The 72,089-nt window shown below is 37.8% G+C and overlaps 3 protein-coding genes and 1 long non-coding RNA gene across 6 annotated transcripts in view; all 4 read left to right on the top strand.

Annotated features, from left to right (window-relative positions):
* The window catches only part of LOC306854083 (uncharacterized protein), a 20,770-nt gene extending 8,002 nt beyond the window's left edge, over positions 1 to 12,768 (top strand). For both annotated transcript variants that reach the window (XM_079391886.1, XM_079391887.1), the window contains 3 exons: positions 6,540 to 6,638; positions 11,979 to 12,023; positions 12,120 to 12,768. In XM_079391886.1, coding sequence (XP_079248012.1) covers positions 6,540 to 6,554 — 15 coding nt within the window. In that variant the 3' untranslated portion in view covers positions 6,555 to 6,638; positions 11,979 to 12,023; positions 12,120 to 12,768. The remainder of the gene's footprint in view (positions 1 to 6,539; positions 6,639 to 11,978; positions 12,024 to 12,119) is intronic.
* A 919-nt stretch (positions 12,769 to 13,687) lies between these two features.
* On the top strand, positions 13,688 to 20,894 carry LOC306854004 (uncharacterized protein). Its single transcript, XM_079391776.1, has 9 exons — positions 13,688 to 13,963; positions 15,995 to 16,115; positions 16,189 to 16,353; positions 16,563 to 16,755; positions 16,869 to 16,934; positions 17,035 to 17,103; positions 20,172 to 20,251; positions 20,397 to 20,570; positions 20,782 to 20,894. The coding sequence occupies exons 4-8, from the start codon at positions 16,636 to 16,638 to the stop codon at positions 20,551 to 20,553; spliced, it is 492 nt and encodes a 163-aa protein (XP_079247902.1). The 5' UTR covers positions 13,688 to 13,963; positions 15,995 to 16,115; positions 16,189 to 16,353; positions 16,563 to 16,635; the 3' UTR covers positions 20,554 to 20,570; positions 20,782 to 20,894.
* A 1,838-nt stretch (positions 20,895 to 22,732) lies between these two features.
* LOC306854005 lies at positions 22,733 to 25,396 on the top strand. The gene is made up of 6 exons (XR_013782794.1): positions 22,733 to 23,229; positions 23,345 to 23,431; positions 23,578 to 23,770; positions 23,853 to 24,157; positions 24,249 to 24,346; positions 24,447 to 25,396. It is a non-coding gene; the product is annotated as an uncharacterized lncRNA (long non-coding RNA).
* An 18,316-nt stretch (positions 25,397 to 43,712) lies between these two features.
* Positions 43,713 to 51,876, top strand: LOC306854006 (uncharacterized protein). 2 transcript variants are annotated; one of them, XM_079391777.1, is made up of 8 exons: positions 43,713 to 43,799; positions 43,907 to 45,914; positions 46,114 to 46,194; positions 46,364 to 46,396; positions 49,973 to 50,026; positions 50,225 to 50,275; positions 50,381 to 50,413; positions 51,335 to 51,876. In XM_079391777.1, the coding sequence occupies exons 5-8, from the start codon at positions 49,981 to 49,983 to the stop codon at positions 51,589 to 51,591; spliced, it is 387 nt and encodes a 128-aa protein (XP_079247903.1). In that variant the 5' UTR covers positions 43,713 to 43,799; positions 43,907 to 45,914; positions 46,114 to 46,194; positions 46,364 to 46,396; positions 49,973 to 49,980; the 3' UTR covers positions 51,592 to 51,876. The 2 variants fall into 2 exon arrangements, 1 of the variants encoding a protein (XP_079247903.1); XR_013782795.1 differs by lacking the exon at positions 43,713 to 43,799 and having other exon boundaries at positions 44,680 to 45,914.
* Positions 51,877 to 72,089: the final 20,213 nt, after the last annotated feature.

The following is a 72,089-nucleotide window of genomic DNA, read 5'->3' on the forward strand; positions in this document are numbered from 1 at the left end:
GACATAACTATAGTTCCCTATCGATACTCCACTCGTACTGCGTCTTGCTAAAGACGCTATGGGAAAAAGCCTTTTTTCTCCTTTACTGAAGCCTTATTCAATCACGCAGTGAAACTGCACGATCATTGGTTCGTGCAGTGTGTTAAAAACGAACCAATGTGTCGGCAGCGGAGCTGCATGAGCCTATGGCGACGGAGCCCGCCAGATCCCGCCAGAATGGGCGGGGTTATCTGGCTATATAATCGGCCGTCTGGCCATAGGATCCTCAGATTTCTTCTCCTTCAGCGACGACATCTCGCCTTCGCTGATCCCAAGAAGCCGCCTCGCCGTTGACACGCCTCGCAGCTGAGCCAGAGACCTCCTGCCAGCTGAGACGCCGCTTTCACCGCGCTCCAGCCCCGCAGAAGCCCCGGTCTGTTCGCTGCCGCCATCCGGTGAGTGCTATAAAAATGCATATTTATCGGCGTTGTTGCAAATGCCGCAACAGCGAGTGTGGTTCGTGCAGGGGATCCTGCACGATGCAAAAGAGCAGTGAGCGCGTGCCGCCTGTCTGGGTCTCGCCCACGCACTGACTGCGCGCTTACTGAGACAGCTCGTTCGAGTATGAGTCTCGCTCTTCCCGCTCGCTGTCCGTCTCTGTGGAGGCAGCTCCGCTCTCCCGTTTCCCCTCTCTCAGCAAAGCTCGGAGAATGAAACATCAGAGCCACGGAGCTTCCTGCAGCGCTCGGATCCGCCGGTGTTCACACGTGAGAATCAGAGCTCCTCCTTCATTGGGCGGCTCTATTCTCTTTGGCGGACCGGAGTGGAAAGTTATGTGTGTGCGTCACTGAGACTGCGCTCACACAGGCAGCCTGCTTTCACCGAAAGCCGGGCTTTACTCTGATTTGCTCGCGGTCCTCTATGTAGCAGGCCCCGCCTCCCCCCTTCTCTTCTCCCAGTCACCTCGGAGACAGGAACAGCGAGTGAGGCTGAGCAATCAGGTTGAGTGATTTTTCGCGCCGGCTTAGCCCCGTGTGTTTCACTCTGCATACAGCGCTTTGATCTGCCAGCGCGTGTGGATTAGCGCGCCTCATTACATTGAGTGGCTCAATCCTTCTGCGCGCATTGTAAAATGCTGCGCTGGGCGGCCACCCACTCACGTTTATTTTCTCCCAGTCACCTCGGAGAAAAAGACGGTAAAATCGCATGGCTGGGCGTTCAGGCTTGAGTGATTTTTCGCGCCGGCATAGCCCCGTGTGTTTCACTCTGCATACAGCGCTTTGATCTGCCAGCGCGTGTGGATTAGCGCGCCTCATTACATTGAGTGGCTCAATCCTTCTGTGCACATTGTAACATGCTGCACTGGGCGGCCCCGACTCTCGCGTTTCTCTTCTCCCAGTCACCTCGGAGAAGAAGACGGATAAAAAAAAAAAATAAAAAAAAGGCTTGAGTTGATTTTTCGCGCCGGCATAGCCCCGCGTTTTTCACTCTGCATACAGTCTTTGATCTGCCAGTGTGTTTACACTAAGTATTAGCGCCTCTTGCAGCTCTTTGATCTGCCAGCGCTACTTTCATTATGAAAGCTTCAGTCTGTCCCTGCCGCGCTCACGGTCCCTTTCTTCAATGAAGGTGGCCACGCCTCCCCTGCTCTAGTGTTTCTACTCTCCCAGTTATCTCGGGGAAGAAACTGCAAGCTCCAGGGTTCGCGCGATCAAGCTTGAGTGAATTTACGCCAGGGCAGCCCCGCGTTTCACTCTTTGATCTCGGCTCGCCTTCTTCAGTGAAGATGGCCCCTCCCCTCGTCCGCTACGAGCGGATCTGAGAGGATGCGCGCGGCACTTTTGATCTGCTGGTGTGTTTACACAATGGTAATTAATACCCCTCTTATAAGAGTGGTTGATCCTTTTAGGCAGATCGAAAGCAAGTTGTCACTATGATTATAACTGACAGCTTCAGACTCCTGACGCTTCTGGGCTGTGCCCACGGCCCAAATGGCCTCTGTCATGCCTCCAAACACCCCGTTTAGCTCCGGGTGCCGATGGCAATGAGTTTGTGGTAAATACTGTTGTGAACACTGGGCCCTTTCAAAAAGCGCCCACACAACTGATCGCTGTTATAGCAAGGAAATAAAACACAAACATTTTCAAAAGGGAGCACATTCCTCTCCCTCTTATCACGAGCTTCAGGTCCCCGCTTGGCGGCCTGCCACTCGAGTTTATCCAGCCCCTTGCCACGCGGGCCAAGGCCTGGAGGGTCATCCCCGGAGTGTCAGAATGGGTTATACGGATAATAGAACGAGGTTACTCACTCCAATTCGCTCGCAGACCCCCGCGCTTCAGCGGCGTGGTCTCCTCTTCTGTAGACGGCTAGAACGCTCACGTTCTACGTTCAGAAATGATGATGCTGTTGAAAAAAGGAGCCATAGAAATGGTTCCTCCAGCTCAGAGCGAATCAGGCTTTTACAGCCATTACTTCCTCGTTCCCAAGAAGGATGGCGGCCTCCGGCCCATCCTCGATCTCAGACGCCTGAATCGCGCCCTCGTGAGGAGGTCGTTCAGGATGATCACACTGAAGCAGATCCTCTCGCAAATTCGCTCAGAGGACTGGTTCTGTTCCCTGGACCTGAAAGACGCATACTTTCACGTCCAGATAGCCCCCCCATCACAGACGATTCTTGAGATTCGCCTTTGAGGGAGTGGCTTATCAGTACACGGTCCTTTCCTTTGGACTGTCCCTGGCCCCACGCACTTTTACGAAGTGCATGGACGCGGCTCTTTCCCCTCTCAGGCAGATGGGAATCCGCATTCTCAATTACCTCGACGACTGGCTCATTCTGGCCCAGTCAGAGGTACAACTACTCTCACACAGAGCCCTCCTCCTCAGCCACCTAGAATGCCTGGGGCTCAGGGTCAATTTTGCCAAGAGCGCGCTGTTTCCCAGCCGACGGGTGTCGTTTCTGGGAACAGTTTTGGACTCAGCTCAGATGAGAGCTGTGCTAGCGCCGGAACGCGCTCTGGCCATTTAAAAGCTCGCAGCCTCCTTCCAGAGCGGCACCGCTCGCCCCGTCAAAGCGTTTCAGAGGATGCTGGGCCTCATGGCCACAGCATCGCCGGTGCTACAGTTGGGCCTGCTTCGCATGCGGCCCCTTCAGCGCTGGTTGAAACCACGGGTTCCACCCCACGCATGGCGACATGATCGCCTACATATCAGGGTGAGCCAGGCCTGTGTAACAGCCCTGGTCCCCTGGAAGAACCCACGATGGTTCAGAAAGGGTGTGGCCATAGGGATGGTCTGCAGCAGGAAAGTTGTCACAACAGACGCCTCCAACATGGGTTGGGGGCGTTGTGCGAAGGCAAACCGACCTTTGGTCGAAGGCGGAGCAGAACCTCCACATCAACTGCTTAGAAATGCTAGCAGTGTGTCGAGCCTGCCAGTTTTTCCTGCCAGAGCTAAAGGGACGACATTTGCTGATCCGCTCAGACAACATGTCAGTGGTGTCCTATGTAAATCACCAGGGAGGTCTCTCCTCGAAGCGCCTCTTCCTTATGGTAGAGCGACTTCTGGAGTGGGCTCAGCTCAACTTGCGCTCGCTGAGAGCAGCAAATTTGCCGGGCAGATTGAACCGAGGAGCGGATATGCTATCACGGAGCAACGTCCCCTCAGAAGAGTGGATGCTCCATCCGCAGACGGTTCGAATGATCTGGAGAATCTTTGGCAAGGCCGAAGTAGACCTTTTCACCTCCAAAGACAACTCTCACTGCCCAGCCTATTATTCGAAGGTCAAGGACGCGTTGGCCCACGACTGGCCCAACCTCCTCCTTTATGCATACCCTCCGATCGCTCTGATTCCTCAGGTCATCAGGCGAATCAGGGAACAACGACACAAGGTCTTGTTGGTGGCCCCCCTGTGGGAGAACCAGCCTTGGATGTCAGAGCTGACCCAGCTGCTAACCGCAGCCCCCTGGTCCGTGCCCCTGAGACGAGATCTCCTCTCTCAGGTGAATGGTTTGTGGCACCCTCTTCCCAAACTGTGGGCGCTTCACCTCTGGCCGCTCAACGGGAGCCTACCAGCCTCCCAGAGCGAGTGCTAAATACCATTTCTGAGGCTAGAGCCCCGTCTACGAGACGCCTCTATGCCCTTAAATGGGCGGTTTTCTCCAAATGGTGTCTAAACCGCGGTGAGGACCCCCCTACATCTGAGTTGGCGGTGATTCTGTCCTTCCTGCAGGAACTGCCGGATAAAGGACGCTCTCCCTCCACACTCGGGGTGTTCGTATCGGCAATAGTGGCCTTCCACGCCCCTATTGCGGGCCAATCAGTGGGCAGGGACAATGCTATCGTCCGTTTTCTAAGGGGTGCCAAGAGGCTGAATCCGCCTCGGCCCCTTACTGTCCCTACATGGGACTTACCCACTGTGCTGAGGGCCCTGAGGGGCCCTCCTTTTTGAGCCGCTCCAGTCCACGAACCTTTGGTCACTGTCGCTGAAGACTGCTCTGCTACTAGCACTAGCGTCAGTCAAGCGAGTAGGAGACCTGCAGGCGCTCTCTGTGAGCCCCGCCTGCCTGGAATTTGGGCCAAACGACTCCAAGGTCGTCCTAAAACCAAGGCATGGATACGTACCTAAGGTACTTTCCACTCCGTTCAGAGCTCAGGTCATCAAACTCTCCGCGCTTCCTCCCTCCGAGGAGGACCGGGAGTTAATTTTGTGATGCCATGTTAGAGCCCTACGGATCTACTTTGAGCGTTCCGCCTCCTTCAGGCGCACGGAACAGCTCTTTGTTAGCTTCGGTAACCGCGCCAAAGGGCTTCCGGTCACGAAGCAGAGACTCTCTAAGTGGATAGTGGATGCCGTTACGCTGGCTTACTCTTCCTTGGGCCTTCAATGCCCCATTGGAGTACGAGCCCATTTGACTAGAGGCATTGCCTCGTCACGGGCCTGGTCTAGCAGTGTGTCTATTACAGACATTTGTGCGGCGGCCGGCTGGGCCTCGCCGTCCACATTTGCAAGGTTTTATAAGCTGGATGTACCGGCCTTGCAGGCCAGGGTCCTATCTGCTTAGATGAGTATGACTTACGTTGTGGGAATAACCCTAACGGAGAACTCTTGACTGCACGGGCACTCAAGCTCTCTGATGGGTTCCTTGCATATCTCAGCCCTGAAAGTGCTGAGTATGCGAGGAATGCATGGAATGACCCGGGCCGAGCGTGACCCCTACGAGCTCAGCTCGCTTTAGCCCGAGTATACTATTATACTTCCCTCTGAGCATGGAATGCTTATGGAGGTATTTTACACAGTCGTTCCTCTACCATAGCACGGCGTGATTGAATTGTGTTCCCATAGCGTCTTTAGCAAGACGCAGTACGAGTGGAGTATCGATAGGGAACGTACTCGGTTACTATCGTAACCTCGGTTCCCTGAGATACGGAACGAGTACTGCGTACTTTGCCGTGCCAGGTAGCTGCACAACTCAGTCGTCGCTTCAGTCGAAGTAAACCTGAGGATCCTATGGCCAGACGGCCGATTATATAGCCAGATAACCCCGCCCATTCTGGCGGGATCTGGCAGGCTCCGTCGCCATAGGCTCATGCAGCTCTGCTGCCGACACATTGGTTCGTTTTTAACACACTGCACGAACCAATGATCGTGCAGTTTCACTGCGTGATTGAATAAGGCTTCAGTAAAGGAGAAAAAAGGCTTTTTCCCATAGCGTATTTAGCAAGACGCAGTACTCGTTCCGTATCTCAGGGAACCGAGGTTACGATAGTAACCGAGTACGTTTATGCCCAAAGATGTACGAGGCATGTTGTCCATCAGAAACCTGTCGTATCTGTCCAGGAAAAAAACTACTAAAGGCTGGAATACACTACATGACTTTTAAAATGTGAACATATTTTTGAAACACCAGGCATCATACACTTAACTACTTTGTAAACAGTCACAATGGAAAACTGGGCATCATACACCAAACAACTGAGGATCACACACTTCAAATTCCTTCCGATCACAACAAACTCACACAGAAATGTGCTTTGTTTCTGTGTTCCAATGCTTTATTGGTGTGTTTTATTTAATTTTTGAATGTGTTATTTAGCTGAAAGTGGACTAGTCTAGATGCTGCAGTGTGCTTCAATGACACTTCACTATGAATATATAACTGATCAAACTGTTGCTTCATTTTAGTGGGGGGGTTTTTTTTTTGGGGGGGGGGTTATTTTACAATTATTCTTTAACAATTTTCCTTAAAATAAGCAATAATTTTTAATAAAACATGATGTGGGCTTACTGGGAACAGGGGTGTGTTTAAAGGGTACGCAAGTGTACCCATTAAGCACAGCCAGACTTTTTGTATTTAATGATGTATATCTTAATCAAAAATCTGTCATTTAAAATTTAATTAAATATTTTTATGTGAGAGATTAATATTTTATTTTTGCATAAGTTTTTGTACCAAAACCAATATCTTGTGCACTAAAAATGTCTCGATGTAGATTTTGGTGAGCTTAATAGTTACGTTTACCCTAGATGTTTTTCATGTTCTGAATTTCATTTTTCATTAAAGATGAGATCAATATGACGGATTCTGATGACAGTGATCCTGAAGACAGTGGTTCTGACGATGATGCTCTTACTGGAGCTGCAGGAGACTCCAGTAATGCTGGTATGTGCCAACTAAGTTGTTGTTTCAATATAATCAAAGTCAAAAATTATATTCTATTAGTTCAGCATTTGTAACAGAATATTACTAAAATTAGGGATGCACCAGTATTCTATTGGTATCTGTAGGGATGTGCCCAAATCCGATATACGGTATTCGGAAAGGTAATGATTTGTACCATGGCAAATCTAAAGGGAATAAATACGATACATACGAGATATACACGCTAAATATATTTCAGTGCTTTCTCTCACAATTATATTGTTGAGTAATTGTCCTGTATATAAATTGTGGCATCAGGGAGCCATTATTGATATGCAGGACATTGAAATCACTTATGAATGCGCGTTTGCTTTTTACTTTGACTTTATTTGACAACCCAGAGCTGGGTAATTATTGGACAGAACAAATTCAGGGTTATTTTGACCCAGCTGGTTGGGTTAAATGTTTTTATCCACCATGCTGGGTTTTATTTAAGTCATCTATTGTTTAAAAATTATTATTTTCCTGGCGTTAATGGGCTGGAAATTTAAAATCACACAATTACTATAGGCAACAGCAATATTCAAAATATGGACATTTATTATCAAGCAAGAACACAAAATACAAGACACATTGAATTTATTTGGGTGAATACAGCATAGTTTACAACATTACATACCATCAAACTTGTTTAACACGCATTTTAGACATAAATTAAAATGCTACTTTTAAATGTTACATTTTTAAGTCTATTCAACCCGTTCACTGCAATCGCTTTTTACCGAAATAGCACTAATTCTTTTGCCAGTGAAGAGCTGCTGTTCGCGGGAGTACTGATATGACAGAACATATTATAGCATTAAATTAAACTCAGTATTAATACGAATAAAATGCATTTATGTTATGTAAGGCAATAAGCTTTCTATTATGCGAAACAAGACACCGCAGCTGACACAGCTGACTGATATCTCGTCCTTACATTGCGTTGTGTAAAATAATAAAATTTACAGCACAGTAAAAACTTTATAAATTAAGTAAAATGTATACAAACTTTGAGGAAGTGCACCAAATCGGCAGCGCTGTGAACCACTTTCTCCTGTAGAGGACTCAAAAGCCTGCTCTGACTGTAACCAAAGTAACTCAGCAGCTGCTGGCCTGGGTTGTTGCAAAGGAGACAGGCTGAACCCAGCGGTTGGGTAGAAAAAAAAAAACCACAGCATTTGAAATGACTTGACAACTAGTTACAAAAAAACTACCCGGCACCTGGGTAAAAAAAATTAAAAACAACCCAATAAAATTACCCAAAAATTTGAACCCAGCACCTGGGTAAAAATATTAAAAACAACCCAACATAATGACCCAGGGGGCTGAACCCAGCACTTTTTAGAGTGTACTCGATACGGCACTACTTACCACACATTTCACAATATTAGATGTTTGTCAGTGGGGCTCAGGATCTGCAAATCATTCGCCATTGTCTTTATCAGTCATCTCTCCTTACCTCTCTCTGTTTATGTGGTAAGTGACATTTTATGTACTGTAATGTAACAGGCAACTGCTAGCAAGCGGCTAACCATGTCCCTTTTGTGGCTCTGTAGACCGCATTATTTGTTTTCCGCACCTTTCAGAATTCGGATTTGCTATTTGGGTGCATCCATAGGTATCTGGCTATACCAATAGGTTGAGACTTATCACATTAAGGCAAAAACTGATAAATGACTGTTTAAAAAAAGAAATGTTTAACCGGCCAAGTCCTTTAGAATGAATTTATGTGTGTGTGTATATGTATGTGTGTATATGTATGTATGTATGTATGTATATATATATATATGTATACATGTATACATATACATATATATACATATACATATATATACATATACATATACACATATATATATATATATATACATATATATATATATACATATACATATATATATATATACAGGTCCTTTTCAAAAAATTAGCATATTGTGAAAGTTCATTATTTTCTGTAATGTACTGATAAACATTAGACTTTCATGTATTTTAGATTCATTACAACACAACTGAAGTAGTTCAAGCCTTTTATTGTTTTAATATTGATGATTTTTGCATACAGCTCATGAAAACCCAAAATTCCTATCTCGAAAAATTAGCATATCATGAAAAGGTTCTCTAAACGAGCTATTAACCTAATCATCTGAATCAACTAATTAACTCTAAACACCTGCAAAAGATTCCTGAGGCTTTTAAAAACTCCCAGCCTGGTTCATTACTCAAAACCGCAATCATGGGTAAGACTGCCGACCTGACTGCTGTCCAGAAGGCCATCATTGACACCCTCAAGCAAGAGGGTAAGACACAGAAAGAAATTTCTGAACGAATAGGCTGTTCCCAGAGTGCTGTATCAAGGCACCTCAGTGGGAAGTCTGTGGGAAGGAAAAAGTGTGGCAGAAAACGCAGCACAACGAGAAGAGGTGACCGGACCCTGAGGAAGATTGTGGAGAAGGACCGATTCCAGACCTTGGGGGACCTGCGGAAGCAGTGGACTGAGTCTGGAGTAGAAACATCCAGAGCCACCGTGTACAGGCGTGTGCAGGAAATGGGCTACAGGTGCCGCATTCCCCAGGTCAAGCCACTTTTGAACCAGAAACAGCGGCAGAAGCGCCTGACCTGGGCTACAGAGAAGCAGCACTGGACTGTTGCTCAGTGGTCCAAAGTACTTTTTTCGGATGAAAGCAAATTTTGCATGTCATTCGGAAATCAAGGTGCCAGAGTCTGGAGGAAGACTGGGGAGAGGGAAATGCCAAAATGCCTGAAGTCCAGTGTCAAGTACCCACAGTCAGTGATGCTGGTGTTGGTCCACTGTGTTTTATCAAGGGCAGGGTCAATGCAGCTAGCTATCAGGAGATTTTGGAGCACTTCATGCTTCCATCTGCTGAAAAGCTTTATGGAGATGAAGATTTCATTTTTCAGCACGACCTGGCACCTGCTCACAGTGCCAAAACCACTGGTAAATGGTTTATTGACCATGGTATTACTGTGCTCAATTGGCCTGCCAACTCTCCTGACCTGAACCCCATAGAGAATCTGTGGGATATTGTGAAGAGAAAGTTGAGAGACACAAGACCCAACACTCTGGATGAGCTTAAGGCCGCTATCGAAGCATCCTGGGCCTCCATAACACCTCAGCAGTGCCACAGGCTGATTGCCTCCATGCCACGCCGCATTGAAGCAGTCATTTCTGCAAAAGGATTCCCGACCAAGTATTGAGTTCATAACTGAACATAATTATTTGAAGGTTGACTTTTTTTGTATTAAAAACACTTTTCTTTTATTGGTCGGATGAAATATGCTAATCTTTTGAGATAGGAATTTGGGGTTTTCATGAGCTGTATGCCAAAATCATCAATATTAAAACAATAAAAGGCTTGAACTACTTCAGTTGTGTTGTAATGAATCTAAAATATATGAAAGTCTAATGTTTATCAGTACATTACAGAAAATAATGAACTTTATCACAATATGCTAATTTTTTGAAAAGGACCTGTATATGTGTGTGTGTGTGTGTATATATATATATATATATATATATATATATATATATATATATATATATATATATACATATATATATATATATATATATATATATATATACATATATATATATATATATATATATATATATATATATATATATATACATATATACATATATATATACATTCATTCATTCTAAAGGACTTGGCCTGTTAAACATTTCTTTATGTATACAGGTGCATCTCAATAAATTAGAAGGTTGTGGAAAAGTTAATTTATTTCAGTAATTCAAATCAAATTGTGAAATTCATGTGTTAAACTCAGTGCACACAGACTGAAGAATTTTAAGTCTTTGGTTCTTTTAATTGTGATGATTTAGGCTCACATTTAACAAAAACCCACCAATTCACCATCTCGACAAATTAGAATACTTCATAAGACCAATAAAAAAATAAAACATTTTTAGTGAATTGTTGGACTTCTGGAAAGTATGTTCATTTACTGTATATGTACTCAATACTTGGTAGGGGCTTCTTTTACTTTAATTACTGCCTCAATTCAGCGTAGCATGGAGGTGATCAGTTTGTGGCGCTGCTCAGGTGGTATGGAAGCCCAGGTTGCTTTGATAGCAGCCTTCAGCTCATCTGCATTGTTGGGTCTGGTGTCTCTCATCTTCCTCATATATTCTCTCTGGGGTTCAGGTCAGGCGAGTTTGCTGGCCAATCAAGCACAGTAACACCATGGTCATTGAACCAGCTTTTGGTATCTTTGGCAGTGTGGGCAGGAGCCAAGTCCTGCTGGAAAATGAAATCAGCATCTCCATAAAGCTTGTCAGCAGAAGGAAGCATGAAGTGCTCTAAAATCTCCTGGTAGATGGCTGCGTTGACTGTGGACTTCAGAAAACACAGTGGACCAAAACCAGCAGATGACATGGCAGCCCAAACCATCACTGACTGTGGAAACGTCACACTGGACTTCAAGCAACATGGATTCTGTGCCTCTCCACTCTTCCTCCAGACTCCAGAAGTACTTTCAGTCCAGTTCTTTTTCTCCACAGCCCAGGTAAGATGCTTCTGATGTTGTCTCTGGTTCAGAAGTGGCTTGGTAGCTCTTTTCCTGAAGACGTCTGAGCGTGGAGACTCTTGATGCACTGACTCCAGCTTCAGTCCACTCCTTGTGAAGCTCTCACAAGTGTTTGAATCATCTTTGCTTGACAGTATTCTCAAGCTTGCGGTCATCCCTGTTGCTTGTGCACCTTTTCCTACCCAAATTCTTCCTTCCAGTCAACTTTGCATTTAATATGCTTTGATACAGCACTCTGTAAACAGCCACAGCTTTCAGTAATGACCCTCTGTGACTTACTCTATTTGTGGAGGGTGTCAATGTTCATCTTCTGGATCATTGCCAAGTCAGCAGTCTTCTCCATTATTGTGGTTTCAAAGAATGAGATACCCAGAATTTATACTGTAAGGATGGTCATTAATTGAAACTCAAATGTAAATATTCTAATATTTAGAGAAGCTGATTTTTGACTTTCATGAGCTGTAAGCTCTAATCATCAAAATTAAAACAAAAATACTTTTGAAATGTTTTACTTTACATGCAATGAATCTAAAATATATGAGTTTCACTTTTTGAAATAACTTTTTAAAATCTACTTTCACGACATTCTAAGTTGAGATGCACCTGTATATTTTATATATATATATATATATATATATATATATATATATATATATATATATATATATATATATATATATATATAATATTATTATTATTATTAATGTTTCTTCTGAGTTTCATGATTATTATATGACTGATTTTCTGCAGGTGTTCAGAAGATGCCCATTAAGAGCACCACTGAAGTTCTTGAAGGTACCAGAGGTTTAAATTGCAATACCACCATCAATGTAAGTACATGAGCTCACACTCGGTGTTAGAACTCACTAAAGTATATGTTCTTCTATACAGAGAGTGAGAGTGAGGCAGCAACTGAAAACCCACGGAGAGGGCAGAAAGTGGCCTGGTCAAGCGCTGAAATTACAGCTGTAATGAAACATTTTAAGGGCCATATAACTAAAGGAAAACTGGCCACACTGACTGAATGCCAGCAGTGTAAGACTGCTGAGGATCCTGTTTTGGTGAGACGCAGTGCACAGAACATACGGGATTTTGTAAGAAATCGAGGAATTAGCTTAAAAAGGAAAACCCAAAGTAAGTGATGTTACAGTACATCCTGTGTCTCTTTTGATGCTGTTCCGTTATAATTAACACTTTGATTGTTATTGATATTTTCCATAATGCAAAACTGGTATGGCAGCAGTTCTATTTCACTGTAGAAGTTCAACAGTTTGTCAAAAAATGACAATTCTGTCAATTCCTCAATCTCTTGTTGATTTTTGGATGACCTGTCACTCAAAGATAAATCAGTCTCTTTACACATCTGCAGCATTTATTGCTTCCGAGGAGAGTTAATCTCATGTTTATTATCTATTTAGTGAGGTACTTACAACATATGGCATGCAGTTTGATTTATTGTTTTTTTAAGTAGGTGGATTTCATTAAAATTTTTGTTTTTATGCCACAATTTTAAGTTGTTATTAAAGTACTTCTAAAACTCATTGGTCCTTGTAATGTTGTGTTGTGTATTGTTTTCGATCCGGTACTCTTTAACCACCTCAGTCTTGGTAATGCAGCATATTGACACGTTTGTGTGTTGTGTATGGTCCTGTACCAGTAAAACACATTGGTCCCTGTAATCCAGAGAACTGACATGTTTTGTGTATTGTAAAGTGAGTGTCCTCATAAATCGATAAGACCCTATAAATCCCAATTATGTAATGGGCGGGAACATTTTAGGAGGGGCGTGGCTGTCCTTGTGTACCACCAAAATATCATATTGTCATATTATCCGATCTATTGTGTGTAAAGAAAATCCAAAGTGATATATGTGTTCTGTGGAGTAAAACTAAATTTTTGATCGTTTTATCATTTCTGTAGGACATTGGGAAAGGTGTGTCCCCTTAAACCACCATCCAACTGGTTTGGCCATCAAAGTCCTGTTAAACCACAAAAACCAGTATGTGTGTATGTGTATGTGTATGTGTATGTATGTATGTGTATGTATGTATGTATGTGTGTGTGTATGTGTATGTTTATGTATGTGTGTATGTGTGTGTATGTGTATGGGTATGTGTGTGTGTGTGTGTGTGTATGTATGTGTGTGTATGTGCATGTGTGTGTGTGTGTATGCGTGTGTGTGCGTGTGTATGCGTGTGTGTGTGTGTGTGTAGGTATGTGTGTGTAGGTGTGTGTGTGTGTGTTGTAGCAAGGCCACATAAGGGGTGACATATTGATGATATTATTGGTTAACACTGATGTATTGTTTACCATTTAATTTAATTATCACCCTGATATATGTTTTGTTGCCTCTTTATATATGTGTGTATTTGCTCCTGAGGAGAAAAGTATCGCGGGATTTGGCGCGTTCACGGAAAACGCGAACTCCACGTGACCACAACAAGGAAGTGTTGTTCACTATATATGGGGGAGGTTAATTGGCGTTCGAGAGGGAACTTGGTGTTAATTGGTGTTCCAGTCAGAGCTCTCTCGGATCAGTTCTATTTTTGCCCGGGTTTTTCAATCCTGTATGGAATACTCACCGAATGCTTATATGGATTATTCTTCTGCCTCCTTTGTGAAGTTTGCCTGGCTTTATTTCTGTGGATATTGGGGTACTTACCAAAGAGGACTTTCTGTGGTTTCGGTCGACTTCCTGGATCTGCTCTCGGACGTTCGTGCACGGACTTTCGCCGGTGAGACTGATTCGAATTATATACATTTTGTTTGCGGACTAAGGGATACCTTATAATATCACTCACTCATCACACACTCACTTTTGTGTTGACTGTATATTTGTTCCTTTTTTGTATAATACATGGGAATATTTGGATGCAATGTCTGTGTGTCTGAGATTTATATTTCTCCTGTTCATTGTATAAGTGCACCATACCCCGCGTTGTTTGTGTAATCTCCACGGTGTATTACGTGGAGTGTTACTGTGTGTGTGTTGGTTTTTGTGATTTACGAGGACATTTCATATGAATACACGCAACACTAGGAGGACATTTTGGATTATGAGGACAGAGCCAGTGTCCTCATAATTCAGACAACGTAGAAGTGTTTCTACATGTAGGAGGAGTTCAAATTTTCTCAAAGTCCTTCTAGTTCACAATCATCGGACTTTGTGTTAAGCGTGTGTATCGGGACTGCGCCCCTGCAGATGGGTCTTGGTACTGCACCTCCTTATTAATATTCATAAGTGTGTATGGCATCGCGGGTTTTGATTGGCTGAAAGGTGAGTCCTCGTAAATTCGGGTTTTGTCTAACCACTGTGTTTTAGCCTATTCACACAAAGGACGATAAAGATATGTTTGTAAAATCGTTCTAAATCTAAAGGAATAACAAAAGTCCACACCACAACTATAAAAATAAAAACACAGAGAAGCAAAATCATTGGAATCATTTTTCTACCCTCCCCCACCTCCGACCGAGTCATTTCCGGCTGAGATAATGAGCAGGCCACTCTGAAGACACTTAAGGTAAGACTGATGATAAAACTCAATAAACCATAAAACATTATATTATATTAGTTAACATTATAAAGCAGTTAATCAGGCTAGCTTTGGTCACGTTTGTAAGCTTTTATCTAGCGTTTCCTCACAAATTATAACTAACGTTAAGCAATTAACAATTAACTTAAGTTACTAGTCTGACAAATAAAGATAAGCAATAACTAAACCGCTTGTGTTATGTATGTTTTGGGTTTAAAAGTTAATAGCTAAGGGTTAAATAACTCATGATGCCAGATTGAGATCATATTTATTTAGCTCTCTGGGCAGTTCAGTGTTGTGGTAATGGGGTTAATGTATGAAAGGCCACATGGAATAATATTGAATGAATGAATGAATGAATGAATGATGCATTTATATAGCGCTTTATTGTGTATTGCTGTACACCCAAAGCGCTTTACAATCATGTGGGGGGGGGTCTCTCCTCAACCACCACCAGTGTGCAGCATCCACTTGGATATATTGTAGTATTTGATGTAGTAAATTGAAGTTTACTGCAGAATCTTATAATGATTACTACACTTTGTTAATGCACTTCAGTGTCCTGTAATATTAGTGAACTAATAAACCATAGTATTCTTTAATTTTTACTATGGTAAATTAAAAAAACACTATTGTATCTAGGATTATTACTCTAGTTTACTATAGTACAGAAGTCTACTACAGTATTTTTCATATGGGAATGGTGAACTTGATGTTTTTCAGGGCACACAGCTGTTGAATTGTAAACTATATTGTGTGTCTGTGGCTGATCAGATCCCAAATTAGGTCCTTTTAATTGCTTACAGTTCTTTGTGAAGGTTATTCCTGCATAACTGTAATTGTACAGACCTGCTGTTAGTTTTTAGTGTTGCTGTAGGTGTCTGTAGAGGTTTCATATACTGTATATAAAGTCTTATAGCCATAATCATAATGTTTCTCTTTAGTGACAGTAACAATGTAGTTGAGAAGGAGAAAAGCAGCATGTTTCAGATTGTTAAAAATGCTAAACAAAATTGGAAGGTTTTAGATGTTTTTCCTGTTTAACTGGTGCTATCTACTGACCTGCAAGTAGTACAGAATGATCCCTATTGCTTATATTTAAGCCCTCTACAGCAAATAAAAGTATAAACTCATAGTTGATTAGGTCAGTGATGTCTAAAAAAACAATTATATAATCTAATAATTTTATAATATCATTTCGTAAAGTGACTGGATATCATCTGGATTTTGCAGGAAATGGCAGCAACAAGGTCCCAGAGGGCCAAACTAAAACCAAAGGATGAAGCTGCATGCTTTGCATCCATGCTCAAAGATAAGGATGGATTTGAAATAAAATACATAAATTCATTTAAAGGTGAGTAACACAAGTGTCTATGTTTTAAGTATTGTTTTAACTTTTTAACTCTGACTGATCTGCTCTTGGCTAGGTCGAGGAGTGTTCAGCTGTCGCCACTTTCAAAAAGGAGATTTTCTTATCGAATATCGAGGGGAAGTCATAACTAAACAAGAATATGCAAGAAGGCACAGAGTATACCACGCTGCACTTGAAGTTTTTTTTTATTTGAATTTCGTTGTGATGGAAAACAGTTGTGGTATGTATACTGCTGTACTTAATTTGCAATGTCTTTCAAATGTACAAAGTTGTAGGTCACCCAGATATACAAACTTTGCATTTCCTGATGCAGTAGTGGTAAACTAGAATTAACTTTTTTATTATTATTATTATTCTGTGAAACTTTCCAATTGAATGATTCAGTCAATATTACACCTTGGAGTTAGCACTGTGTTCTTGCTGCTTCAGGGTTGATGCTGCCAGAGAAGACGGTTCTTTAGGGAGAATCGTCAATGATGATCATGTGAACCCCAACAGCAAAATGAAAACAATCAGAGTGGACGGAAAGCCCCATCTGTGCTTATTTGCAGTAAAGGACATAAGTCCTGGGGAAGAGATTACGTATAACTATGGAGATTCTGACTGGCCATGGAGAAGCAAGGTATTAACAGATTGAAATAATCCTTTTATTCTAATTTAAAGACACAGTTTACAGTTAAAACAGTTTTTCAACCATGTGGAGAAGTGTTAGTACTTGATTTTGAATCCACACAGTGTTCTGAGGCCGAACAACAGGTGCATGCTTTGGTCAGCTGTGCAGCAGGAGATGGGTCAGAGGAGGTAAGTGTGTGTTTGTAATGCTCAACAGGTAGTTAAATCTCCATTAACTTTGGTAAGATCTCTTGTCAATCTGCTTACAAAAATCTTTCAAATTTTACAGGTTTGTTCTGAGGCCGAACAACGGGTGCATGCTTTGGTCAGCAGTGCAGCAGGAGATGGGTCAGAGGAGGTAAGTGTGTGTTTGTAATGCTCAACAGGTAGTTAAATCTCCATTAACTTTGGTAAGATGATGCAAAATCTAGGGATGCACCGATACTGGTATCGGCCGATACTGAGCTCATGTACTCTGGTAAAAATACCAGACTACTGGTTAAAATACGCCGATACCACGCACGAGTGCCATATTCAGACAAAGAAACACCAACAACAGAAAAACAGACAGTAGAATGTAGTTATTAGAGATTGAGGATGTCTAAACATGTATATGCAATGAATATAATGTTAAACATTCAGCATTAATGCCTGTATAGCTGATGTGAGCAAGCTGATAAGCAAAACACGCTGAGTGGATCCAGCGCGCGGCAGCGCAGATGCGCGAGCTTGTCGAGTGAATATCCCTTTCTCACAGATATCACTGGAAAGTTTGTACTTCGGTCGGAAATGTCAAAAACGAGTAAGTAAAACAATGCACAAGTTACTTAACCGTAGGGAGAGAGAGATAGAGAGAGCGCGCGCGCACTTCTGTGGTGTGATCTTTATTGATGTTCGCTCAGCACGCATCATTTGAATTAAAACTAAATCGTAAATATATGATAACATATAGGGGCATTCATTCACTTTAAACATCATTTATTTTTAAACTTAAGCACTGAACACGAGTGAAACACAAGTGAAACTATCAGCCTGTGTTCAATGCGCTAGGCTGTTCTGACGGCGGTAAAGTTAGTTTTACGTTTGACATTCATTAGACATTCGGTTTCATTTCAGTTAAACTCTTAACGCCTGTTATGTTTCAAGCCGTAACTAACTCAGATAGACATAAATATTTGTCCTTTACGTTGCACAAGGCTTAATTTTTAGAAAAAAAATTATGAAAAATTAACCATATAAATTAAACAATTTAACTACATTAAATTATACCGTAAAACCAATACTAAAATGTTCTGAAAAACCTCCCTGTTATTGCACAAGGCTCTGTTTTTGGAATTAGCATGTTATGCATTTTATAATAATTTTACAACTTTTAATGTATGCAATAATACAAATACATTAAACAACAATACCATCTGATTTGAAGGTATCTTACCAACTGTTAAAAATATCTAAATATTATTCCCTATAATGCACAAGGCTTATTTTTTATGATTATGTCTTTATTGTTTTTATGTACAGTCCACAATCCATATTTCTCATGTTTTATGTACTGTACCTACTCAAATGAATTAAACTCTGACACCGTTGGAGATATAGATATTAAACCAACTGTAAAGTATTCAGAATATTATTCCCTATAATGCACAAGGCTTATTTTTTCAGATTATGGATATATTGTTTTTATATACAGTATAGAATCCATATTTCTCATGTTTTATGTACTGTACCTACTCAAATGAATTAAACTCTGACACCGTTGGAGATAAAGATATCAAACCAATTGTAAAATATTCAGAATATTATTCCCTATAATGCACAAGGCTTAGTTTTTGCAGATTATGTCTTTATTGTTTTTATATACAGTACAGAATCCATATTTCTCATGTTTTATGTACTCTACCTACTCAAATGAATTAAACTCTGACACCGTTGGAGATAAAGATATCAAACCAACTGTAAAATATTCAGAATAATATTCCGGTGGCCGCCCTAGCTTAGATAAGCTCTAAAAAGAAATGTTCGGGCGCCAGCCAGGATTAACCCTGACAAAATTTAAATTAACTCAGGATAGCAAAAAAACACAGCCCACCTGTTACAATACTAATTTACAACACCAACAAAACAAAGTCCAAGAAAAAACTCTGTTCACAAGGGGAAGATTTATTCTGTGACATCCATGAGAGAAAAAAAATAAAAAACAAAAACAAACAAATAAACAAACAGTTCAGCACTTCGGTTCACTCTGAAATCCGTGCAGAAATTGCGTCACGCTAATTCAAGTTCCCCAACATAGGCAGATTCGCATCCACAATCATAAAAAGAGAGAGAAAGAAAAACAATCTGTTCATTCCATAGCTTTGAAAACAAAACATCAAACAATAATCTTAAAGTAAAATAACCATTAAACACTATGTAAAAAACAATAAGCACATCAAATGTGCGGAAGTAAATGTGCGAGTGTGTGCGTGTGTAGTAGTGAATGAATGAGTGTGTGGATGGGTGGCTTGAAGGTACTGACCAAGTTTGCAGTCATAAAGGCAACTGGAGAGTGTTGCAGGTTTTGTAGAAACCAGGACAGGTGGATAAACAGCCCTCACTTGTCTTCCGAACAGTTTTACTAAAAGCAGATGATCGTGCTGTGCAACGCTAGAAGTCACGTGAACTTCACGACGCACCAGACATCGCTCACAGGAAGCAACAGTTCGACAAGCGTCAGTCTTTCCACTTTGTATGCCGTCCACTCGCTCTTACTACTGCAACCTTACTGATGACGCAATTTTTCCTCAGGTATGACACGCTTCCTTATCCCCTACTTCCTTCCGCTGTTAATTGAAACACTCCACCCCAGTCACACAAAGTGAAAGTAAAATGATTTCTGTGGCACGGATTTTCCGCATTGCCACACTCTCCCCCCCTGGAAGAAAACAACCCATGGTTGTTGAAAGAGAACATGAATTAGAAACCTAGGAATTCATCATCATCATCAGAGGTTTCTTGAAATAAGTTAAGGAGTTTTTGTTTTTCCTGGGTCTCCAATTCCTCCCCGGTTGGATAGCATGGTTTGAGGTTGCACACGTGTGCAGTGCGGACATCCTCTCCCGTGTCTTCCAACGCTATCTGATAATTCAACGGGCCTAACCGCTTTAAAACCCGGTAAGGACCTTTCCATTTAGGGGCCAGTTTTGCACTGAAATTATGTTGAGCACTGGACTGAGGGAAATTTCTTAACCACACACGGCTTTTTTCTTCAAAGGAGGCTTCACGACGGGTTTTATTGTAACTTCTGAGCTGTCTTTTTTGGGCTTTCTTACAGCACTCCTCTGCCTTCAATTTTAGTTGCCTTAGATGGTGGACAACATCATATGATGGTGTGGATGGTGAAAGGCTCTTAACTTGGAGTAATTTATCCATTGGACTTTTCAGCTTTCTCCCTATTTGGAGTTCTGCGGGGGACATCCCAATGCTTTCCTGCACCGCGGAATTAATGGCAAACCGAAGCTCAGGTAAATGCTGATCCCACTTCTTGTGGTTGTCATCCACGTACGAGGCAATCATGCATTTTAGGGTCCGGTTAACTCTCTCGGTCATATTCGTTTGGGGGTGATATGCTGTTGTTAATTTTTGATTGAGATTCCATTTTTCACACAGCTCTTTGAATATGGAGGATACAAATTGGGTACCACGGTCAGACAAGATGAAGTCTGGAACACCCCACCGGGTAAGGATTTCAGTTCTGAGAATCTTCGCTATGGTTTGTGCATTTGCATGGCGCATGGGGAACAGCTCAACCCAGCGAGTGAAGTAATCTACAAAAACAAGAAGGTACCCATGACGTTGTGTGCTGCTTGGCAATGGGCCCATTATGTCGACACCCACCATTTTGTTGGGTTGTGAGATAATAATGGGTTGTAGCTTACCAGCCGGTTTCTGCTTTTCACTTTTGAGTGTTTGACACTTTACACAGTGCTTAACATAATGTTTGACATCCGTCCACATTCCTGGCCAGAAAACAACATTTTGTAGTCTCTTGTAGGTTTTGTAGATTCCTCCATGGCCACTTAAAGGATGGGAATGGTAGTGATGAAGGACAGCTGGGATGAGACTGCCAGGCAGGGACACTCTGTAGTGAACTTGGCCATTGGACAGGTGGGTCTTATGGTACAGTTTGTCCTCCACAACTTCATATTTATCTTTAAAATCACTGTTGTTGTTGTTCTCTGCCAATGCTTTAAAGATTTTTATGATCTCAGGATCTTTGTTGTTCCTCCCAAATTGACACAACAGAGACTGGAAGCTCAACATCCTCCTTTTGGCTGGAGTACAAGCTGCAAAAGGGTACGCTGGAAATCCTAGATAAAGCATCAGGTGCTACATTGAGTTTTCCTTTTCGGTATTCAATGACGAAATCAAACCTTTGCAGTCGTAGGGCCCATCTAATGAGACGGCTAGTGGTTTTTGGGGAACTTAAGACCCACTGTAGTGCAGAATGGTCGGTGACTACGGTGAACATCTTGTGCTCCAGGTAATGTTGCCATTTCTCAAGTGCCCATATGACTGCTAGGCACTCTTTCTCTGTAGCAGAGTAGTTTGATTCTGCTTTGTTAAGGGTGCGGCTTGCGTATGCAATGACTTTCTCCAGTCCCTGAGCTTTCCGTTGTGTTAATACAGCACCGAGTCCGATATCACTGGCATCGGTATACACAATGAACGGAAGTTGGAGATTTGGATGGCCAAGGATAGGAGGTGATGTGAGATGTGCCTTCAATTGCTCAAAAGCTTCCTGGCATTGGGGTGTCCAGTGAAAAATGTGTCCCTTCTTTTTCAGTGCATTGATGGGTTCAGCGATCTTAGAGAAATTTGGGACAAAGCGGTGATACCATCCAGCTAGTCCAAGAAAACGCTGGACCTCTCTGATATTCTGTGGCACAGGGTAAGATCTGATGGCCTCAACTTTGGATGAGTCTGCTGTGATGCCGTTGATGCTAACCACATGTCCCAAGAATGTAATTTCTTTAAGACAGAACTTGCTCTTTTTAAGGTTTATGGTCAATCCAGCTTCCTGCAGTCGACAGAGAACAGTTTGGAGGTCCTTGAAGTGCTGAGCTACAGATGGTGAGTATATGATAATATCATCAATGTAGACAAAGCAAATGTTTCTCCGTAATTCTCCCAATACGGTTTCCATCAACCGCTGGAATGTTGCAGGTGCATTTTTTTAATCCAAAGGGCATGACATTAAAGTGGAAGAGCCCTGATGGAGTGATGAATGCAGTCTTTGGTTTACTCTGGGGGTCCATAGCCACCTGCCAGTAGCCACTGTTGAGGTCGATGGTTGAAAAAATGGCTGCTCCCGACAGAGATTCAAGGATCTCAGTGATGTTAGGAAGTGGGTAAGCATCATTCTCTGTGATGGTATTAAGCTTACGATAATCTACACAAAATCTAACGCTGCCATCTTTTTTGGGAACAAGGACGACAGGGGAGGCCCAGCCAGAATGTGAGGGTTCGACAATTCCTGCATTCAACATCTCCACAAGTTGTTCTTGTACCACTGCTTGTTTGGCCGGGGACATACGGTATGGCCGTTGCTTGATGGGCACTTGATGTTGTGTGTAAATAATGTGTTGTAGGACATCCGTACGACCTGGTTGAAGGGTACACACCTGAGTGTTGGACTCCAGGATTCTCCTCAGTCTGTGTTTTTCAGCAGGAGGTAAGTGTGCTTCACTCACAGCACTGTCAATTAAACATTGTGCATCTGTACTGACAAGTGGTGATGATCGGCATACAGGTTGTGGTGGAGGGATTGAACTTAACAGTGAAAGGCTTTGGTTAAACGTCTTTGCATGTGGTCCCGTCTTTTGACGTTGCGAGCTGATATCAGGTACACTTGCATTTCCAGGTTGAAATGGATGATCTTCTTGTGGGGAGGACTTAAATGAATATTTACTGTCGATTACATTAATTTGTAAGCCACTGAAGAAGATGAAATCCAGTCCCAGAACTACAGCATAGGCGAGTGCTTTAGGGGAAAGGACAGCAACAGGTAAAGTGAAAGTTTGGTTGTGAATGTGGATTGGTAACTGCAACCATCCTACAGGCACCTCTGCTTCTCCATTAGCCAAAAACAGCTGACCGAGAGACCAAGGCTGGAGGTTCTCTTGTGGGAAGAGATTTTCCCACAAACTTTCATGGATCATGGTGTAGCTGGCCCCTGTGTCCACGATGGCCTTCCCAGACCACCCACCAATGCAGATGGGAACAATCAGCTGTTGTGGGATGACAACAGGAGAAACAGGCGTTGGTGTAGGGGGTGATGTTTTGGAAGTGGACAATCTTTTATTTGTTGTAGCTGTCACAGAATTATTAGTTGCTTGACCTCCAGACTTGCGGGAATTAAATGATCGACGACTGGTGAAAGGATACTGCTGTTTTTCAGGTTGTTTGGTGGATGGGTTGGCATATAGTGGACAAAATCCAGGTGAGTGATGTCCCTTACATCTCCAACATTGCACTTGGGGTTGGTCAGTGGGTTTGATGTTTTTTTGAGTTACTTCCTGCGATGATTTTCTGCTTATACATTTTTCATATTGCAGTTGCTGTTCATGATCCTTCTCTAGTTGATGTCCCAGCTTTACTAGTTCCTCAACGGTGCTCACCCGACTACGTAGCTGACTGGCGAGGTAAGGTTTTAAATTTTTGAGAATCATTTTGACTATTTCATTTTCAGTAAGGGAAGGCCTCCATCTTTTGCAGAGAGCCCGATATGTAAAGGCAAAATCTCTGATGGATTCTCTCTCTCCTTGATACCTTGTACGGACTCTTTCAGCTAGCTCATCTTCGTAGTCTTCGGAAAGGAAGGCGGAGAGGAAAACAGTCTCGAATTCGTTCCATGTCGTTACGGAAGATCGGGCGACTTCCCACCAGTCGCGTGCTGTGCCGTGTAGTACGCTGCGGAAGGTTGCCAGGAGGTCGGTCTCTGCAAGTGGGTGCAATGCCAAGAAGTCCTGACACCTTGTTAGGTACAGCAGAGGATCAGAGTCATCTGACGGTCTTCCAAAGGTGGGAAAGGTCAATTTTAAATGGTCACTTTTTTTCCAGCAGGAATAGGAGGACACTCTGGGACATTTTCTAGTGGTGATGGGGGTGCGGTAAGTATGGCACTGGATTGTGGTTGTACCCTTTTACTTTGGTTATCAGCCATTTCTTTCCCTTGCCGTTTGACTTCCACTATGTTTGTTTGAAGCTCATTTACTTGTGTTGTTAGCCTGTCAACTTGAATGATGCACTGATTACATTCAGTGGAGAGCTGCTCATGTTCCTTTTGAAGGTTCTTTTGTGTAGCTCTGAGGTCTCCCTGAAGTTCGACCTGAAGTTGATCCACCATGAAACGGACTTCAGAAATCCAGGTACACTCCATTTTTTTCAGCTCTTGTGATATCATCACTGTCATGGCTTTAACTAGGTGATCTGAATCGGCTGAATCTGCTTTTGTTGCAGTTAACGTGGTGAGGATGTGTTGCTGGTTAGCTTCCATTTTTTTAGTCAGGTCTCCAAGTTGTTTTTCATGAAGAGAAGTGGCTGTTTTTTGCTCCTGGGTGAGTTCATTCACTGCTTTCTCCTGATGTTTTATGAAGTTAAACAGGTTGTCCCAGTTACCTTGAACTTGCGCAGTCAAATGGTGAATGTCCCTTCCAGGAGTTGGGAGGTGACCAGGTAGGCGATGCGGTGACACAGAGGGAGATGGTGTCGTTTCAGGGGATGTGCAAAGTTGCATAGGTTCTGGCTGAAGTGAAGCAGTGCCACCTAGAGGCAGGGAGGCAAAGTGCACCTGAGACCTGGGATGGGGACTGCTGAACTGAGTTGGTGTGAAGTGAAGAGTGGAAAACTGAGGTGGAGGAATGGTTCTTGGTTGCACAGGTGGCCAGACTGGAGTTGCTATATCTGGGGGAGGTTCAATTTCCACAGATGTTGAAGGGGAAAGAGGGATAGTAGCCATGTTTGTATGGTGTTGCTTGTCAATGTTGTGTGAATAATCAGTAAATGAGATGAGTGAATTAGAATGTCTGTTTTTGGGGGGCACCCGGGGATATAAACACAGAGTACAATTTCCACAGTCTCAATTTTCAGTTTTTTTTCACATTTTTTGTTTTCTCACAGATGCACATCAAGCTCTCAGTAATTAGATTTCCAACTGATACACATCAGTCAAACAAAAGCACAAAGAAAAAAAAAATACAACAAGTTATCTTTCAAGGTTCACCAATAATAACAATTAACCAAAAGGTCTAAATAATTCCCCAACACAAACAATGTTCAAGTGATAAATATTCAGGTGATAGAGGTTTAAGTGTTCAGGTTCAAGTCCCTTTTCACATACACAATTTTCATGTCCCTTTTCACACACACAATTTTCATGTCCCTGTTCGGGCGCCACTCTGTAACGGTGGTGGCCGCCCTAGCTTAGATAAGCTCTAAAAAGAAATGTTCGGGCGCCAGCCAGGATTAACCCTGACAAAATTTAAATTAACTCAGGATAGCAAAAAAACACAGCCCACCTGTTACAATACTAATTTACAACACCAACAAAACAAAGTCCAAGAAAAAACTCTGTTCACAAGGGGAAGATTTATTCTGTGACATCCATGAGAGAAAAAAAATAAAAAACAAAAACAAACAAATAAACAAACAGTTCAGCACTTCGGTTCACTCTGAAATCCGTGCAGAAATTGCGTCACGCTAATTCAAGTTCCCCAACATAGGCAGATTCGCATCCACAATCATAAAAAGAGAGAGAAAGAAAAACAATCTGTTCATTCCATAGCTTTGAAAACAAAACATCAAACAATAATCTTAAAGTAAAATAACCATTAAACACTATGTAAAAAACAATAAGCACATCAAATGTGCGGAAGTAAATGTGCGAGTGTGTGCGTGTGTAGTAGTGAATGAATGAATATGAATGAGTGTGTGGATGGGTGGCTTGAAGGTACTGACCAAGTTTGCAGTCATAAAGGCAACTGGAGAGTGTTGCAGGTTTTGTAGAAACCAGGACAGGTGGATAAACAGCCCTCACTTGTCTTCCGAACAGTTTTACTAAAAGCAGATGATCGTGCTGTGCAACGCTAGAAGTCACGTGAACTTCACGACGCACCAGACATCGCTCACAGGAAGCAACAGTTCGACAAGCGTCAGTCTTTCCACTTTGTATGCCGTCCACTCGCTCTTACTACTGCAACCTTACTGATGACGCAATTTTTCCTCAGGTATGACACGCTTCCTTATCCCCTACTTCCTTCCGCTGTTAATTGAAACACTCCACCCCAGTCACACAAAGTGAAAGTAAAATGATTTCTGTGGCACGGATTTTCCCCATTGCCACACTATAATGCACAAGGATTGGTTTTTCAGATTATGGATATATTGTTTTTATATACAGTATAGAATCCATATTTGTCTTGTTTTATGTACTGTACCTACTCAAATTAATTAAACTCTGACACCGTTGGAGATATAGATATCTAAACTACTGTAAAATATTCAGAATATTATTCCTTATAATGCACAAGGCTTATTTTTTATGATTATGTCTTTATTGTTTTTATATACAGTACAGAATCCATATTTTTCATGTTTTATGTACTGTACCTACTCAAATGAATTAAACTCTGACACCGTTGGAGATAAAGATATCAAACCAACTGTAAAATATTCAGAATATTATTCCCTATAATGCACAAGGCTTATTTTTTCAGATTGTCTTTATTGTTTTTATATACAGTACAGAATCCATATTTTTCATGTTTTATGTACTGTACCTACTCAAATGAATTAAACTCTGACACCGTTGGAGATAAAGATATCAAACCAACTGTAAAGTATTCAGAATATTATTCCCTATAATGCACAAGGCTTATTTTTTTATGATTATGTCTTTGTTTTTATATACAGTATAGAATCCATATTTTTCATGTTTTATGTACTGTACCTACTCAAATGAATTAAACTCTGACACCGTTGGAGATATAGATATCTAAACTACTGTAAAATATTCAGAATATCATTCCTTATAATGCACAAGGCTTATTTTTTATGATTATGTCTTTGTTTTTATATACAGTACAGAATCCATATTTTTCATGTTTTATGTACTGTACCTACTCAAATGAATTAAACTCTGACACCGTTGGAGATAAAGATATCAAAACTACTGTAAAATATTCAGAATATTATTCCCTATAATGCACAAGGCTTGGTTTTTCAGATTATGGCTTTATTGTTTTTATATATGGTACTGGATCCATGTTTTATACATCTGTACCATCTTAAATTCATTAAACTCTGACACCATTTGACAAAGATATCAAACCAACTGTAAAAATAATGCACAAGGCTTTTTCTTTTTTCAAAGTAATTTATTATTTCTATATACAGTACTGAAGTTTTATTTTTCATGTTTTATATTCTGTACCCACTTAATGGAGATAAATGTATCAGCACATCTGTAAATTATGCTAATTATTATTCCTTATTATACACCAATTTATCAGATAATAAAAAAAGCTTTACAATTTTTGTTTTTAAAAGCTTCTTATTTTCTGATTTCATATTAGAAAGAGATTAAAAATATATTTTGAATTCAGTGTTACAAAAGGTAATATATAGTATAATATATATATTTTTTTACTTAACTAACCCTAACGTTTCTAGAAAAAATAAGATTACATTAATAAGAAGAAAATCTGAGAAATATGGTTTTGAAAACAAAATGGAATATCATGATGTTCTAAATTAAGGGCTTTCTTTATGTTTAATGTTTATATGTGGCATGTGTATTTTAAAGTAAACACAAAATGAAATAGGAAGTGGGCAAAAGAAAAATAAATGTTCAATATCTTCAAGTAATACGTTGTAAAAAGTACTTTTATCACAAACTCTATGAATATAACAGCTGCATTTACTGGATAACATATGTGAATAATTTTGTAAAGTACTTATTTGACTTTATTAGCAAAACATATTTATATGGTAATATCCAAATTCTATGCCAAGGCATGAAATGAGATCGAGTAATGTTGACGTACATGGAGGATTGGATCCAAATGTTTGAGAGACCATTTACAAAAGGTTCAAGATTTTGTTGGGTTGTATTAGTAATATTTACATTTGAGAATTTAGTTTAGTTTACATTCAAATGTCCGTCCCTGTTTGTAAATTACATTTTAATACTGTACATTTTACAGTTTTGTTCTGTAAATGTGTTTACAGTTTTTCAGTTTACTTTTTTTTTTTTTTTTTTTTTTTTTTTTTTTTTTTTTTTTTTTTTTTTTTTTTTTTTTTCCAACCACAGCTGTCAGAATTATTTTGTAAAAACTACGGAATTTTGCAAAATCCATATTATTGTAATTATGCCCATTGTCTACTTTAAATAACTTCCATACTTTGGTTTTATTGTTTTATTTAATTTCATTTACAATGTGTTGGTACCTATTTAGTTTTCCTGCACTATAACACCTTGTCAGCAAAATCGTTTTCCTATCTTTGTAAACACAGCAGACTATAAAGTTCACTGGATTTTTGATTCTCTAAATAATATTACTTACAATAACTATTCATATTATATGTATTTGTGTGTGTGTGTGTGTATTACAGTGCTTTTTTGTTTTTACTGTTGATTTACATTGCATTTTATTGCTTTTACAATATTTAAAAATAAAGCTAATTTTGAATATTATGCAATTGCCCTGAATATTTAACTCTATATTGCACTATGCTTGTTTTGGAAATGATGCGTTTGGAACTCTTCATGTACATTTTTCAAACCCTGTAGCCTAAACCATTCAACACAAATATTTTTAACTCTAGCAAAATTGCAGAATGAGACTTGTGTGGTTTTAAAACGGTTTCGGAAGTGTTTTTTTTTTTTTTTGGACCTTTTAAATACTGTTCCTATAGTAAATTATTATTTAAAAAAGTTGTATTCGCAGAAATATACAGTTGTCTTAATTTCTTCAGCTCAAACAGTGTATAAGTGTAATGGATTTATAGCAGTTCTGTACATACAATAAATCAAGGGTCAGGACGTATGAGATTAATAATCAAGAAAAAAGACTTCTGCATCAGCCAGAATAATATTCTGAATATTTTACAGTTGTTTTGATGGCTTTATCTCCAACGGTGTCAGAGTTTAATTCATTTAAGTAGGTACAGTATCTAAAACATTAAAAATACAGTTTCAGTACCATATATAACAACAATAAAGCCATAATCTGAAAAACCAAGCCTTGTGCATTGTGGGAGATAATATTCTGAATATTTTACAGTTGGTTTGATATCTATATCTCCAACGGTGTCAGAGTTTAATTCATTTGAGTAGGTAGAGTACATAAAACATGAGAAATATGGATTGTGGACTGTATATAAAAACAATAAAGACATAATCATAAAAAATAAGCCTTGTGCATTATAGGGAATAATATTCTGAATATTTTACAGTTGGTTTGATATCTTTATCTCCAACGGTGTCAGAGTTTAATTCATTTGAGTAGGTAGAGTACATAAAACATGAGAAATATGGATTGTGGACTGTATATAAAAACAATAAAGACATAATCATAAAAAATAAGCCTTGTGCATTATAGGGAATAATATTCTGAATATTTTACAGTTGGTTTGATATCTTTATCTCCAACGGTGTCAGAGTTTAATTCGAGTAGGTACAGTACATAAAACATGAGAAATCTGGATTGTGGACTGTATATAAAAACAATAAAGACATAATCATAAAAAATAAGCCTTGTGCATTATAGGGAATGATATTTAGATATTTTTAACAGTTGGTAAGATACCTTCAAATCAGATGGTATTGTTGTTTAATGTATTTGTATTATTGCATACATTAAAAGTTGTAAAATTATTATAAAATGCATAACATGCTAATTCCAAAAACAGAGCCTTGTGCAATAACAGGGAGGTTTTTCAGAACATTTTAGTATTGGTTTTACGGTATAATTTAATGTAGTTAAATTGTTTAATTAATTTATATGGTGAATTTTTCATAATTTTTTTTCTAAAAATTAAGCCTTGTGCAACGTAAAGGACAAATATTTATGTCTATCTGAGTTAGTTACGGCTTGAAACATAACAGGCGTTAAGAGTTTAACTGAAATGAAACCGAATGTCTAATGAATGTCAAACGTAAAACTAACTTTACCGCCGTCTGTACTTGTCCCTTTCATTCTGCACCGGTACACATAAGTGCGCGCGCTGCACGTGTTTTCCTTGCTTCATGCATGTTTCTGCATTATATGAGTGGCTTTGAAATCTAAATCGCAGCATGTTTCAGATGGAAAAAAAAAAATTCTTCTATATCTGAAAATATTAGATGATTTATAACGATTGGTTCCCAGCATAATTACAGCAAAAATCGTGGTTACAGCACTGAGCCGCTGCAATGGAGCAGCTCTAATGCTATTTAAGATGATGTACCATAGAGCAAATAAATGAATAAATAAATAAAAAAATTTAAAAAATGTACAGTGAAAGTAACAACAAATTGTAAATTACATTATAATGGGCATAATTAACTGTGAAAAATAACCAAAGGATATACAGTCAAACCAATAATTATTCAGAGACCAGATATATAATATATATATATATTTTTTTTTTTTTTTTTTACTAGTGGGTGCAGGACACTATAGTTAATTTAAGTAACTGAGTATAGCAAAATAAAGTAAACTGTGACAAATTATACCCAAAAATTCTTCATACAGTGGACTACCAGTAAAATTTATACAAAAGTGAGACCAAAAATTATTCAGAAAAAAAATTTGAAATTCAGACTTTCATGAAGCTGGTTGACAGCATGCCCAGGAGACTACAGGCTGCCATTAAGGCTAAGGGTGGCCCGACAAAGTATTGATAGTTGTGTAAATATTGTCATACCAACAGCTGTCTGAATAATTTTGATTGATAGAAAGGTATTATCAAGCTAAATTTGTTCTGACACAGTTTAACTTGGAGTTCTTGTAATATTTTATAGCATTTTCTAAACTATAGCGAATAAAATGTGAGAAATGTTGAAGGTGTCTGAATAAATTTTGGTTTGACTGTATTTATTTGATAAATGAAGTTAACCAACTAACATTTTAATACTCCTTTGTTTTCTTTACCCAATATTTAAAAAATGTACAAATACAATAAAAATATCGGTACCGGTACTCAGTATCGGCAAGTACCAAAATTAAAGTATCGTATCGGGCGAGTACTGGAAAAAGTGGTATCGGTGCATCCCTAGCAAAATCCTTATAAACTGTATTGATTTCTTTAAAATTTCCATAAAAGTGTCTTATACTATAGTATAGCTGACCTCTTGTCAATCTGTTTACAAAAATCTTTCATATTTTACAGGTTTGTTCTGAGGCCGAACAACAGGTGCATGCTTTGGTCAGCAGTGCAGCAGGAGATGGGTCAGAGGAGGTAAGTGTGTGTTTGTAATGCTCAACAGGTAGTTAAATCTCCATTAACTTTGGTAAGATGATGTAGAATCATTACCTTAACATTACAGACAATTAGGACTGTGTGCTGCAATGATTTCTCTCATACCCTGATTGTTTGATCTATGAATTCACTTGTATTATGTCATTTTCACATCAGTTGTTTTGGATACTCAAAGCATCACCATGTACTGCCGTGTTATCCAAAATTAATGTTCAGTAATCAAACCTTTTCAGATCTCAACAATGTCTGATTCTCAGCTGACATGTCATGACAACGCTCAACAGGTAATGTACTTTCCATTAAAAATGAGCATTTAATAGGCATTTATTTCCTAAATGTTCTTTAGTTGGCAACAACATTGATTTTTAATTACAATCAAACTTAAAGAATTGAAGGATAGTGATAGGCTGATGATACACAGGACAACATTTTGAGTAATTTTGTCAGGCAATTGTTTTGAGCAATGTTGCTTGGGCACTTTCCCCACTGAGAATGGGTAACAAATTTTTATCTGGATACTTTAAATCAGTCATGGGCCCTGTTTCTCATCTGGTTGCCCATTGATGCCAACATTAACCTAAGTTGCCCCGCAACATTGCTCAAAAAGTTGCCCCATGTATCATCAGTCATAGGAATTGTTTAATTTACAATTGTATTGATGATGGTTCATTCTGAGCTAGCATGTGTATCATATGTCGTATGTCCCCATACTTACTGCTTTTGTCATACTATTCAGTACAGTGCAATACATTTGTGATATACATTTTGTTATTAGTGAAATTAAAATAACTTATTTAAACCTTAGCCCTATGTCTTAAAGGTGCCATAGAAAGAAAAACCTTGAAATTTACCTTGGCATAGTTGAATAATATGGACAGGTAAAACTGTTTCTGGATAATTTTTGCCCTTACCTAAGCCACATACCTTTTATGTAGATATCAGAGACCAATTTAAAATATAGCTGCGAGCAGCGATGACGGGCCCAAGCCGTCAGCATACGCCACCCCGGTGGCATCGATAAAACGGTGCCCAGCGAGCACAAGCATCACAGTAACCCTCTGGCAGTTTGGTTTTAAGGGATACGGCAATTAAAGGGTTAATCCAAACCATCAACTCTGTGAAACACACACAGAACAACATATAAATCTTTAAATTCTGTGAAAATATATTTTTCATTGGTAGTTGATGTTAGTTAATGCATTTACTAATGTTAACAAATGAGAAATTATTATAGTTACCAAAGGTTTTAATGATTTATAAGCATTTTTTAATGATTTATTTTTCCATTAACTAACATGAATAATTTTTTCTAACACAAATGAATAAAGTAAAAAATATATTGTTAATATTTAATGTTATTTGTGAATTAACCAATGTTAAAAACAACATTATTTAACTGTTGTTAATTTACATCATTAATAATTATATACCATTTAATGTTTATCAAAATCAATTCCAAAATGTGTTAATATATTATTAAATTTTAAAGTTTTATCTTTTGAGCATGACTATTTTTCTAATATTAAAAATATTATGTTCATTGTTAGCTCATTGTAAGTTCATACTATCAATGAAGAATTAACATGCTGTAAAAAATATGTTTTTCATTGTTAGTACATGTTAATTAATGCATTCCCTACTGTTAACAAATGAGACTTAATTATAAAGTGTTATCAAAACCTTTAATGCTTTATAAGCATTTTTTAAGGATTTTATTGAGAAGTTTAAACAGACCCTCTCTCTCTCTCTCTCTTTCTCTCTCTCTCTCTTTCTCTCTCTCTCTCCCCCTCCACACTCACTGAACTCACACAGTCAGTCACTCACCCAGTCACCCACCGCACACATTAGAAGCACAGTGACAGGAGATCTCTAAGTTTTAAATTTTTCTCCTCCGCATAGTGTATTGTAAATTCATGAAATTAAGCACATATCCTCACACTGTATTGTTCTGTGTATGTAATTTTTTTTGAAGTGTTTGGAAGCTGCTCTTAAAAGAAAAAAAAAAAAAAAGTTTTCTCTCTTTTCTGTAACTTTAATAAATTGCCATTAAAACACCGTTCAAGATATCGTAAATCCGTCCGCAATTTAGCATCTTCAGTATTTTGGCGTCATGACAAAAAATGTTTGGTGTGATTTCCGTGTTTCTGTTTGGAGGAGTATGAATTTGTTTACAGCCCGTTTAAAAAAACAAAAAACCCACATTAAAATAAATATAGCAGACTTCCTGTTGGTCGTAGCTAATGACTGTAAATTAGAAAGTTGTCCGGATTAATAAGAACAATTTATGTACCGAGTTTGGTGTCTGTAGCTATCATTATTTATATATATATATATATATATATATATATATATATATATATATATATATATATATATATATATATATATATATATATATATATATATATATATATATAAAATCATTAATAATTATATACCATTTAATGTTGTTCAATATTAATTCCAAAATGTGTTAATATATTATTAAATTTTAAAGTTTATCTTTTAAACATGACTATTTTTCTAACATTAAAGATTAATAAATGCTTTTAAAAAAAATGTTCTTTGTTAGTTCATACTATCATGGAAGAATTAACATGCTGTAAAAATATATTTTTCATTGTTAGTTCACGTTAATTAATGCATTTCCTACTGTTAAGAATTGAGACCTTATTATAAAGTGTTATCAAAATCTTTAATGATTTATAAGCATTTTTTAAAGATTTTAAAAAACAGACCCTCTCTCTCTCTTTCTCTCTCTCACCCACTGCCTCAATCCACACAGTCACTCACACAGTCACTCACAGCCCACCCCACCCCACCCCTCACTCAGATGCAGGCTGGCAGGGAGCTCTCACTCAGAAGCAGTATATCAACTCTCTGATAGTTTTAAAATTTTCTCCTAAGCATAGTGTATTGTAAATTCATGAAATTAATCACATATCCTCAGACTGTATTGTTCTGTGTATGTAATTTTTTATGAAGTGTTTGGAAGCTGCTCTTAAAGGAAAAAAAAAAAAAAATCTCTTTTTTACTGTAACTTTAATAAATTGCCATTAAATCATCGTTCAAGATATCCTAAATCCGTCCGCAATTTAGCATCTTCAGTATTTTGGCATCATGAGAAAAAATGTTTGGTGTGATTTACGTGTTTCTGTTTGGAGGAGTATGAATTTGTTTACAGCCTGTTTTTAAAAAAAACCCACATTAAAATAAATATAGCCGACTTCCTGTTGGTCGTAGCTAATGACTGTAAATTAGAAAGTTCTCCGGATTAATAAGAACAATTTATGTACCAAGTTTGGTGTCTGTAGCTAAAACTAACCCCCCCATTTTTGACAAAAGGTGGCGCTATAGAGTGCCTCTTCCACGCCCGTTCATGAGCTTTTTCCAGTGTCTAACTATCATTAAAATGGATATGTGTGTTGAGTTTCATGACATTCTAAACATGTTATCTGCCTCAAAATCACCAGAAACGAATTTTCAACTTTGACACGTTGCCATGGTAACATAATTTTAGATATCAATATTCCCTTCACAGTTTTACATCAGCCGTGTTTTGACATTATTCTGGTGAAGTTTGAAGCAAATCGAGTAAAAAGAAGATGCTGAATTCAAAGCATTTTGAAAACGACACACTTCCTGCAGCCAGTTGGTGGCGCTATAACTTTCAGTCATTATAGTCACATCTATCCGATCGGCATCATACAACGAACAAACCACTGAAGTTTGATCTACATCATACAATGTATGTGGACGTTATTAGGCATTTCCTGGGTCTCATTTTTCGCCATAACTTCATCGCCTCGCCACGGGCAAACCGTTCGACATATCAAAAATATCTTCACAATTTAGCGTCCCCAATGTCTTGAGATCATGTTCACCGAGTTTGGTGGCAATCGTATGGAAATCCTCAGAGGAGTATATCAAATTCCAGAGCATGCGCTTTTTAAACAGCCCTGAATAGCCGACTTCCTGTTGGGCGGAGCCTATGACATGCTGCGCGGAAGTTGTTCGGCTCAATGAGTTCTATATGTGTAGCAAGTTTCATATGAATACGTGCAAGTATGTGTGAGCTATACATCAAGTTTTCTGACAATTTTACAGGGGGCGCCGTAGAGCCCCTGTGCCACGCCCGGGTCCCAGCCTCAGCGGCGTCCTAATGGCCGCAGGTTCCAACATGCGTGCCAATTTTCAAGAGTTTTCGGGCACGTTAAAGCCCCCAAAAGTACCTGGATAGTCGAAATAAAAAATAATAAAAAAAATAATAATCCTTAGAAGAACAATAGGGCCCTGCGCCTTACTGGCTTGGGCCCTAAAAATAATAATCCTTAGAAGAACAATAGGGCCCTGCGCCTTACTGGCTTGGGCCCTAATAATCCTTAGGGGAACAATAGGGCCCTGCGCCTTACTGGCTTGGGCCCTAATAATCCTTAGAAGAACAATAGGGCCCTGCGCCTTACTGGCTTGGGCCCTAATAATCCTTAGGGGAACAATAGGGCCCTGCGCCTTACTGGCTTGGGCCCTAAATATAGCTGCAAGCAGCGATGACGGGCCCAAGCCGTCAGCATACGCCACCCCCGGTGGCATCGATAAAACGGTGCCCAGCGAGCACAAGCATCACAGTAACCCTCTGGCAGTTTGGTTTTAAGGGATACGGCAATTAAAGGGTTAATCCAAACCATCAACTCTGTGAAACACACACACACAGAACAACATATAAAACTTTAAATTCTGTGAAAATATATTTTTCATTGGTAGTTGATGTTAGTTAATGCATTTACTAATGCTAACAAATGAGAAATTATTATAGTTACCAAAGCTTTTAATGATTTATAAGCATTTTTTAATGATTTATTTTTCCATTAACTAACATGAATATTTTTTTCTAACACAAATGAATAAAGTAAAAAATATATTGTTAATATTTAATGTTATTTGTGAATTAACCAATGTTAAAAAACAACATTATTTAACTGTTGTTAATTTACATCATTAATAAATATATACCATTTAATGTTGATCAATATTAATTCCAAAATGTGTTAATATATTATTCAATTTTAAAGTTTTATCTTTTGAACATGACTATTTTTCTAATATTAAAAATATTTTGTTCATTGTAAGTTCATACTATTATTGAAGAATTAACATGCTGTAAAATATATTTTTCATTGTTAGTTATGTTAATTAATGCATTTCCCAATGTTAACAATTGAGACCTTATTATAAAGTGTTATCAAAATCTTTAAGGATTTTATTGAGAAGTTTAAACGGACCCTCTCTCTCTCTCTCTCTCTCTCTCTCCCCCCCCTCCCCCCCCCCCCCCCCCCCCCTCCACACTCACTGAACTCACATAGTCAGTCACCCACCCAGTCACCCACCGCACACATTAGAAGCACAGTGACAGGAGATATCTGATAGTTTTAATTTTCTGCTCTCCATAGTGTATTGTAAATTCATGAATTAATCACATATCCTCAGACTGTCTTGTTCTGTGTATGTAATTTTTTATGAACTGTTTGGAAGCTGCTCTTAAAAGATGAAAAAAAAAAAAAAGTGTTCTTTTTTACTGTAACTTTAATAAATTGCCATTAAATCACCGTTCAAGATATCCTAAATCGGTCCGCAATGTAGCATCTTCAGTATTTTGGAATCATGTGAAAAAATGTTTGGGGTGAATTTTTGGTTTCTGCTTGGAGGAGTATGAATTTGTTTACAGCCAGTTTAAAAAAAAAAACACATAAAAAAAAAAAATAGCCGATTTCCTGTTGGTCGTAGCTAATGACTGTAAATTAGAAAGTTGTCCGGATTAATAAGAACAATTTATGTACCGAGTTTGGTGTCTGTAGCTATCATTATATATATAATCATTAATAATTATATACCATTTAATGTTGATCAATATTAATTCCAAAATGTGTTAATATATTATTAAATTTTAAAGTTTATCTTTTGAACATGATTATTTTTCTAACATTAAAAAGATTAATAAATGCTTTAAAAAAATGTTCTTTGTTAGTTCATACTATCATGGAAGAATTAACATGCTGTAAAAATATATTTTTCATTGTTAGTTCACGTTAATTAATGCATTTCCTAATGTTAAGAATTGAGACCTTATTATAAAGTGTTATCAAAATCTTTAATGCTTTATAAGCATTTTTTAAGGATTTTATTGAGAAGTTTAAACAGACCCTCTCTCTCTCTCTCCCCCCCCCTCCACACTCACTGAACTCACACAGTCAGTCACCCACCGCATACATTAGAAGCACAGAGACAGGAGATCTCTGATAAGTTTTACAATTTTCCTCTCGCCATAGTGTCTTGTAAATTCATGAATTAATCACATATCCTCAGACTGTCTTGTTTTGTGTATGTAATTTTTTATGAAGTGTTTAGAAGCTGCTCTTAAAAAAAAAAAAAAAAAAAAAAAAGTGTTCTTTTTTACTGTAACTTTAATAAATTTCCATTAAATCACCGTTCAAGATATCCTAAATCCGTCCGCAATGTAGCATCTTCAGTATCTTGGAAGCATGTGAAAAAATGTTTGGTGTGAATTTTTGGTTTCTGCTTGGAGGAGTATGAATTTGTTTACAGCCCGTTTTAAAAAAAAAAAAAACGCATAAAAAAAAAAAAATAGCCGATTTCCTGTTGGTCGTAGCTAATGACTGTAAATTAGAAAGTTGCCCGGATTAATAAGAACAATTTATGTACCGAGTTTGGTGTCTGTAGCTATCATTATATTTATATATATATATATATATAATCATTAATAATTATATACCATTTAATGTTGATCAATATTAATTCCAAAATGTGTTTATATATTATTACATTTTAAAGTTTATCTTTTGAACATGATTATTTTTCTGACATTAAAAAGATTAATAAATGCTTTAAAAAAAAATTGTTCTTTGTTAGTTCATACTATCAATGAAGAATTAACATGCTGTAAAAAATATATTTTTCATTGTTAGTTCATGTTAATTAATGCCTTCCCTACTGTTAACAAATGAGACTTAATTATAAAGTGTTATCAAAACCTTTAATGCTTTATAAGCATTTTTTAAGGATTTTATTGAGATGTTTAAACAGACCCCCTCTCTCTCTCTCTCCCCCTCCACACTCACTGAACTCACACAGTCAGTCACTCACCCAGTCACCTACCGCACACATTAGAAGCACAGAGACAGGAGATCTCTGATAGTTTTAAAATGTTCTCCTCCGCATAGTGTATTGTAAATTCATGAATTAATCACATATCCTCAGACTGTCTTGTTCTGTGTATGTAATTTTTTATGAAGTGTTTGGAAGCTGCTCTTAAAAGAAAAAAAAAAAAAAAGTTTTCTCTTTTTTACTGTAACTTTAATAAATTGCCATTAAAACGCAGTTCAAGATATCCTAAATCCGTCCGCAATTAGCATCTTCAGTATTTTGGCATCGTGAGAAAAAATATTTGGTGTGATTTCCGTGTTTCTGATTGGAGGAGTATGAATTTGTTTACAGCGCGTTTAAAAAAAAAAAAAACCCCACATTAAAATAAATATAGCCGACTTCCTGTTGGTCGTAGCTAATGACTGTAAATTAGAAAGTTGTCCGGATTAATAAGAACAATTTATGTACCGAGTTTGGTGTCTGTAGCTATCATTATATATAAAATCATTAATAATTATATACCATTTAATATTGATCAATATTAATTCCAAAATGTGTTAAACTTTAAAATTTAATAATATATTATCTTTTGAACATGACTATTTTTCTAACATTAAAAAGATTAATAAATGCTTTAAAAAAAATTGTTCTTTGTTAGTTCATACTATCATGGAAGAATTAACATGCTGTAAAAATATATTTTTCATTGTTAGTTCAGTTAATTAATGCATTTCCTAATGTTAAGAAATGAGACCTTATTATAAAGTGTTATAAAAATCTTTAATGATTTATAAGCATTTTTTTAAGATTTTAAAAAACAGACCCTCTCTCTCTCTTTCTCTCTCTCACCCACTGGCTCAATCCACACAGTCACTCACACAGTCACTGACAGCCCACCCCACCCCCACCCCTCACTCAGCTGCAGTGACAGGGAGCTCTCACTCAGAAGCAGCTCTGATAGTTTTAAAATTTTCTCCTCTGCATAGTGTATTGTAAATTCATGAAATTAATCACATATCGTCAGACTGTATTGTTCTGTGTATGTAATTTTTTATGAAGTGTTTGGAAGCTGCTCTTAAAAAAAAAAAAAAAAAAAAAGAATTCTCTTTTTTACTGTAACTTTAATAAATTGCCATTAAATCATCGTTCAAGATATCCTAAATCCGTCCGCAATTTAGCATCTTCAGTATTTTGGCATCATGAGAAAAAATGTTTGGTGTGATTTCCGTGTTTCTGTTTGGAGGAGTATGAATTTGTTTACAGCCTGTTTTTTAAAAAAACCCACATTAAAATAAATATAGCCGACTTCCTGTTGGTCGTAGCTAATGATTGTAAATTAGAAAGTTGTCCGGATTAATAAGAACAATTTATGTACCGAGTTTGGTGTCTGTAGCTAAAACTAACCCCCCCATTTTTGACAAAAGGTGGCGCTATAGAGTGCCTCTTCCACGCCCGTTTATGAGCTTTTTCCAGTGTCTAACTATCATTAATACTCATATGTGTGTTGAGTTTCATGACATTCTAAACATGTTATCTGCCTCAAAATCACCAGAAACGAATTTTCAACTTTGACACGTTGCCATGGCAACATAATTTTAGATATCAATATTCCCTTCACAGTTTTACATCGGCCGTGTTTTGACATTATTCTGGTGAAGTTTGAAGCAAATCGAGTAAAAATAAGATGCTGAATTCAAAGCATTTTGAAAACGACACACTTCCTGCAGCCAGTTGGTGGCGCTATAACTTTCAGTCATAATAGTCACATCTATCCGATCGGCATCATACAACGAACAAATCACTGAAGTTTGATCTACATCATACAATGTATGTGGACGTTATTAGGCATTTCCTGGGTCTCATTTTTCGCCATAACTTCATCGCCTCGCCACGGGCAAACCGTTCGACATATCAAAAATATCTTCGCAATTTAGCGTCCCCAATGTCTTGAGATCATGTTCACCGAGTTTGGTGGCAATCGTATGGAAATCCTCAGAGGAGTATATCAAATTCCAGAGCATGCGCTTTTTAAACAGCCCTGAATAGCCGACTTCCTGTTGGGCGGAGCCTAAGACATGCTGCGCGGAAGTTGTTCGGCTCAATGAGTTCTATATGTGTACCGAGTTTCATATGAATACGTGCAAGTATGTGTGAGCTATACATCGTGTTTTCTGACAATTTTCCAGGGGGCGCCGTAGAGCCCCTGTGCCACGCCCGGGTCCCAGCCTCAGCGGCGTCCTAATGGCCGCAGGTTCCAATGTGCGTGCCAATTTTCGAGAGTTTTCGGGCACGTTAAGGCCCCCAAAAGTGCCCGGATGATTGAAATAAAAAAAAAAAATAAATAAAAAAATAAATATAGCTGCGAGCAGCGATGACGGGCCCAAGCCGCCAGTGCATACGCCACCCCGGTGGCATCGAAAAACGGTGCCCAGCGAGCACACACAATACAGTAACCCTCTGGCAGTTTGGTTTTAAGGGATACGGCAATTAAAGGGTTAATCCAAACCATCAACTCTGTGAAACACAGACACACAGAACAACATATAAAACTTTAAATTCTGTCAAAATATATTTTTCATTGGTAGTTGATGTTAGTTAATGCATTTACTAATGTTAACAAATGAGAAATTATTAGTTACCAAAGCTTTTAATGATTTATAAGCATTTTTTAATGATTTATTTTTCCATTAACAAACATGAATAATTTTTACTAACACAAATAAATAAAGTAAAAAATATATTGTTAATATTTAATGTTATTTGTGAATTAACCAATGTTAAAAAACAACATTATTTAACTGTTGTTAATTTACATCATTAATAATTATATACCATTTAATGGTGATCAATATTAAAAAAATTAAAAGTTTTATCTTTTGAGCATGACTATTTTTCTAATATTAAAAATATTTTGTTCATTGTTAGTTCATTGTAAGTTCATACTATCAATGAAGAATTAACATGCTGTAAAAAATATATTTTTCATTGTTAGTTCATGTTAATTAATGCATTCCCTACTGTTAACAAATGAGACTTCATTATAAAGTGTTATCAAAACCTGTAATGATTTATAAGCATTTTTTAAGGATTTTATTGAGAAGTTTAAACAGACTCACTCTCTCTCTCTCTCTCTCTCTCTCTATCTCTCTATCTCTCTCTCTCCCCCTCCACACTCACTGAACTCACACAGTCAGTCACTCACCCAGTCACCTACCGCACACATTAGAAGTACAGTGACAGGAGATCTCTAAGTTTTAAATTTTTCTCCTAAGCATAGTGTATTGTAAATTCATGAAATTAAGCACATATCCTTACACTGTATTGTTCTGTGTATGTAATTTTTTATGAAGTGTTTGGAAGCTGCTCTTAAAAGATAAAAAAAAAAAGTTTTCTCTTTTTTCTGTAACTTTAATAAATTGCCATTAAAACACCGTTAAAGATATCCTAAATCCGTCCGCAATTTAGCATCTTCAGTATTTTGGCATCATGAGAAAAAATGTTTCCGTGTTTCTGTTTGGAGGAGTATGAATTTGTTTACAGCTCGTTTTTTTAAAAAAAACACATTAAAATAAATATAGCCGACTTCCTGTTGGTCGTAGCTAATGACTGTAAATTAGAAAGTTGTCCGGATTAATAAGAACAATTTATGTACCGAGTTTGGTGTCTGTAGCTATCATTATTTATATATATATATATATCATTAATAATTATATACCATTTAATGTTGATCAATATTAATTCCAAAATGTGTTAATATATTATTACATTTTAAAGTTTATCTTTTGAACATGACTATTTTTCTAACATTAAAAAGATTAATAAATGCTTTTAAAAAAAATGTTCTTTGTTAGTTCATACTATCATGGAAGAATTAACATGCTGTAAAAATATATTTTTCATTGTTAGTTCATGTTAAATAATGCATTTCCTATTGTTAAGAAATGAGACCTTATTATAAAGTGTTATCAAAATATTTAATGACTTATAAGCATTTTTTTAAGATTTTAAAAAACAGACCCTCTCTCTCTCTTTCTCTCTCTCACCCACTGGCTCAATCCACACAGTCACTCACACAGTCACTGACAGCCCACCCCACCCCCACCCCTCACTCAGCTGCAGGCTGACAGGACCTCTCACTCAGAAGCATTATATCAACTCTCTGATAGTTTTTAAATTTTCTCCTAAGCATAGTGTATTGTAAATTCATGAAATTAATCACATATCCTCAGACTGTATTGTTCTGTGTATGTAATTTTTTATGAAGTGTTTGGAAGCTGCTCTTAAAAGATAAAAAAAAAAAAAAAAAATCTATTTTTTACTGTAACTTTAATAAATTGCCATTAAATCATCGTTCAAGATATCCTAAATCCGTCCGCAATTTAGCATCTTCAGTATTTTGGCATCATGAGAAAAAATGTTTGGTGTGATTTACGTGTTTCTGTTTGGAGGAGTATGAATTTGTTTACAGCTTGTTTTTTAAAAAAACCCACATTAAAATAAATATAGCCGACTTCCTGTTGGTCGTAGCCTAAAACATGCAGCATGAAAGTTGTTCAGCTCAATGAGTTCTATATGTGTACCGAGTTTCATATGAATACGTGCAAGTATGTGTGAGCTATACATCAAGCTTTCTGACAATTTTGCAGGGGGCGCCGTAGAGCCCCTGTGCCACGCCCGGGTCCCAGCCTCAGCGGCGTCCTAATGGCCGCAGGTTCCAATGTGTGTGCCAATTTTCAAGAGTTTTCGGGCACGTTAAGGCCCCCAAAAGTACCCGGATAGTCGAAATAAAAAAAATAAAAAAAAAAATAAAAAAAAAAAATAATAATAATCCTTAGGGGAACAATAGGGCCCTGCGCCTTACTGGCTTGGGCCCTAATAAATGTGATTGTTGTAGTGGTCCTTATTCCACTTTTAAGTGGGCTGGTGTGAGATGTAAGGGTAAGTATTTTGTTCTGAAAATTTTAATATTTTTAAAAATGTTTTACCATTGAAACCCTAAAACTGTGTAATCTTGACATTCTAAATGTATCTTTAAATTAGCTTGAAAAAGCTGACCTTTCTTTCTTTCTTTCTTTCTTTCTTTCTTTCTTTCTTTCTTTCTTTCTTTCTTTCTTTCTCAGTCTATCTGCCTGTGTAATTGTGTAATCTATTCATATTTGTATTAGTCTTCTCCTATCTCTGTTCTCTTCCATCTTATAGCCACACTTTCAACCACACTGATCATCTCTCACTGTTTTACCTATCACTTTTTAAAGCATATTTTCTTGAATCACATTTTAATCAAATGAAACCAACCTTTTTTATTATATGCTCAATCTAGTTTGTTCCCGCTTCTGGCATAAAACTTGCTATGAGAAAAATGTGAAGCCCAAACCTGACCCCTCAACATCCGTAAGTATGATTTATTGAATAGTCAGATATGTTTTAATTTTCAGCAATTTTCTTCCTTACAATGAAACTTTCTGAGTATGTACAAAAATATATGTTTACTATTTCAGGATTCCGATGCATGGAACATGTCCGATCAGGACTATGTACCTAATTCTGTCTCAGAAAGTTCAGATGCAAGCATATCGTCTCCAGAAAAACTCTTAAACAATAACAATACTGAAGTGTTCTGCATCAAATCTTCTGCAGAAATTCAAAATGGCAGACCATGCCAAGAGAGCGTCATAGGTAAAGATTCACTCCCAAAAGTTCCAGTCTGCACAGCACAGCTTGAAATGTCAAACAAGTACAAATATCGGAAGTTCACAGCGATGTAAGCGTTGCAAATACTGAAAACACTGTTGAGGATATCACAGGCACAGGGGAAGATCCATCTTTACAATCTTCAAGTATATCCTCTTCAATAAACAAGAAGAGTTACTGCTACATTTGTGGAAAACCGCAGTCAAAATTTACACGGCACTTAAAAGTCCATGAGAATTCAAATGTCGATGTTGCTCGGGCTTTGGCTCTACCAAAACATACCAAAGAACGTCAAAAACTTCTGAACAAACTGCAGAACAAAGGAAACTATGAACACAATGCAGATGTTTTAGCGAATGGGACTGGATTGTTAAAACTCAGACGTAAGCCAAAGAAAAGATATGATTCAAAAGATTATGTGCATTGTATGTATTGCCATGCAATGTTTCTCCGAAGGGATCTCTGGAGACACGTTCGAAATTGTCTTTCCAAACCAGTGGAAGATCAGGCAGTGCCAGGAAGAACTAGGGTCTTGTCTCTAGCAACAATGTCTAATGTAGCCCTCTGTCAACAAATATCACAAGGTGTTTGGAAGCTGTTGACTGTGATGAAAGATGATGAGATCTCTGCTGCTGTGCGGAGTGACTTCTGTATCCTTCAGCTGGCCCAGTCATTTTACAATAAACATGGGCAGGATCCCACCAAATATGACTATATTCGACAGAAGCTCCGGGAAGTTGGAAGACTTCTGCTGATTCTGAGAAAGGAATTTTCTGTACAGACTCTTGAAGATGCTGTAAGACCTGCAAATTTCAATGTGGTTATCCAGGCTGTCAAGTGGGTATCTGGGTTTGATGATGGAAAACACTCATTCCAGACTCCAAGCCTTGCCCTTAAGTTGGGCCACTCACTGAATAAGATATGTGACATTGTACATTGCAGAGCTCTAATGGCAGAAGATGATGAAGGGATAAACTCAACCCAAGCATTCAAAAAACTGTATGATGCAAAGTGGTCTGAACTCGTTTCCCACACAGCTTTGACCACCTTGAATGAGGGGCGCTTTAACAAGCCATCTACCCTCCCTTTCACAGAGGATGTACAATGTCTTCATCAGCATCTTGAAAAGGTTGTTGATTTAGCCTCTGAGAACGTGAAACAGATGCCATCAGCACAAGTCTATGGCGACCTATGCAAAGCAACTCTTGCAAAAATAATACTGTTCAACCGGCGACGTGGAGGAGAGGTTGCAAAAATGCAACTCAAAGGTTTTCTAGAGAGGGACACAGCTCCCCTACACAAAGATGTTGCTGTTGGGCTAACAAAGTTTGAACGAAAACTTTGTACACATTTCAGTCGGGTGGAAATTAGGGGTAAAAGAGGACGAAAAGTGGCAGTTTTGCTGTCGCCAGACATGGTTGATGCCTTAAAGCTCCTCATAAGCAGAAGAAGGGAGTGTGGAGTCCCTGAAGATAACCAATTCCTGTTTGCTCGACCAAGCTGTTTGAGTTTTTATAGAGGACAAGACTGTCTGAGGATCTATGCACGCGAGTGTGGTGCACAAAACCCGGAACTCCTCCGGTCGACCCAACTGCGCAAACATGTGGCAACTTTATCGCAGGTGCTTAACCTGAAAAACCACGAGTTGGACCAAGTTGCGGACTTCTTGGGCCACGATATTCGTGTGCACAGAGAATACTATCGACTTCCAGAGGCTACAACCCAGCTGGCCAAGATATCAAAGTTACTCCTCGCTATGGAGAAAGACTCTTTCAAATCTCCAGGGCAAAACCCTAGAAGAAATTGAAATTGAAGGTAATGCTACTAAAGTTGTTACAAATGACGTTTTAAAGTTTACTGTAAGTATATTTATATTCTAAAGACAATCCCTAACATACAGACCATAGATCTTAACAATGTAATGTTAACCAAATATTAGTTATCACTGTGTCTTCTATTTTTACTCTTAACGTTAGCAATGTTAAGCTTACTTGATACTCAAATTTTATTTTAGACAAGTTAGACTTTTCTGATTCGGAACATAGTGAAGACAGTGATGCTGAGGAGGTGCATCCACAGACCCAAACAGAAACAGGTAAAAGCACATAAACATACAAACATCAAATCAGTAAAGTCAGTGTAAGAAGTGCACCATATGATGCACCAAAACATTATACAGTAGTTCAGAGATGTTATAGAAGCATAATTCATATTGAGCAAGCACTGCTGCTGTTTGTTATAGTATTTTATTTTTCTATTCACAGATATTGACCCTGCCTTAGGAGGCCCATCTCAAGGTATGACAAGACTAAAACTTTAACTTCAAACCCACATACAGTACTGTGCAAAAGTCTTAGGCCACTAGTATTTTCACGAACAAAAAAAAAAAGCTACCTGAAAAACTATGGGCAAGTGTACCTCAGAACAGAAGCTGTTTTACCAAAAGCTGTAATACCAAATATTTATTTGATTTAGTTAATAGAAGTTAATTGATAAATGAAATCTATTTATGGCATTCATTTGAAAGCATCCTCATTTTACAGCATTTTTACACAAGTGCCTAAAACTTTGAACAGTACTGTAGCTTTGCAGGTAGGTTTTCTTCTTCATCTTGGAGATGTTGCCACAGTTCTTCTGGATTTAGTCTGTCTCAGTTTGTTCTGTTACTTCAAGTCATTCCAGACAGACTGATGATGATCAGATCGCTGTGTGGAGCACTGGCTGTTATCAGACTCCTTGTGCAGACAATAATCTCACTGAATTATTACAATTAATGACAAAAATAATATTTGTAAATGTAAACTGATATTTCGCTACCGCAAAAGATAGAAATAACCGAAATAACTTTTATTTATTTTTTATGTATTTATTTATTTTTTTTAGGGTGAAAATACTAGTGGCCTAAGACTTTTGCACAGTACCGTATGTATATATACTTTTGAAACCAAAATGAGTGCCATAAATGTTTAAAATTCAGTTTAGATTGCTTTTGATTGCTTAAATTAGAATATTGTATATTATAGAATATTATAACACTTTACAGTAGGGGTACATAAATTACCTTGAATGAATGCATAAATTAATGGAGAATTATGAATTACTTCATCCATTAATATCTCAATTATCAGGAACTAGCATGAGTTCAAAGTCTTTTATTCATGACGTCATAGATAAAAAAAAAACACCTTAAGACATTCACTAAGATGAGTACATCATCATGATTAATAGGTTATTATGCATGACTATGACGTTTTCTTTTTCACAGAAAACAAGATTTTTAATATCCATTATGGATAAAGCTATGCTTATGGTACATGATTCAAAGAAGTATTATTTACTACAAGTGAGACTACTTGAATTATTAAAGGAATATAAAAAAATCCACATTACCTCATGCATGCATACAGGTTAGAACAGTATATCAGTAACAGTAATTAATGTGAGAACTAATGTTTTTCATTAATTATGATAGGAGTTATCAAGCACGTTTATGTCTTCTTCATAGCAGCCTGCAGGTAAATGGACAGACCCCCAACACTGGCCAATCACAGCACAGAGTATGTGAATTCTGTTGACAAATAGAGTAGTCATCATAAACTAAGCATTAATTTCTCATTACCTCATCGTGTGACACCTCTAGTAAAGTGGTAACTTGGTCCTCTGGAATACTGATAAACAGTGTGTTATTAAAGCGATAGTTCACCCAGAAATGAAAATGTGATGTTTAACTGCTTACCCCCAGGAGTCAGTGATGTAGATGACTTTGTTTCTTCAGTAGAACACAAAGATTTTTAACTCAAACCGTTGCAGTATTTCAGTCATGGCAGTCAATGGGTCCCATGGCTTTGAGAGTCAAAAAACATGCACAGACTAAACCAAATACATGCTCTGGCATAGTAGTATTCTGTCTTGTGTATACGTCACTTATTTGTTTACACGGTGCAGAGAGATTGTGGTTACGACAGCTAATCAGAATGGTAATTACTTGTGCTTATCCTGATTGTTGCAACCAAATTTTGTTTAGCCGTTGTATTCACAATCTCTGCACTGTGTAAAGAATGAGTGCAGTAACGTGCGGTGAAATCTTGTCATGGGTAGGCTGTGACCTATCAATGTGGCATATATGTTCATATATTCATTCAGTTAATGTAGCAACCCAAGTTCATATCAGGCATCATCACATCGCTGCCTGCATACAGCAAAGTCAGTCATGTGTGAGGCTAATGCACAATCAAATCTAATAATCAAATTAATGGACACATCTATCTTATGATGACTTATACAACAAACAAATGTTTTGTGCGGGACACAGTAAGAGAGGGAAGCGGCGCGGTGTCAGCGAACCGACAAGCAGCCTAGTCACTCCTTCAAAATGCGCAAACGCGCACAGACAGCCACACACACGCTATTGGTCTGGTGACGGCGCACCAGGATTTGAATAGGCTACAGTCAGAAAACATTGTGTCAGCAGTACAGCTTTAAAGTACAAAAACAGCTTATTCGCTCCTACAAACTGCGCTAGGCGCACACACCGACACGCAATGAGCATCTGACGACGGCGCACCAGGATTAAAAAAAGAGAACTAGAAAACAGCATTTTAACCCTTACGAAATGCACCATAATCGCACAGATAGACATACAGTACAAATGTGGCAGAGGTGATGGAAGAGAGAACATTTTGGTGTCAGCGCACAGCAGGCCTATAGCCCACCATCAGACAACACACACAAGCCAATATACGGGTTTTAAAAAATATATAAATAAATGAATGGTTTACGTTTTAAAGGGGGTGCTTACTTTTATTTGTAGACGAAGTCCATACGTCTATCCCTCTGGACAAAGCTGTCAATTACTTTGTTGTAAAAGTCCTCTTTGTTGGGTGTATTACTCAATTTCATGAGTTGACAGCCAACGCTAGGCGCCGCTAGATGCTAGTATCGGGAAACGCGGATTGAGTGAGAGCGAGTGGATCACGTGACATGAAGCAAGCTCGGTCTCTGCCTCAATGTTGATAATTCAAGACAGCATGAGAACTGATTGCGCATGCGCAAATCTACGTAAACTACGTTCTATGGACCAAAGAGGCACTGCTAACCTCTGCCTCAATGGCCATGGCCTTGAATTTCCTGCATGAAACAATGGTTTTTAGGAGCAAACAATGGCAAAATGAGTATATTATGTGTATTCCTGAAAAACTTTGTTACAAAAAATAATATTTGGAATAAAATAAATGCAATTAATAACGTGGTTTGAGGTTAATTAATAAAGCTCTTGGAATTAATAAATGTAATGTCAACATTGGTGAGGCACTGCCTACCCTGCCTACCCTGACCGCACCTCCCTGAATGAGTGATATATATACAGTCTAATATTTGGATGTCAACAACATTTGCATACTCTGTGCTGTGATTGGCCAGTGTTGTGCTCGGTCAATATACCTGCAGGCTACTATGAAGAAGACATGAACATGATTGATATATCATATTTAATGAAAAACATGCGTTCTCACATTAATTGAGATACTGTTCTAGCTTGTATGCATGCATGAGGTAATATTGATTATTTTTCTATATTCCTTTTAATAATTCAAGTAGTCTTACATGCACAAAATGCTTTTTTTGTATTTTGTAGTATGTAGCATAAGCATAGGTTTATCTACAATGTATAGTAAAGATCTTGTTTTTTGTGAACAATGAAAACATCATGAACATGCATAATAAATATAAATCATGATGATGTACTCATCTTAAGGTCATGAATGAAGTCATGAATGAAAGACTTTGAGCTCATGTTAGTTCCTGATAATTCATGAGATTCACACTTGCCATAAAGTGTTACCATGTTTTTGAATTATTTTTATTTTTTTTTAAAGATCATTGCATGAAGGACAAATATCACAGCAGGAGGGAAGAGCATGAACAACCTGGTAAAAGCACACAATCATATAAAGAAAGAACACTGTACTAGGGAATTCTGTCAATCATTTTAGCTGTTTTTATAGTAAAGGAGGATTTTTTTTTGCAAGAGATTTACAGTTTCCACTTAAATGTGTAGAATAATTGATGAAATGTTTGAGTATGTTCCATCAGAACCTTTATTTTGAGCCATACTATTCATACCACAGGAGTGAAGAAAGCTAGGCAGCCTGTTGTGAACCCTCCAGGCACCTCAGATGGTATGAGCATCTACCTCACTCAGCCAGCGTATCCACTGAGGTTTGATTCAATTCATGCAGACCAAGCAATACTACTGTTATAGTGTTTTATTTGTCTATTCACAGATATTGACTCTTCCTTTGGAGGCTCATCTCAAGGTATGATGAGAATAAAATGTTTTTAACTACTAATCTATATAGGCCTGTCATGATAACTTTTTGTTGGTCGATATATTGCCCTGTAAATAATTGCGATAAGTGATATTATTGTCATTTTAAGACCATTTTATTCCAGTGAATGTATAATCATAATATAACAGCATAATAATGCAAGAAGGCCACACACTTTCAATTGACAAACAAACATTTAATTATTAAATTATTTAGGTCATGAAAATTAAGTGTCCAAATATTAGATACCTTAAACTCGAATAAATAGTAAATACACATTTTCTTAAAAATAGAAAAAAGACAAATGCACGAAGAACTTTTATGGAGATTTTTCCATCTACAGATTTTTCCTTTTTTTTCCTCTGAAAAGTAAGATAATATACACACTATTGCTGAGAAACACAATCCCTGTTTAATGTTTTTTATGTTTTTGGGTTTTTTTATGTAAATATAATGGGTGATATATTCCATTACCAAAAATTGAGGTCATGTACATTTATTGTGCAATATATTGAGATGTCGATATATTGATTATTGTGACAGGCCTAAATCTATATTAGGAAATAAGCAACCATGAAGTTAGGTCTTTAATTTCATTCTTTTACTTACAACTTGATATTTGATATATGAGGAATGTAACATTGGGCCAACCGTTAAAACCAATTTTACAAGGATGGTAACACAAAAAAACGTAATAAATAAATTGCTCCTATTATTAAAGCAAACATGTTTAATGAAAACATGCAGCCCATCATTTTTTTTACTCTTACGGATTAGTGATCTATACAACAAGACTTGACTAAAGACAAGGGTTGGTAAGAGTGTGGCTGGTTGGGAGAAGAGGGAGATGAGCTCTGGCCGTCATAGTGTTTACCCCAGGGTTCAGGTACCTGTTTTCCTCTTTTGTAGGGAATCACGAAACTTCTGCTGAAAAATGTCTGGAAGATGTTCAAAGGAAGCAGAAACGAACCTGGTCTCCAACTGAAATTGCAGCAGTACAGAGGCATTTCCGCGACCACATAGCAAGGGGTAAACTCGGCTCTAAAATTGAATGCCAGCAGTGCAAGAATGCTGAGCATCCAGCTTTGGCTACTCGCACGGTCCAAAACATTAGGGATTTTGTCAGGAATCGCGGCTTAACCCTAAAAAAGAAACAGTCTCATTAGGTGTTTTTGTTTTTTACTTTTTGTTTATATGTTAGCGGAATATTCTTCTGCTGTTGAAGTTTGTTGATGGATTCAATATGCTTTCAGCAATGTTTAGTTTAACTGTTAATTTAAGTTCTCCTCTTTACACTTTCAGTAAGAGCGTTTGTTTTTTTTCATTACACACAGTACACACAGGATATTTCTTTATAAACAAAATTATCTTGTGATGTAAAATATTAAGGGCAACTACTGTAATGTTGCTGTAAACAAGAACAAATTAAACTTTGCTCCTTGTTCACAGATATACTGCATATGTCTGCATCGCTTGTTTGAATGTTGTTTCTTCGCTTAAATATGATCACTCAGTCTGGGTTTTTCTGCAAACAACCGGCTAGATTTACATTGTGTATAGATCGATAGAAAGATAGACAGACAATCCCTTATGTCACTCCCAAATAGTAGATCCTTGAATACACACTATAAAAGGTAAGGTTGCATATTTAGAGCACTATACAAAAATATTTTACATACTTCCACAATGCGTGCACCGTGTCCAGAGTCTGATCATTGGTCCTCGTATATCAGGTATGTCCCTTTAATACACATTCTTCACTAATGTGTATGTGTTAAACCATTGGTCCTCGTATATCAGGTATGTCCCTTTAATACACAGTCTTCACTAATGTGTATGTGTTAAACCATTGGTCCTCGTATATCAGGTATGTCCCTTTAATACACAGTCTTCACTAATGTGTATGTGTTAAACCATTGGTCCTCGTATATCAGGTATGTCCCTTTAATACACAGTCTTCACTAATGTGTATGTGTTAAACCATTGGTCCTCGTATATCAGGTATGTCCCTTTAATACACATTCTTCACTAATGTGTATGTGTTAAACCATTGGTCCTCATATATCAGGTATGTCCCTTTAATACACAGTCTTCACTAATGTGTATGTGTTAAACCATTGGTCCTCGTATATCAGGTATGTCCCGTTAATACACTCAAATAACACTTTTGTGTGTTGTATAGCTAGTGTCCTTAGAAATCACGTTAGTTCTCCTAATACTGTTTTGTGTCATAGTGTATCAAATTATAAATTGTCCTCATAATTGTGTATATTTTCAGATTGTTACATTACAGGTTGTGTTTTGTGTAAACAAACTTTAAAGTGAAATCTGTGTTGTATGGGTCAAAATAGATTTTTTGATCTTCACCACATCTCTGTACAGCAAGTGAAAAGGGGTGTCCCCCTAATACACCAACACACCTGTTTGGGCTGCAGTGTCCTGGTAACTCACAAAAACCAGTATGTGTATGCATGTGTATGTATGTATTTGTGTGTGTGTGTGTGTATATGTATGTGTGTGTATATGTGTATGTGTGTATATATATATATATATATATATATATATATATATATATATATATATATATATATATATATATATATATATATATATATATATATATATATATATATATATATATATGAATAAAGCATCTGTGGCCTTGCTTTCCCTTCATTTGCTTTGTTGCAGTAAAAACAGCATTAGTGTTCTTAGAATCTCTAAACTAGTGTTTCTGTGTATTGAAACTCTCACATGACTTGCTCTTTAAAAAAGCTCCCAAAGCATGAACATCTTTCTTCTGTATTGCAAATAACATTACATTTTATGAAAAATATTTTTTTTTCATGTGATTAAGCTTTTCTCTTAAAATTCCATAAAACAACTTTGTCACTGAGAATGAAGCTTTTCAGCATCTGTGGCCTTGCTTTCTCTTCATTTGCTTAGTTGCAGTAAACAAAGCATTAGCATTCTTACAAGCTCTAAAATAGTGATTCTGTGTATGGAAGCACTAACATGACTTGCTCTGCAAAAAAAGCTCTAACACATGAAAATATGTCTTCTGCTTTGCAAATAACTACATTTCATGAGAAAGAAACATCTTTCATGTGCTTAAGCTAAACTCTTAAAATTGCATAAAACAACATTCTCTCACTGAGATAGAAGCTTTTAATTGAATTTGTGGCCTTGCTTTCTCTTCATTTGCTTAGTTGCACTAAACAAAGCATTAGCATTCTTACAAGCTCTAAAATAGTGATTCTGTGTATGGAAGCACTAACATGACTTGCTCTGCAAAAAAAGCTCTAACACATGAAAATATGTCTTCTGCTTTGCAAATAACTACATTTCATGAGAAAGAAACATCTTTCATGTTCTGAAGCTTTACTCTTAAAATTGCATAAAACAACTTTCTTTCACTGAGAAAGAAGCTTTTCAACATGTGTGGCCTTGCTTCTGTTAATTTACTTAGTTGCACTAAACACAGCATTAGTGTTCTTAGAAGCTCAAAACAAGTGGATTCTATGTATTGAACTCTTACATGACTTGCTCTACAAAAAACCTCCAAAACATGACAATCTGTCTTCTGCTTTGCAAATAACATTACATTTCATGAGAAAGAAACATCTTTCATATACTTAAGCTTTACCCTTAAAATTGCAAAAAAATCTTTCTCTCACTGAGATGGAAGCTTTTAATTGCATCTGTGGCCTTGCTTTCCATTCATTTGATTTGTTGCACTAAACACAGCATTAGCGTTCTTACAAGCTCTAAACTAGTGAGTCTGTGTATGGAAGCACTAACATGACTTGCTCTGCAAAAAAACTCCAAAATATGAAAATATGTCCTCTGAATTGCAAATAAGATTACGTTTCATAAGAAAGAAAACACTTTCGTGTGCTTAAGCTTTACTCTTAATATAGCATAAACAACTTTCTCTCACTGAGAAAGAAGCTTTTCAGCATCTGTGGCCTTGCTTTCTCTTCATTTGCTTAGTTGCACTAAACAAACCATTAGCGTTCTTAGAAGATCTAAACTAGTGGATTCTATGCATTGAACTCTTACATGACTTGCTCTGCAAGAAGGTCCAAAACATGAAAATCTGTCTTCAGTATTGCTAGTAACATTACATTTCATGAGAAAGAAAACACTTTCATGTTCTTAAGCTTTACTCTTAAAATTGCTTAAAACAACTTTCTCTCACTGAGAAAGAAGCTGAACAGCATGTGTGGCCTTGCTTTCTGTTAATTTGCTTAGTTGCACTAAACACAGCATTAGTGTTCTTACAAGCTCAAAACAAGTGGATTCTATGCATTGAACTCTTACATGACTTGCTCTGCAAAAAAGCACTAACACATTATAATCTGTCTTCTGCTTTGCAAATAACGTGTGTGTGTGTGTGTGTGTGTGTGTGTGTGTGTGTGTGTGTGTGTATTGTGGCGGGAGGAGCCAACGACAGACACAGTGGGCGTGGCGTCAAGCCTCGGAGAGGTTTTTATTCAACAAAATATTCAAAATAAAGTGTCCAAAGGGGGAAAAGTGTCCAAAATAAACAGGGATCTGGTGTCCTCGTTGTGCTGCGGGGCTCGTGAAGGAGGGCAGTGTTCAGGAGGGAAGGGTCCAGGTAAGGGGCGGAGTCCGGCGGCCGCAGCGCTCCCGTCTGGAGGTCCCGGGGCGCGGGTGACGGCGGCTTCTGTGGCGGCTTCGTCCAACTCCTTGATCCCCGGGTGCTCGACGGGATTCCACGGCCCGGCGTCTTCGCCCGACGGCCGTATCGCGGCTGCGGTGTCGGCCGGACTGCGGGTCCGGCCGCTCGCGTCTCTGGCGGCGGCGGGTAGTTCCCTCTACGCTCCCTTTCCTGGACCCACGAGGACACCAGCGTGCATGCACGGGGAAGAGACCGGTCTCCCGAGGAGAGGCGCGTTCGGCATTTAACGGCGGCGGTGATGAGGCTCTATTCACGTCAGGTGCGCCTCATCACACGCCGCCAGCCCTGGCTGTTTCAGCACCCCTCCTCTCTCACACACCCACTCCTGTCGGGAGCCTGGTGAAGGGCGGCGAATATGGGATGGGGTGGTGATGATGGACAGGGGGGAGGCAGCCGACTCGTCACAGTATGTATGTGTATGTATGTGTATGCATGTGCATGTATATGTGTGTATGGGTGTGAGTGTATGTGTGTGTATGTGTATGTGTATGCGTGTGCATGTGTATGTATGTGTATGCATGTATATGTGTATGTGTATGTGTGTGTGTGCGTGTGTATATACAGGTCCTTTTAAAAAAATTAGCATATTGTGATAAAGTTCATTATTTTCTGTAATGTACTGATACATTAGACTTTCATATATTTTAGATTCATTACAACACAACTGAAGTAGTTCAAGCCTTTTATTGTTTTAATATTGATGATTTTGGCATACAGATCATGAAAACCCAAAATTCCTATCTCAAAAAATTAGCATATTTCATCCGACCAATAAAAGAAAAGTGTTTTTAATACAAAAAAAGTCAACCTTCAAATAATTATGTTCAGTTATGCACTCAATACTTGGTCGGGAATCCTTTTGCAGAAATGACTGCTTCAATGCGGCGTGGTATGGAGGCAATCAGCCTGTGGCACTGCTGAGGTGTTATGGAGGCCCAGGATGCTTCGATAGCGGCCTTAAGCTCATCCAGAGTGTTGGGTCTTGCGTCTCTCAACTTTCTCTTCACAATATCCCACAGATTCTCTATGGGGTTCAGGTCAGGAGAGTTGGCAGGCCAATTGAGCACAGTAATACAATGGTCAGTAAACCATTTACCAGTGGTTTTGGCACTGTGAGCAGGTGCCAGGTCGTGCTGAAAAATGAAATCTTCAACTCCATAAAGCTTTTCAGCAGATGGAAGCATGAAGTGCTCCAAAATCTCCTGATAGCTAGCTGCATTGACCCTGCCCTTGATAAAACACAGTGGACCAACACCAGCATCACTGACTGTGGGTACTTGACACTGGACTTCAGGCGTTTTGGCATTTCCCTCTCCCCAGTCCTTCCTCCAGACTCTGGCACCTTGATTTCCGAATGACATGCAAAATTTGCTTTCATCCGAAAAAAGTACTTTGGACCACTGAGCAACAGTCCAGTGCTGCTTCTCTGTAGCCCAGGTCAGGCGCTTCTGCCGCTGTTTCTGGTTCAAAAGTGGCTTGACCTGGGGAATGCGGCACCTGTAGCCCATTTCCTGCACACGCCTGTACACGGTGGCTCTGGATGTTTCTACTCCAGACTCAGTCCACTGCTTCCGCAGGTCCCCCAAGGTCTGGAATCGGTCCTTCTCCACAATCTTCCTCAGGGTCCGGTCACCTCTTCTCGTTGTGCTGCGTTTTCTGCCACACTTTTTCCTTCCCACAGACTTCCCACTGAGGTGCCTTGATACAGCACTCTGGGAACAGCCTATTCGTTCAGAAATTTCTTTCTGTGTCTTACCCTCTTGCTTGAGGGTGTCAATGATGGCCTTCTGGACAGCAGTCAGGTCGGCAGTCTTACCCATGATTGCGGTTTTGAGTAATGAACCAGGCTGGGAGTTTTTAAAAGCCTCAGGAATCTTTTGCAGGTGTTTAGAGTTAATTAGTTGATTCAGATGATTAGGTTAAGCACATGAAAGATGTTTCTTTCTCATGAAATGTAGTTATTTGCAAAGCAGAAGACATATTTTCATGTGTTAGAGCTTTTTTTGCAGAGCAAGTCATGTTAGTGCTTCCATACACAGAATCACTATTTTAGAGCTTGTAAGAATGCTAATGCTTTGTTTAATGCAACTAATCAAATGACGAGAAAGCAAGGCCACAGATGCTGAAAAGCTTCATTCTCAGTAACAGAAAGGTGTTTTATGCAATTTTAAGAGATAATATTAAGCACATGAAAATTTTTTTATTTTTCATGACATGTAATGTTACATGCAATACCGAAGACAGATGTTCATGTTTTGGACCTTTTTCGCAGAGCAAGTTATCCTGGATTGGAGCAAAACCCAGACCGGATTCTCAGGACGACCGGATTCTGCGGTATCCTGGATTGGAGCAAAACCCGGACCGGATTCTGAGGACGACCGGAATTGGACTTTTTTTTTTTTTTTTTTCTTTTTAAGCCCTAACCCTATTTCAGATGGACATTTTCATAAATCGTTGTCATAAACCATATATTTCAGATGGAAATTGTTTTCAAAAATCATGTGTTTCAGATGGACATTTTCATGAATCATGTATTTCAGATGGAATTATTTTTTTAAATCATGTGTTTCAGATGGACATTTTCATAAATCATGTATTTCACATTGGAAATTGTTTTAAAAAAATCATGTGTTTCAGATGGACATTTTCATGAATCATGTATTTCAGATGGAATTTTTTTTTTTAAATCATATATTTTAGATGGACATTTTCATAAATCATGTATTTCAGATACAATTTTTTTTTAAATCATGTGTTTAAGATGGACATTTTCATAAATCATGTATTTCTCATTGGGAATTGCTTTAAAAAATCATGTGTTTCAGATGGACATTTTCATAAATCATGTACTGGAGCAAAACCCCGACCGGATTCTGAGGGCGACCGAATTATGCGGAATTCTGCGGTATCCTGGATTGGAGCAAAACCCGGACCGGATTCTCAGGACGACCGGATTCTGCGGTATCCTGGATTGGACCAAAACCCGGACCGGATTCTGAGGACGACCGGAATTGGACTTTGCTTTTTTGGTTTTTTTTTTTTAAGCCCTAACCCAGTTTCAGATGGACATTTTCATGAATCATGTATTTCAGATGGATTTTTTTTTTTAAATCATGTGTTTCAGATGGACATTTTCATAAATCATGTATTTCACATTGGAAATTGTTTTCAAAAATCAAGTGTTTTAGATGGACATTTTCATAAATCATGTATTTCAGATGGAATTTATTTTTTAAATCATGTGTTTCAGATGGACATTTTCATAAATCATGTATTTCACATTGGAAATTGTTTTTAAAAATCATGTGTTTCAGATGGACATTTTCATAAATCCTGTACTGGAGCAAAACCCAGACCGGATTTTCAGGACGACCGGATTCTGCGGTATCCTGGATTGGAGGAAAATCCGGACCGGATTCTGCGGACGATCGGAATTGGGCTTTGTTTTATTTTTTTTTAAGCCCTAACCCTGTTTCAGATGGACATTTTCATGAATTATGTATTTCAGATGGAATTTTTTTTTAAATCATATATTTTAGATGGACATTTTCATAAATCATTTATTTCAGATGGAATTTTTTTTTTAAATCGTGTTTCAGATGGACATTTTCATAAATCATGTATTTCACATTGGAAATTGTTTTTAAAAATCTGGTATTTCAGAAGGAAATAATTTTCAAAAATCATGTATTTCAAATTGAAATTGTTTTAAAAAATCATGTGTTTCAGATGGACATTTTCATAAATCGTTGTCATAAACCATATATTTCAGATGGAATTTTTTTTCAAAAATCATGTGTTTCAGATGGACATTTTCATGAATCATGTACTGGAGCAAAACCCGGACCGGATTTTCAGGACGACCGGATTCTGCGGTATCCTGGATTGGAGCAAAACCGGGACCGGATTCCGAGGAAAACCGGATTCTGCGGTATCCTGGATTGGAGCAAAACCCGGACCGGATTCTGAGGACGACCGGAATTGGACTTTGTTTTAATTTTTTTTTAAGGCCTAACCCTGTTTCAGGTGGACATTTTCTTACATCGTTGTCATAAACCATATATTTCAGATGGAATTTTTTTTCAAAAATCATGTGTTTCAGATGGACATTTTCATGAATCATGTATTTCAGATGGAATTTGTTTTTTAAATCAAGTGTTTTAGATGGACATTTTAATAAATCATGTATTTCAGATGGAATATTTTTTTTAAATCATGTTTCAGATGGACATTTTCATAAATCATGTATTTCACATTGGAAATTGTTTTAAAAAATCATGTGTTTCAGATGGACATTTTCATAAATCATGTACTGGAGCAAAACCCAGACCGGATTCTGAAGATGACCGGAATTGGACTTTGTTTTAATTTTTTTTTAAGGCCTAACCCTGTTTCAGATGGACATTTTCATAAATCGTTGTCATAAACCATATATTTCAGATGGAAATTGTTTTCAAAAATCATGGCCTAACCCTGTTTCAGATGGACATTTTCATAAATCGTTGTCATAAACCATATATTTCAGATGGAAATTGTTTTCAAAAATCATGTGTTTCAGATGGACATTTTCATAAATCATGTATTTCAGATGGAATTTTTTTTTTAAATCATGTGTTTCAGATGGACATTTTCATAAATCATGTATTTCACATTGGAAATTGCTTTAAAAAATCATGTGTTTCAGATGGACATTTTCATAAATCATGTACTGGAGCAAAACCCAGACCGGATTCTGAAGACGACCGGAATTGGACTTTGTTTTAATTTTTTTTTAAGCCCTAACCCTGTTTCAGATGGACATTTTCATGAATCATGTATTTCAGATGGAATTTGTTTTTTAAATCAAGTGTTTTAGATGGACATTTTCATAAATCATGTATTTCACATTGGAAATTGCTTTACAAAATCATGTGTTTCAGATGGACATTTTCATAAATCATGTATTACACATTGGAAATTGTTTTAAAAAATCATGTGTTTCAGATGGACATTTTCATAAATCATGTACTGGAGCAAAACCCGGACCGGATTTTCAGGACGACCGGATTCTGCGGTATCCTGGATTGGAGCAAAACCCGGACCGGATTCCGAGGAAAACCGGATTCTGCGGTATCCTGGATTGGAGCAAAACCCGGACCGGATTCTCAGGACGACTGGATTCTGCGGTATCCTGGATTGGAGCAAAACCCGGACCGGATTCTGAGGACGACCGGAATTTGACTTTTTTTTTTTTATTTAAGCCCTAACCCTGTTTCAGATGGACATTTTCATGAATCATGTATTTCAGATGGAATTTGTTTTTTAAATCAAGTGTTTTAGATGGACATTTTCATAAATCATGTATTTCAGATGGAATTATTTTTTTAAATCATGTGTTTCAGATGGACATTTTCATAAATCATGTATTTCACATTGGAAATTGCTTTAAAAAATCATGTGTTTCAGATGGACATTTTCATGAATCATGTATTTCAGATGGAATTTGTTTTTTAAATCAAGTGTTTTAGATGGACATTTTCATAAATCATGTATTTCAGATGGAATTATTTTTTTAAATCATGTGTTTCAGATGGACATTTTCATAAATCATGTACTGGAGCAAAACCCAGACCGGATTCTGAGGACGACCGGATTCTGCGGTCTCCTGGATTGGCGCAAAACCCGGACCGGATTCCGAGGACGACCGGATTCTCAGGACGACCGGATTCTGCGGTATCCTGGATTGGAGCAAAACCCGGACCGGATTCCGAGGAAAACCGGATTCTGCGGTATCCTGGATTGGAGCAAGACCCGGACCGGATTCTCAGGACGACCGGATTCTGCGGTATCCTGGATTGGAGCAAAACCCGGACCGGATTCTGAGGACGACCGGAATTGGATTTTTTTTTTTTTTTTTTTTTTTTTTTTTTTTTTTTTTTTTTTTTTTAAGCATTAACCCTGTTTCAGATGCACATTTTCAAAAATCGTTGTCATAAACCATATATTTCAGATGGAAATTGTTTTCAAAAATCATGTGTTTCAGATGGACATTTTCATGAATCATGTATTTCAGATGGATTTTTTTTTTAAATCATGTGTTTCAGATGGACATTTTCATAAATCCTGTACTGGAGCAAAACCCAGACCGGATTTTCAGGACGACCGGATTCTGCGGTATCCTGGATTGGAGGAAAATCCGGACCGGATTCTGCGGACGATCGGAATTGGGCTTTGTTTTAATTTTTTTTAAGCCCTAACCCTGTTTCAGATGGACATTTTCATGAATTATGTATTTCAGATGGAATTTTTTTTTAAATCATATATTTTAGATGGACATTTTCATAAATCATTTATTTCAGATGGAATTTTTTTTTTAAATCGTGTTTCAGATGGACATTTTCATAAATAATGTATTTCACATTGGAAATTGTTTTTAAAAATCATGTATTTCAAATTGAAATTGTTTTAAAAAATCATGTGTTTCAGATGGACATTTTCATAAATCATGTATTGGAGCAAAACCTGGACCGGATTCTCAGGACGACCGGATTCTGCGGTCTCCTGGATTGGAGCAAAACCCGGACCGGATTCTCAGGATGACCGTATTCTGCGGTATCATGGATTGGAGCAAAACCCAGACCGGATTCCGAGGAAAACCGGATTCTGCGGTATCCTGGATTGGAGCAAAACCCGGACCGGATTCTCAGGACGACCGGATTCTGCGGTATCCCGGATTCCGAATTTTTTTTTTTTTTTTTTTTAAGCCCTAACCCTGTTTCAGGTGGACATTTTCATACATCGTTGTCATAAACCATATATTTCAGATGGAAATTTTTTTCAAAAATCATGTGTTTCAGATGGACATTTTCATAAATCATGTATTTCACATTGGAAATTGTTTTTAAAAATCTGGTATTTCAGAAGGAAATAATTTTCAAAAATCATGTATTTCAAATTGAAATTGTTTTAAAAAATCATGTGTTTCAGATGGACATTTTCATAAATCATGTATTGGAGCAAAACCTGGACCGGATTCTCAGGACGACCGGATTCTGCGGTCTCCTGGATTGGAGCAAAACCCGGACCGGATTCTCAGGATGACCGGATTCTGCGGTATCCTGGATTGGAGCAAAACCCGGACCGGATTCCGAGGAAAACCGGATTCTGCGGTATCCTGGATTGGAGCAAAACCCGGACCGGATTCTGAGGACGACCGGAATTGGACTGTTTTTTTTTTTTTTTTAAGCCCTAACCCTGTTTCAGATGGACATTTTCATAAATCGTTGTCATAAACCATATATTTCAGATGGAATTTTTTTTCAAAAATCATGTGTTTCAGATGGACATTTTCATGAATCATCTATTTCAGATGGAATTTGTTTTTTAAATCAAGTGTTTTAGATGGACATTTTCATAAATCATGTATTTCAGATGGAATTTTTTTTTAAATCATGTGTTTCAGATGGACATTTTCATAAATCATGTATTTCACATTGGAAATTGCTTTAAAAAATCATGTTTCAGATGGACATTTTCATAAATCATGTACTGGAGCAAAACCCAGACCGGATTCTGAGGACGACCGGATTCTGCGGTCTCCTGGATTGGCGCAAAACCCGGACCGGATTTTCAGGACGAACGGATTCTGCGGTATCCTGGATTGGAGCAAAACCCGGACCGGATTCCGAGGAAAACCGGATTCTGCGGTATCCTGGATTGGAGCAAAACCCGGACCGGATTCTCAGGACGACCGGATTCTGCGGTATCCTGGATTGGAGCAAAACCCGGACCGGATTCTCAGGACGACCGGATTCTGCGGTATCCTGGATTGGAGCTAAACCCGGACCGGATTCTGAGGACGACCGGAATTGGACTTTTTTTTTTTTTTAAGCCCTAACCCTGTTTCAGATGGACATTTTCATAAATCGTTGTCATAAACCATATATTTCAGATGGAATTTTTTTTCAAAAATCATGTGTTTCAGATGGACATTTTCATGAATCATGTATTTCAGATGGAATTTGTTTTTTAAATCAAGTGTTTTAGATGGACATTTTCATAAATCATGTATTTCAGATGGAATAATTTTTTTAAATCATGTGTTTCAGATGGACATTTTCATAAATCATGTATTTCACATTGGAAATTGTTTTAAAAAATCATGTGTTTCAGATGGACATTTTCATAAATCATGTACTGGAGCAAAACCCAGACCGGATTCTGAAGACGACCGGAATTGGACTTTGTTTTAATTTTTTTTTAAGCCCTAACCCTGTTTCAGATGGACATTTTCATAAATCGTTGTCATAAACCATATATTTCAGATGGAAATTGTTTTCAAAAATCATGTGTTTCAGATGGACATTTTCATGAATCATGTATTTCAGATGGAATTTTTTTTTAAATCATATATTTTAGATGGACATTTTCATAAATCATGTACTGGAGCAAAACCCAGACCGGATTCTGAGGACGACCGGATTCTGCGGTCTCCTGGATTGCCGCAAAACCCGGACCGGATTCTGAGGACAACCGGATTCTGCGGTCTCCTGGATTGGAGCAAAACCCGGACCGGAATCCGAGGACGACCGGATTCTGCGGTATCCTGGATTGGAGCAAGACCCGGACCGGATTCTCAGGACGACCGGATTCTGCGGTATCCTGGATTGGAGCAAAACCCGGACCGGATTCTGAGGGCGACCGGAATTGGATTTTTTTTTTTTTTTTTTTTTTTTAAGCCCTAACCCTGTTTCAGATGGACATTTTCATAAATCGTTGTCATAAACCATATATTTCAGATGGAAATTGTTTTCAAAAATCATGTTTCAGATGGACATTTTCATAAATCATGTATTTCACATTGGAAATTGTTTTCAAAAATCAAGTGTTTTAAATGGACATTTTCATAAATCATGTATTTCAGATGGAATTTTTTTTTTAAATCATGTGTTTCAGATGGACATTTTCATAAATCATGTATTTCACATTGGAAATTGTTTTTAAAAATCATGTGTTTCAGATGGACATTTTCATAAATCCTGTACTGGAGCAAAACCCAGACCGGATTTTCAGGACGACCGGATTCTGCGGTATCCTGGATTGGAGGAAAATCCGGACCGGATTCTGCGGACGATCGGAATTGGGCTTTGTTTTAATTTTTTTTAAGCCCTAACCCTGTTTCAGATGGACATTTTCATAAATCGTTGTCATAAACCTTATATTTCAGATGGAAATTGTTTTCAAAAATCATGTATTTCAGATGGACATTTTCATGAATTATGTATTTCAGATGGAATTTTTTTTTAAATCATATATTTTAGATGGACATTTTCATAAATCATTTATTTCAGATGGAATTTTTTTTTTAAATCGTGTTTCAGATGGACATTTTCATAAATCATGTATTTCACATTGGAAATTGTTTTAAAAAATCTGGTATTTCAGAAGGAAATAATTTTCAAAAATCATGTATTTCAAATTGAAATTGTTTTAAAAAATCATGTGTTTCAGATGGACATTTTCATAAATCATGTACTGGAGCAAAACCCAGACCGGATTCTGAGGACGACCGGATTCTGCGGTCTCCTGGATTGGCGCAAAACCCGGACCGGATTCCGAGGAAAACCGGATTCTGCGGTATCCTGGATTGGAGCAAAACCCGGACCGGATTCTCAGGACGACCGGATTCTGCGGTCTCCTGGATTGGAGCAAAACCCGGACCGGATTCCGAGGAAAACCGGATTCTGCGGTATCCTGGATTGGAGCAAAACCCGGACCGGATTCTCAGGACGACCGGATTCTGCGGTATCCTGGATTGGAGCAAAACCCGGACCGGATTCTCAGGACGACCGGAATTGGACTTTTTTTTTTTTTTTTAAGCCCTAACCCTGTTTCAGATGGACATTTTCATAAATCGTTGTCATAAACCATATATTTCAGATGGAATTTTTTTTCAAAAATCATGTGTTTCAGATGGACATTTTCATGAATCATGTATTTCAGATGGAATTTGTTTTTTAAATCAAGTGTTTTAGATGGACATTTTCATAAATCATGTATTTCAGATGGAATTATTTTTTTAAATCATGTGTTTCAGATGGACATTTTCATAAATCATGTACTGGAGCAAAACCCAGACCGGATTCTGAAGACGACCGGAATTGGACTTTGTTTTAATTTTTTTTTAAGCCCTAACCCTGTTTCAGATGGACATTTTCATAAATCGTTGTCATAAACCATATATTTCAGATGGAATTTTTTTTCAAAAATCATGTGTTTCAGATGGACATTTTCATGAATCATGTATTTCAGATGGAATTTGTTTTTTAAATCAAGTGTTTTAGATGGACATTTTCATAAATCATGTATTTCACATTGGAAATTGCTTTACAAAATCATGTGTTTCAGATGGACATTTTCATAAATCATGTATTACACATTGGAAATTGTTTTAAAAAATCATGTGTTTCAGATGGACATTTTCATAAATCATGTACTGGAGCAAAACCCGGACCGGATTTTCAGGACGACCGGATTCTGCGGTATCCTGGATTGGAGCAAAACCCGGACCGGATTCCGAGGAAAACCGGATTCTGCGGTATCCTGGATTGGAACAAAACCCGGACCGGATTCTCAGGACGACTGGATTCTGCGGTATCCTGGATTGGAGCAAAACCCGGACCGGATTCTGAGGACGACCGGAATTGGACTTTTTTTTTTTTTTTTTCTTTTTAAGCCCTAACCCTATTTCAGATGGACATTTTCATAAATCGTTGTCATAAACCATATATTTCAGATGGAAATTGTTTTCAAAAATCATGTGTTTCAGATGGACATTTTCATGAATCATGTATTTCAGATGGAATTATTTTTTTAAATCATGTGTTTCAGATGGACATTTTCATAAATCATGTATTTCACATTGGAAATTGTTTTAAAAAAATCATGTGTTTCAGATGGACATTTTCATGAATCATGTATTTCAGATGGAATTTTTTTTTTTAAATCATATATTTTAGATGGACATTTTCATAAATCATGTATTTCAGATACAATTTTTTTTTAAATCATGTGTTTAAGATGGACATTTTCATAAATCATGTATTTCTCATTGGGAATTGCTTTAAAAAATCATGTGTTTCAGATGGACATTTTCATAAATCATGTACTGGAGCAAAACCCCGACCGGATTCTGAGGGCGACCGAATTATGCGGAATTCTGCGGTATCCTGGATTGGAGCAAAACCCGGACCGGATTCTCAGGACGACCGGATTCTGCGGTATCCTGGATTGGACCAAAACCCGGACCGGATTCTGAGGACGACCGGAATTGGACTTTGCTTTTTTGGTTTTTTTTTTTTAAGCCCTAACCCAGTTTCAGATGGACATTTTCATGAATCATGTATTTCAGATGGATTTTTTTTTTTAAATCATGTGTTTCAGATGGACATTTTCATAAATCATGTATTTCACATTGGAAATTGTTTTCAAAAATCAAGTGTTTTAGATGGACATTTTCATAAATCATGTATTTCAGATGGAATTTATTTTTTAAATCATGTGTTTCAGATGGACATTTTCATAAATCATGTATTTCACATTGGAAATTGTTTTTAAAAATCATGTGTTTCAGATGGACATTTTCATAAATCCTGTACTGGAGCAAAACCCAGACCGGATTTTCAGGACGACCGGATTCTGCGGTATCCTGGATTGGAGGAAAATCCGGACCGGATTCTGCGGACGATCGGAATTGGGCTTTGTTTTATTTTTTTTTAAGCCCTAACCCTGTTTCAGATGGACATTTTCATGAATTATGTATTTCAGATGGAATTTTTTTTTAAATCATATATTTTAGATGGACATTTTCATAAATCATTTATTTCAGATGGAATTTTTTTTTTAAATCGTGTTTCAGATGGACATTTTCATAAATCATGTATTTCACATTGGAAATTGTTTTTAAAAATCTGGTATTTCAGAAGGAAATAATTTTCAAAAATCATGTATTTCAAATTGAAATTGTTTTAAAAAATCATGTGTTTCAGATGGACATTTTCATAAATCGTTGTCATAAACCATATATTTCAGATGGAATTTTTTTTCAAAAATCATGTGTTTCAGATGGACATTTTCATGAATCATGTACTGGAGCAAAACCCGGACCGGATTTTCAGGACGACCGGATTCTGCGGTATCCTGGATTGGAGCAAAACCGGGACCGGATTCCGAGGAAAACCGGATTCTGCGGTATCCTGGATTGGAGCAAAACCCGGACCGGATTCTGAGGACGACCGGAATTGGACTTTGTTTTAATTTTTTTTTAAGGCCTAACCCTGTTTCAGGTGGACATTTTCTTACATCGTTGTCATAAACCATATATTTCAGATGGAATTTTTTTTCAAAAATCATGTGTTTCAGATGGACATTTTCATGAATCATGTATTTCAGATGGAATTTGTTTTTTAAATCAAGTGTTTTAGATGGACATTTTAATAAATCATGTATTTCAGATGGAATATTTTTTTTAAATCATGTTTCAGATGGACATTTTCATAAATCATGTATTTCACATTGGAAATTGTTTTAAAAAATCATGTGTTTCAGATGGACATTTTCATAAATCATGTACTGGAGCAAAACCCAGACCGGATTCTGAAGATGACCGGAATTGGACTTTGTTTTAATTTTTTTTTAAGGCCTAACCCTGTTTCAGATGGACATTTTCATAAATCGTTGTCATAAACCATATATTTCAGATGGAAATTGTTTTCAAAAATCATGGCCTAACCCTGTTTCAGATGGACATTTTCATAAATCGTTGTCATAAACCATATATTTCAGATGGAAATTGTTTTCAAAAATCATGTGTTTCAGATGGACATTTTCATAAATCATGTATTTCAGATGGAATTTTTTTTTTAAATCATGTGTTTCAGATGGACATTTTCATAAATCATGTATTTCACATTGGAAATTGCTTTAAAAAATCATGTGTTTCAGATGGACATTTTCATAAATCATGTACTGGAGCAAAACCCAGACCGGATTCTGAAGACGACCGGAATTGGACTTTGTTTTAATTTTTTTTTAAGCCCTAACCCTGTTTCAGATGGACATTTTCATGAATCATGTATTTCAGATGGAATTTGTTTTTTAAATCAAGTGTTTTAGATGGACATTTTCATAAATCATGTATTTCACATTGGAAATTGCTTTACAAAATCATGTGTTTCAGATGGACATTTTCATAAATCATGTATTACACATTGGAAATTGTTTTAAAAAATCATGTGTTTCAGATGGACATTTTCATAAATCATGTACTGGAGCAAAACCCGGACCGGATTTTCAGGACGACCGGATTCTGCGGTATCCTGGATTGGAGCAAAACCCGGACCGGATTCCGAGGAAAACCGGATTCTGCGGTATCCTGGATTGGAGCAAAACCCGGACCGGATTCTCAGGACGACTGGATTCTGCGGTATCCTGGATTGGAGCAAAACCCGGACCGGATTCTGAGGACGACCGGAATTTGACTTTTTTTTTTTTATTTAAGCCCTAACCCTGTTTCAGATGGACATTTTCATGAATCATGTATTTCAGATGGAATTTGTTTTTTAAATCAAGTGTTTTAGATGGACATTTTCATAAATCATGTATTTCAGATGGAATTATTTTTTTAAATCATGTGTTTCAGATGGACATTTTCATAAATCATGTATTTCACATTGGAAATTGCTTTAAAAAATCATGTGTTTCAGATGGACATTTTCATGAATCATGTATTTCAGATGGAATTTGTTTTTTAAATCAAGTGTTTTAGATGGACATTTTCATAAATCATGTATTTCAGATGGAATTATTTTTTTAAATCATGTGTTTCAGATGGACATTTTCATAAATCATGTACTGGAGCAAAACCCAGACCGGATTCTGAGGACGACCGGATTCTGCGGTCTCCTGGATTGGCGCAAAACCCGGACCGGATTCCGAGGACGACCGGATTCTCAGGACGACCGGATTCTGCGGTATCCTGGATTGGAGCAAAACCCGGACCGGATTCCGAGGAAAACCGGATTCTGCGGTATCCTGGATTGGAGCAAGACCCGGACCGGATTCTCAGGACGACCGGATTCTGCGGTATCCTGGATTGGAGCAAAACCCGGACCGGATTCTGAGGACGACCGGAATTGGATTTTTTTTTTTTTTTTTTTTTTTTTTTTAAGCATTAACCCTGTTTCAGATGCACATTTTCAAAAATCGTTGTCATAAACCATATATTTCAGATGGAAATTGTTTTCAAAAATCATGTGTTTCAGATGGACATTTTCATGAATCATGTATTTCAGATGGATTTTTTTTTTAAATCATGTGTTTCAGATGGACATTTTCATAAATCCTGTACTGGAGCAAAACCCAGACCGGATTTTCAGGACGACCGGATTCTGCGGTATCCTGGATTGGAGGAAAATCCGGACCGGATTCTGCGGACGATCGGAATTGGGCTTTGTTTTAATTTTTTTTAAGCCCTAACCCTGTTTCAGATGGACATTTTCATGAATTATGTATTTCAGATGGAATTTTTTTTTAAATCATATATTTTAGATGGACATTTTCATAAATCATTTATTTCAGATGGAATTTTTTTTTTAAATCGTGTTTCAGATGGACATTTTCATAAATAATGTATTTCACATTGGAAATTGTTTTTAAAAATCATGTATTTCAAATTGAAATTGTTTTAAAAAATCATGTGTTTCAGATGGACATTTTCATAAATCATGTATTGGAGCAAAACCTGGACCGGATTCTCAGGACGACCGGATTCTGCGGTCTCCTGGATTGGAGCAAAACCCGGACCGGATTCTCAGGATGACCGTATTCTGCGGTATCATGGATTGGAGCAAAACCCAGACCGGATTCCGAGGAAAACCGGATTCTGCGGTATCCTGGATTGGAGCAAAACCCGGACCGGATTCTCAGGACGACCGGATTCTGCGGTATCCCGGATTCCGAATTTTTTTTTTTTTTTTTTTTAAGCCCTAACCCTGTTTCAGGTGGACATTTTCATACATCGTTGTCATAAACCATATATTTCAGATGGAAATTTTTTTCAAAAATCATGTGTTTCAGATGGACATTTTCATAAATCATGTATTTCACATTGGAAATTGTTTTTAAAAATCTGGTATTTCAGAAGGAAATAATTTTCAAAAATCATGTATTTCAAATTGAAATTGTTTTAAAAAATCATGTGTTTCAGATGGACATTTTCATAAATCATGTATTGGAGCAAAACCTGGACCGGATTCTCAGGACGACCGGATTCTGCGGTCTCCTGGATTGGAGCAAAACCCGGACCGGATTCTCAGGATGACCGGATTCTGCGGTATCCTGGATTGGAGCAAAACCCGGACCGGATTCCGAGGAAAACCGGATTCTGCGGTATCCTGGATTGGAGCAAAACCCGGACCGGATTCTGAGGACGACCGGAATTGGACTGTTTTTTTTTTTTTTTTTAAGCCCTAACCCTGTTTCAGATGGACATTTTCATAAATCGTTGTCATAAACCATATATTTCAGATGGAATTTTTTTTCAAAAATCATGTGTTTCAGATGGACATTTTCATGAATCATCTATTTCAGATGGAATTTGTTTTTTAAATCAAGTGTTTTAGATGGACATTTTCATAAATCATGTATTTCAGATGGAATTTTTTTTTAAATCATGTGTTTCAGATGGACATTTTCATAAATCATGTATTTCACATTGGAAATTGCTTTAAAAAATCATGTTTCAGATGGACATTTTCATAAATCATGTACTGGAGCAAAACCCAGACCGGATTCTGAGGACGACCGGATTCTGCGGTCTCCTGGATTGGCGCAAAACCCGGACCGGATTTTCAGGACGAACGGATTCTGCGGTATCCTGGATTGGAGCAAAACCCGGACCGGATTCTCAGGACGACCGGATTCTGCGGTATCCTGGATTGGAGCTAAACCCGGACCGGATTCTGAGGACGACCGGAATTGGACTGTTTTTTTTTTTTTTTTAAGCCCTAACCCTGTTTCAGATGGACATTTTCATAAATCGTTGTCATAAACCATATATTTCAGATGGAATTTTTTTTCAAAAATCATGTGTTTCAGATGGACATTTTCATGAATCATCTATTTCAGATGGAATTTGTTTTTTAAATCAAGTGTTTTAGATGGACATTTTCATAAATCATGTATTTCAGATGGAATTTTTTTTTAAATCATGTGTTTCAGATGGACATTTTCATAAATCATGTATTTCACATTGGAAATTGCTTTAAAAAATCATGTTTCAGATGGACATTTTCATAAATCATGTACTGGAGCAAAACCCAGACCGGATTCTGAGGACGACCGGATTCTGCGGTCTCCTGGATTGGCGCAAAACCCGGACCGGATTTTCAGGACGAACGGATTCTGCGGTATCCTGGATTGGAGCAAAACCCGGACCGGATTCTCAGGACGACCGGATTCTGCGGTATCCTGGATTGGAGCTAAACCCGGACCGGATTCTGAGGACGACCGGAATTGGACTTTTTTTTTTTTTTAAGCCCTAACCCTGTTTCAGATGGACATTTTCATAAATCGTTGTCATAAACCATATATTTCAGATGGAATTTTTTTTCAAAAATCATGTGTTTCAGATGGACATTTTCATGAATCATGTATTTCAGATGGAATTTGTTTTTTAAATCAAGTGTTTTAGATGGACATTTTCATAAATCATGTATTTCAGATGGAATAATTTTTTTAAATCATGTGTTTCAGATGGACATTTTCATAAATCATGTATTTCACATTGGAAATTGTTTTAAAAAATCATGTGTTTCAGATGGACATTTTCATAAATCATGTACTGGAGCAAAACCCAGACCGGATTCTGAAGACGACCGGAATTGGACTTTGTTTTAATTTTTTTTTAAGCCCTAACCCTGT

The sequence above is a fragment of the Barbus barbus genome (genome assembly GCF_936440315.1).
Source record: "Barbus barbus genome assembly, chromosome: 34".
NCBI lineage: Eukaryota > Metazoa > Chordata > Actinopteri > Cypriniformes > Cyprinidae > Barbus > Barbus barbus.

Coding starts and splice junctions, on each gene's coding strand:
- LOC306854004 (XM_079391776.1), top strand. CDS start 16,636: ATGAAAACAATCAGAGTGGACGGAAAGCCCCATCTGTGCTTATTTGCA. Junction 16,756..16,868: donor ACTGGCCATGGAGAAGCAAG/GTATTAACAGAT, acceptor GAATCCACACAG/TGTTCTGAGGCCGAACAACA. Junction 16,935..17,034: donor CAGGAGATGGGTCAGAGGAG/GTAAGTGTGTGT, acceptor CAAATTTTACAG/GTTTGTTCTGAGGCCGAACA.
- LOC306854006 (XM_079391777.1), top strand. CDS start 49,981: ATGAAGGACAAATATCACAGCAGGAGGGAAGAGCATGAACAACCTG. Junction 50,027..50,224: donor GGAAGAGCATGAACAACCTG/GTAAAAGCACAC, acceptor TTCATACCACAG/GAGTGAAGAAAGCTAGGCAG. Junction 50,276..50,380: donor CCCTCCAGGCACCTCAGATG/GTATGAGCATCT, acceptor GTCTATTCACAG/ATATTGACTCTTCCTTTGGA.